Consider the following 69,506-nt stretch of genomic DNA (forward strand, 5'->3'; position numbering starts at 1 on the left):
CCTCCTACAGCTACGGCAGCGAGGACCAGGCCGAGTTCCTGTGTGTGGTGTCCAAGGAGCTCCACAGCTCCCCGAACGGGCTGAGCTCCGAGTCCAGCCGCAAGACCAAGGTGAGCCCACCCGCCTCAGGCCGTGTCTGCAGAAGGCTCCTGTCTCCCTCCACCTCCCTGTCCCTCCTGCCCCTGCGCCCGCACCGTCCCTCCTCCTCTCTCCCCATGGTCACAGCCACCGCCATCCATCCCATGCCACCCGCCGTTACCCAGGCCCAGGCTGGGAGCAGTGAGATGAGAGCATCCCGAGGGTGCGGCCGGCGTGGACTCAGAGGCCACGTTAAGAGGATGCGTAGTGGCCACTGGGCACTGTGGCATGGGATAGGCAGTCAGGGCACAGGGTGGTACTCTGTGTGACCTAGGACAAAGCTTGTCCTCTCTCGCACCTCTGCCGCATTCTCTGTGAAGTGAGAGGGAAGGACCACATACTCTCTGTGGTATCCTTGGAGCCTGGAACTTCTGGGATCCCAAATGCCCTTTATTCCCCAGGGACAGGTGCGTGTCCCCAGCTGGCCTGAGCCAGGATGGGGAAGCCACCGCCGTAAATCCTGCCCCTTTCCCAGGCTCCCTCCTTGGCCGCTCTGCAGGATGGGGGCAGCCTGGTGGTGGCCTGTCCTGTGTGTCTGCCTGGCCTGTTGAGTCAGCCTCCCGAGAGCACCCTGGCAGCATCTGCCCCCTGTGGGGAGGGGGCTGAGCGGGCATCCTGCCACCCTGGACCCCATGCTGTGGGAAGTCCCAAGGGCCTTCAGCAGAGCCACAGAGTAGGCGTGAACCAGGCTGGGAAGAAAGGAGGCTGCTCCTCCTGGGGCCCCCGCCCCTGCGCAGTGGAGGCTTACCTCTGGCTTCCTGTCTCTGTCTGTCTGCCTCCCTGTCCTGCTGTGATCCACCCTGCCTGCCCACCCACCCCCACCACTGCCAGAGCTGGCGCTGCCCTGCAAGGGTACAGGGCGAGCTTGCTTGTTTTGCCTCCCTGGGCCAAAGCCCCTGGACCTGGGTTGTCAGAGACTGGCTGGCATCCCAGATCTGGGTGGCGTCCACCCTGGGGCTTGGCCACATTTCTACTCAGGATCAGTGTTTCCAAACAAGGCCTTCCCAGGCATACCCCAGTCCCACACCCTCCCTGTTCCGTTTCGACCGCAGCTCCAGCCTCGCTCTATGGAACAGCAGCCAGACTGATCCCTGAGCATGCCCACAGCGCCCCATCCTCAGCTGCTTTCCTCAGGCCTCCCAAGCTGCCCCGGGAACTAGAGAAGATGCCCCCAGCTTCTGTGGCTGGAGCCCTCCCCTCTCCTGAGGTCCCTCTGCCTTGCCTGAGACCGGGTCTTTGGGGATTGCCAGCAGGCCCTGGCCCCCCTGTTAGCGTCTCCACTCTTTCTTCCCTGGGTCCGCCGGCTGGTTCACAGAGCACGGAGGAGCCGCTGGAGGAGCAGCAGCAGCAGGAGGAGGAGGTGGAGGAGGTGGAGGTGGAGCAGGTGCAGGTGGAGGCAGATGCACAGGAGAAAGGTGCAGCCACGCCCCAGGAGGATGATTGCTAAGCAAAGCCGGAGCCTCCCGCCCACCCCCTGCTGGAGCCAGCTGCAGAACTGGGGGCCCGGGGGCTGCTGGGGGGCACCAGGGTTAGCTCAGCCACTTGCCTGGCGCCTCACCCGCATAACCATCCCTTCTCTCACTTTCTCTTTGCAGCCCAGTCATCTCAGGATCCCGCTAACCTTTTCTCCCTCCCACCACTGCCTCCTCCTCCGCTTCCCGCTGGAGGTCCTGCCTCATCTTCATCCACCTCTTCTTCCTCCTGGATCTCATCTGCACCCTGCCTCTTCCCTCTCTGCCCCTGTCCGGGTTTTCTCTCTGCCTGCTCACGCCTCCATCCCGGGGCTGCCCTGGTCCCAGCCTCCCGTGCCCTCCACGCAGGCCCCCTGGCCCTGCACCCCAGACCATCCTGCCTGCCGCCTCCTGCGCCCCTTCTGGTACCTCCTGCCTCCCAGCCTGGGGAGGAGGGGCGCAGCTGCACCTCCTCTGTGCCCACCAACCCTGCTGGGCACCTCTGAGGCTCGGCCTCAGCCTCGGGCCCTGCCCCGCCTCTCCTCCTCCCGCCGCCTCCTCACGTCTCCTCCTTGCAGGTTTCCGCCCGCACCCTCTCAGACCTGAGGCTGAGCTTGCCATGAGGGCTTCTCCTCGGCCCCTCGCCCGCCCCCAGAGCTGCCATCCCTGGTTTGTAGCTTGGCGGTGCTGGCGGGAGGGGTGGAGTGAGGAGGGTGCTCACCTCTTGATCCCTGGACTTGAGCCGAGCTTTTGGCTGATTATCTCCACCCACCAAAGTTTCTCATCTGACCTTGGCCTTGGGGGTGAGGCTCCGAGAGGAGAAGAGAGTTAGGGAGTGGGAGCTTTCCCACCAGCCCGTCAGCACCTGAGCCAGACTGGGGAGGAGGGAGGGACTGCTGAAGCCCAGGGCCCTGGCCGAGTCCTGCACATCCAGGAGCTCCTGTGTCACTGCCTTGTGGTATTCCTATTTCTGTGGGGATGGGGAGAACGGGCCACTTTGGGCACTTTGGGATACCCTTGGCCCATGAAGTGTCAGGCAGAGCTGCCGTAAGGATTGTGAGTGGCAGAAAAAGCCCTGGCCGCATGCCCACAGGCCCCCTACCCCAATCTTCTCTGTCTGCTGTGTGACCTTGGGCAAGTCACTGTCCCTCTCTGGGCCACAACTGCCTCTAAAATGGGGACAGAGAGCTGCTCTTTGTGGCTCCTTTCACCTGGAGTATCAGTGCCTCTCCCAGCCCTAGCCACCCACCACCCCAGTGCCTTCAGAGTCTTGGCAGAATCTGGCCTCTGTAGGTGCCATCACCAGCCCAAGATGGGGCATGGGGCTCCTGGATGGGTTAGTTGGGGCACCTTTCCTGCTCCCGCCGGCTCAGTTCTGAATCTACCTTCTATGGGCCTCAGCCCCACCCCCTCCTCCAGAAGGAAGCCTGTGACTGACTCAACTGCCTCTCTCTCTCCCCCTCTCCCTGCCCTTCAATCTCCTCTCTGCCCCCGGCCCCACATCACCCCCTCCTTACCGGCCCCACCTCCGCCCCTCCCCTCCTCCTGCCCTTCCTCTTTTTTTTTTTCTAGCTGTTACAAGCCAGAGGCACCTGGATGTGAGGCCCCAGATCACCTCCAGGGACTTGGGGTTCCCATCTGAAATCCTTTATTTTTGTACCATGGGGTGGGCCCCGGGCCTGAGAAGGAAGAAGTGCCCTCTCCCTGGCCTCCTCTGTCTGCATCCGTGGGGCTGTGACTTACTCCTGCCTCCAGGGGTGGGGCGGGGGCCCCCTGGGACCTCTCAAGGCCTGAGGTGGGCCCCAGGACCCCTGGGCAGAGCCGACTGCCTGTGGCGGACATGTGACACTGCCTGGCTGTGCCTCTCCAGCCCCCACGCCCCCTCTCCCAGGTCCCCCTGCTGCATGGCAGATGTGCTCCCTCCTGGCCCAGTCACAGCGCCTCCTTGAGCCTTAGTCCAGGGGGTAACTCCTCCCACCCCACCTACCTCACAGGGTTGTTGTGAGGGTGCACGGAGGAGCCAGGTCCCCGAAGGCCCTCAGGTAGTATATAGGGGCCATCCCCCCTTCAGCTGCCCCGGGAGGGAAAGGACCCAGCCCAACCCCCTGGCAGAATGCTGTTTGCAAATGGAGATTCAGGTATTGGGGATGCAGGGTGTGGGGAACTGGCCTGTTAGAGCAGGGGTAGCTGGCTCAGTCTTCACTGTGGTGATCCCACCCCCAGCCACTTGCATTGCCCGCCCAGCACCTGGTCTGGAGGGCGGGGAGAGGCAGCGGAAGGGGCTGGGCAGGGGCAGTGGAGGACTCAGGAAGTGCCCAGGGGAGAGTGGGTGTGACGGCTGAGCCGGGGCCCCTCCTGAATTTGACTTCCCGGGATGGGCCCTTGCTTCCCAGCTGTGTTGGACCCCACCATGTAATAAAGCCCGAAGGAACAGCCCAGCCTGGCTGTCGCCCTCTCTTTCTCTGGGCCACTTTTGGGGACGGGGCTAAACTCAAGGTGTGGTAGACTGGCCCAAAGGAACTCAGCTTTCTCCCGAAAGCCCAGGGACGCTGCCCTGTTGCCAGTTTCCTGTGTGTTGCGGGGAGGGCTTGGGGAACTGGCTATATCCTTTGCCCTGGGGCTGGATACTAGAGCACCCACTCTACCTGGCTGGAAGCCAGGCTGCCTCTGCCACCCCCTAACCCTCTCGGGATACCCCTCCACTTCTACTCTGATGCCCGGGCCACCGCCACCTCTCCCCATTGCTGCCACCCCTCTGCCCTAAATCCCAGGAACTGAAAACCCCCCACCCTCTCCCTTCTCTGAGTCTGCTGGCCCCAGCCCGGACCCCAGGCCCTTCACCTACCCTGGCCGGTTCCTTCAGCTCCCCCGTCCTGCCGAGTCTCTCCGTGGCCTGGCTTGAGGAAGTCCTGCCGGGCAGCGGGGCCCTAAGGTGTGGGGGCTCCCTCTTGCCAGCTCCAGCCTGGAGGGCCTCGCCATTTCCCTGGAGGACACGCCACTCCAAAGCTGGCCTCACCTGTGGGGTCCAACTCTCCTTGCAAAAGAGTCACCAGGAGGCTTGTTAGGAGAGCAGATGACCCTCCGCCCCTCCAGGATTCCGATGGAGACTGGGGTAGGCCCAGGGTGATTCCGGATCACCAGAGGGATTGTGTGTGTATTGTGCCCACCCACTCGAGATGCGCCTCGCCCGCCCGCCCGCCTGCCCAGGCTCCGCCTGGCTGGACCCAGGTGGGTGCTCCCCATCCCTGCCTCCCCTTCTGCCTCATTCACCCACAGACGTGGCAGCAGTGCCCATGTTGGAAAACCCTCCTCTTCAGTCTTGGGCCCCTCTGAGGACCCCTTTCTCCTGCTCTGTTAGGCTTCCAGAGTTGTCCACACTTGACCACCCACCCTCACCTCCAGCTGGCCCCTGGCTCCATCTCCACTGCCCCAGGGGTCCCAAACCACCCTCCAGTCCATCCTGTGGCATTGCTCAGTCTGGGCCCATCCTCTCCTTCCTGGAGTCCTGCAGTGGCCTCCTAACCAGCCTCCCTGCCTGCCACTCCCTCCACACTCATGCCAGTGGGTGGTTCCAAAATGTGCATCCACTCATGTCACTCCTCTACTCTAGAGCCCACCATGGCTCCCCAGTGCTTTCAGGGTCAAATCCTTGGCTCAACTCCAGGTTCTGTTAACCCACCTCAGTTTGCCCCTCCGACTCCTTCAGCGCTTCCCCTCTCTCTGTTCTAATACACACTCGCTCAGCTCGCCAGGTCCCAGTGTGCCTCATCCTTCCAGGACTCTGTGCCTTTGCACATGCTCTTCCCCTGCCTGGAATATCCTTCCCGGATGTGCCCACCTTGACCACCTCTGAGCCCCAGCTCAAGTCTCACGGCCTCCAAGCAGTTTGCCTTGACTTACCCGGTCCATGCTCCCCGCTGGCCCCTTCCCACTGGGTCATCCTCACTGCTTCTGGGGTCAGGAGTCAGGTCCTTCACCCCTGTGGTCCCAGCACAGTGCTGGCGCATGGTTGGAGCCCGAGGTTCTACTCGGTGACTCAAAGAATCCAAAGGGAGTGAGTGTTGAGCTGAAGGGGGCCATAGTAGATGGGGACTGGGAGACAGGAGTCCATGCCTCCTCTACTCCTGACCCCAGTGCCATCATGAGGATGTTAACTGCCTCTCTGAGCCTCAGTTTCCCCCTAAGTTCCCAAAAGACCATTGCTTCTCACATCCCTCACCCTGACCCGAGGGTCCCCAAATGGTTGCCTTCCAGGCGTTTCTCCTGGGACCTGGACAGCTGCCCTGGAGGCCCCACCCTCAGTGGCCATGCCTGCTGCTACTGAGCCCACCTTGGCCTTCTGGACACTTGTCAGACAGACAGGCTGAGCAGGAAGCAGGGGCTGCTTCAATCAAAGGCGTGAGGCTGGTGCCCAGGTCCCCATTCAAACTCCAGCAGTAGGGCCGGGATCCGCAGCTTTATTCCCAAGGGCAGCTGAGCTCACCTCCCGGTGAGGGTCTGGGCTGTGAGGGCCCAGGTGGCAGGCAGGGGTGGGCAAGGACCCTGGCATCAGGGCTTCCCCACCCTTTGGCTTACAGTGGCGCTGGCCCACCTGGCAATCTCCAGGGCTCTGAGGTTCCCTCCTATGGAGGCACCTTCCATCCCCAGACCCCAGGTTCGGCTGGGGCTTCCAAAGCTGGAATCTGCTCTCTGGAGCTAAGGCAGCCCAAGTAACCTCTGTACAGGGTGGGGTACATCTCGGACACTCCCAGGGACCTGGAACCAGCATTCTTGCTGCTGAGCTACCTCCCCGCAATAGGCAGCGGTGGAGGAAGGGGACAGAGGAGAGAGAATCAGGAGGCAGACGGCTGGGTGTGGGCCTGGGTCCTCAGGGGACGTCTTGACCTCCAGCTGCTGGCACTCCTCCGCCTGGAGCAGACATCAGGGGCAAGACAAGATGCCACCTCCTGGGACTACAGAGCCCGCCTGCCTGCCCCCAGAATACGTGTCCTGCTGCTTGGCAGTTGTCCTGGGCTCTGTGAGTCCAAGAGGTGGGCCCCACTCTGCAGGGGGCAGTTCCTCAGGTCATCACTTGCTGGATCCAGCCGATCACCCCTGTGATGCGGGTGTAGACGCCGAAGTAGTTAGGCCGGCCACAGCCCAGGCCCCAGCTGACCAGCCCCGCCAGGAACCAGCGCCCACTGGGTGCCTTGCACACCAGCGGACCGCCCGAGTCGCCCTGCAAGGGAGAAAGGAGAGGACGGAAGCAGGGTAAGGGCACCCCCTTTCTAGGTGAGGGGCCATGGGGATTGAGTTCCTACTTATGGGAACTGGCTGGGTGGTGCCAGAGAGGCGCTTTCAGTCTTAAAGCTCTGCTTTCCCCTCACCTGCTAAACAGAGCCCAAGCCAGCCCTGCGCAGTCTCCAGCCAGTCTGGGCCCTCCTGGACCTGCGCTGTGTCCCCACGCCCCCCTCTGCCTTTGCCTCCCCTCTGTGGCTGACACCTCTTTCTTCTTCCTTGTGTCCACCTCACTGTGGGCCTAGTGCCTTGCGATGGGCAAGGAGCGGAACCGCGTCTGAGCCTGACCTGCCTGTCACATCTCTTCCGGTCTGTGGCTCTGCAACCTTGGGCAAGCTCCTCGGACCCTCCCCCAAGCCTCAGTCTCCTCTTCTGTAAAGTGGGGGCAGCCTTCGCCACCTTGCTGAGAGGATGGGAGGCTTCAGCAGGCCGATGTGAGCAAAGGGCCAGGCCCTGGTGAAGTGAGCAGCATCCTCTCCCTCCCACGCCCGGGGGACTCACCTGGCAGGCATCCTTCTTGCCCTTGCGGTAACCAGCACACAGCATGCGTGGCGTCACCTGGTAGCGATAGGCCTCGCTGCACAGGTCCTGTGGGATCAGCTGCACATCTGCTTTCTGCAGAGCGTTGCTGGTGGGGCCTGTCCATGGTCAAGGGCAGAGGTGAGATCTCATCTGCCTGGAGCCCTTGTTCCCTGTTCTCCCTAAGGCTATTCCCTTTGCATCTCAGGAGCCCGCCTCTCCCCTGCTCTGCCCACCCTTTCCCCTGCTAGGGTTGCTCCTGCCCCTCTGCCTCCCTGTCACTTTATTCTAGCTCTTTCTCTGTGGGGATCATGGTGACAGAGCCCCCCACCAAGGCCCACGTGGATGAGCGTCTTCCTCTAGCTTCTTATCCCCCACCTCTGCCTGCTCAGGCACCTCTGGGCTCTGGCTGGCTCCCCAATGCCCTATTACAGAACCTGGGGGTGTTGCTGAAGCCCATACCTGACCCCCCATGGCTTCCTTAGAACTCTGCAGCACCCCAACTCTGCAGTCCACCCCAGCGATTCTCCACGAGGACTGCACACCACAGTCCCCGGGGAGCCTTGATACACAGGGTGTTCCTTGAGACTCCGCACAAGGTTCTAAGGTGCAGGTGGGAGGGAGAGCTCCTGGTCCGAGATCCTGACACTGCCCTTCTGGCTGCCCGGGCACACCTGCCGCCACCTCCACCCCTCTGGCAGGCTGTGGATGTTCTCAGGTCTTCCTGTCCCGACACCTGTGTCTTCACCTGAATGTCTCCCGTTTGGACGCTGCCACCTCATCCTCCACGCCTCAGCTTCAACAACTCTCCCCTGAAGCTTCCCCTGACCCGACCTGGGCAGGAGCCTCCTCTGTGTCTTCACAGTTCCTGCACCTCCCCGTCCACGTTGGCCCTTACCGCTGTCTCTCTCCCCCCCGAGAATGTCCTCTTCATCCTTACGTGCCCTTCCCCTAGCACCATGCCTGGCACATAGTTGGTGCTCAGAAACATGTCACTGAGTGACTGAATGAGTAGGCGAATAGTGAATGAACCAACCTTTGCTTTGCCATGATTCTGCCATCCCCCTGGGCAAGTCACTGTTTCTCTGAGCCTCAGTTTCCCCCTTAAAATATCTCTGCGGCCCTGCCTGCCTCCAGATTGTAAGTCATTGTACAGAAGCCACCAGCACTGAGGCTGCAGGGCATGGCTGTAGGTTTGCCAGCTGGGCCTGTGTCCACAGAACTGTGCGGTGGCCTCCAGGGATGGCCAGCTCTGGTCAGTGAAGGTAGAAAGGGGAGAGACCCCATTTCTGAGAGCAGAAGCAGGAAGAGCGGGAGCTCTGGAGGCCCCCAAGTCCTGGGTTCCCATCTCTGCTCCAGACCTCTCTGGCTGTGTGACTTACAGCAACATGTCTCTGAGCCTTGGTTTCTCCATCCATAAAATGGGCCCACAGCATCTGCCCCAGGGCTGTTGGGTGGATCCTATGAAGTCACGTTCTCTTAAAATCCAGCCTTGTGTGGAAAGTGCTAATAATTCAGAGCCTCCGCCCTTGCAGCCCCAGGAGGAGCGGGTGGAGCTTGCACGTGGCCAGTGGTCCCAGACCTGCCCCTTTGCCCCACAGGAAACGCCCTTCCAGAAGGAAGGGAAGAGCTGGGAGGGTAGGGGCAGGGGGCCTATGGGCCACATTAAATGGTGGTTTTCTACTGTAAAAATTCAGCCCAATTTGGATCCCAGGACTAGAGGGCCCGTGGGTGGAGCCCCAGGGCATCCAGCCCCGCCCTTCCCCTGGCCCCGTTTTGCGCGGCGCATCCGCACGGTCTCCTGTCACCAGTCCCCGCTTCTGCTCACCACCCTCGCACAGGGCGCCCCAGCCGGTGATCCAGCAGTGCAGGCCCGGCTCGAAGAAGTGGGAGCGCGCGGGCAGGCAGACGGGGCGCACGGCGGCCGAGCGCACCACCGGGTGGTCGAGCTGCAGCAGCGCCACGTCGTAGTCGTGGCTGTCTTCTTCGTGGTACGGGTGCAGGAGAAGGCGGCTCACCTTGAAGGACACCTCGCCAGGCCAGCGCGAGTTCTGCCACACTTTGCCCAGGAACACGGTCCACAGCGCTGGGGAGGCCATGCTGGGGCAAGGTGGGGTGGGGTGGGAGGAGGTGAGGTGGGAGGGGGTGGGGTCCTTGCTCCGGGGCTGCCTCTTCCCAGCCAGAGACCCTCAGAATAGCCAGCTCCCCACCTGGGACAGTGACCTCCATACCCGCCCTCCCTTCCCTCCCTGGAGGCCGCCTAGCTGATGGAACAGCCTTCAGCCTTGGTCCTAGTCGGCTCAGCCCCATCCCTCCCTAGACACGTGCATGCCTCTCAAAGCCTCTGCCGCCTCATCTGAGAAATGGGAATGGCATTTTCTACTCGAATGTTCTTGAGAGAATCTAATAAGACCGTGTATGTAAAAAATGTAGCACAGTGCCTGGCCCGGGACACATATTCCTGTGCGCTTTACAGACCCAGGCTGCTCTGAATTCCCTGAGGCTGGTGGGTCCTGGCGGGGAGGGGGTGTGAATCGAGCATGGAGGAATTGGCCTGAGCCAGCCAGCTGCCTGGGTGGCAGGTGGGCAGCCTTCGGGTCTCTCCACCAGAGGCCGGCGGGGTGGGGGGGGAGCCTGGGATGGGGCTAAAGAGAGCTGGGTGGTCAGTGGTCAGAGCACCCTGCACCCCAGAGAGGATACAAAAGGGGGCCGGCTCCCTGTGCAGGGCCTGGGGGCGGGGTCTGTCTGGGGGTGGATTGGGGGAGGCTTCAGCCCTCCAAGCACATGGGAAAGATGGCCATGGGGCCTGATGAGACATCCCTTGGGGGCTCCGCAGCCCCACCCGCCACCCCGTGTCACACCTGGGAGAGTGTCATAGCTTATGACCAGATCGGGCAGTTTGTCCTTTACTGCATCCCCAGAGTCTAGCACAGCCCCTGGCACATAGTAGGAGCACAACCAGTATTGCTGAGTGAGTGAATGAGGTGAATGGATGAATGAATCACTGACCCAACTTAAAGCAAGATACCAAAAGTAGATGGCAGAGAGGTGGAACGTGTCCAGGGCCCCAGTGGGTCCTGGTGGCGCCAGGACTAGAACCCATGTCGCAGTAGCCTGTCTGGGGGCTCCACCACCCTTCCCTCTCTCTGCAAACAGCTCAGACACGGTGCGCCTCCCGCCCCGCCTTCCCTGCCCTTGTATCTTACAGCCTGGGTCCCCTCCCCCTCACCTGTCCTCCTGGAAGCAGTGGGCAGCTGTTATCACCCAGCGGTCAGCGATGAGGGCCCCCCCCACAGATGTGTCGACCCCGAACCTGGAGGCTGGCCTGCCACGGCCACTCACCCTCGGAGGACACAGCCCCACCAACAATGCGGCTGGAGGGGCCCTGGAGGCCACAGTCTGGGGATGCGGGCAGGTGGTGGGGTGGACAGAGGAGGAGGGGAAGGGGAGAGGCCAGTGAGAAGCAGACAGAGAAGGGCAAAGGAAAGAGATGGAGAGACCGAGAACAGGAGAACCGGGGAGGGGGAGAGACCATCAGGACCCAGGTGAGGGGGCAGAGGATGGGATAGAGAGACCAGGGGACAACAGTGAGATTTCCCTCCGGCTACCTGCTCTGGGCAGCCCCCTCCCTCCCGAGCTCCAGGGCCCCGGGCAGCCGGGTAGGGCTCACCACAGTGCTGCTCGTCTGAGCCGTCCCTGCAGTCGGGCTGTCCGTCACACTGTGGGTTGGGCTTCTTCACGCAGCTCCGGTCTTCACACTGGAAGGTGAATGTCCCACAGGGCACCCCTGGGACAGAGGGGATGAGGACAGGGCACAGAAGGTGGGTCTCTGAGCCCCAAGGGAGCCTTCCAAAGTGGGGTGCAGGAGCGATGGAGCCAGGAGAGGACTGGAGAGCCTTTTTCTGAGTCTCCTTTAGGGGGTCCTAAAAGCAGGCCATGTCCATCCCCCCCAGTCTCACTCAGACTTGTCTGCTGAGTGCAAGGCAGTGTCTCCCTCTCAGACTGGAGCTCCTGACCGCAAGGTCATGCCCCCGCCTCCGGTGTGGAACTTCAAGGCAGAACTGTGCCTCCACTTTCAGACCACGTCCCCACCTAGCCTGGCAGTCCCCCAGGCTCTGCCCGGTTGCCCACCTTTTCCTCCCTGCTCTTCACTGTAAAGAACTTTACGCTCCACCACCTGGTCTTTGCCTTTCTCCCCTCTGCCTGCTTATTTAAGTTTTAGCTCTCATCAAGGACCAAACACCTACTTTCTCTAGGAAGCTCTTCATGTCGGACCTCCTCCCTGCCCCCCAGTCTTCCCACATTGCAGGAAAGTCACCCAGCATATCCCTCCTACTAACAGATAAACCTTGGAAGGCAGGGGCTGCATCTGTGGTGTTTTATTCCTGCTTCCTCACTGCACCTGGCCTATTGCTGGGTATTCTGGAAGTGTTGGTTGGTTGGCCAGTTGGATGGGTAGATGGATGGATGGATAAATAGACCCAGAGAGAAGATTGGGCAGACAAGCCAATGGGTGGAGTGGTGGTCCATTAGGGAAACTGACAAACAGGTAGAAGGTTGGACAAATGAGTGGACATAAGGACTAGTAGACAAACAGGGGGCTAGGGATATCAGTGGGTGGATGGATGGGTGGGTGGATGGGTGGATGGATGGATGGATGGACGGGTGGATCGATGGATGATGGACGGGTGGATGGGAGGATGGATGGATGGGTGGGTGGGCAGATGGATGGGCGGATGGATGGAACAGTAGCCACACAGGCAGATAGGCAAATCAATAAGTGGATGGATTGACAGTTTGATGATAGGGAGATTGATGCTTGCACAGGCCAGTAGATGCATGGATAAATGGGTAGCTGTATGAATCAATGGACAGACAGGTGATTTGAGACCAGAAGATGGATGGATGGATGGATGGATGGACATACATGTGTAGGTACAGAGGGGTTGGTAGGTGTTGGGATGATGGGAAGCCAGAGCTCTTTGCTGAAGCACACAGCAGGCCTAGACTGTCTTTGGTGTCCCTCCACACACCCAGCCAGGCCTGCCGTACCTTCCTGGCACTGCTCCTCATCGCTGCTGTTGAGACAGTCAGGCTGCCCGTCACAGACCTTGGGCAGTGAGATGCATGTGCTGTCCTCTTGGCACTGGAATGTGGCTCTGCAAACTGTGGAGACATAGAGGGAGGACAGGTGGGAGGAAGCCAGAGGGGCCAGCGGGGCTCAGCGATGCCTGTGGAAGGTGCGCTGTATCGCACATTACCAATCACAAATCTCTTTCTCTGCTACTTTGTTTTTATCTTTGTTTGCTTATTTATTTTTTTCTTTTTGAAACAGCCTTGCTCTTGTCGCCCAGGCTGGCGTGCAGTGGCGCAGTCTTGGCTCACTGCAACCTCCAGTTCCCAGGCTCAAACCTTTCTCCTGCCTCAGCCTCCTGAGTAGCCGGGACTACAGGTGTGTGCTACCACGTCCGGCTAATTTTTTTATTTTTAGTAGACAGGTTTCACCATGTTGGCCAGGCTAGTCTTGAACTCCTGACCTCAGATGAGACACATGACTCGGCCTCCCAAAGTGCTGGGATTACAGGCGTGAGCCACCGCGCCCGGCCTCTCTCTGCTGCTTTACACCCAAAGTTTCACAGCAACCCTGGGAGATACCCCATTTCATTGGTGGAAACAGACAAAGTGACTCATCCGAGGTCACTAGGCTGAGCCAGAACTTGAAGCCAGATGTTTGGCTTCCAAACATGAGGTGCCTTCCCCAGCACTGTGGCAGGATTATCCCCAACCCTTGCATTAACTTCGTACTTCCTTCTTCCCACATGCTTAGAACTTTGACAGGGCAGAGGAGGAGGGATAGCTCCCTCACCCATTCTGTTCTTGGAAGCCTGGCTGGGACAGGGGCTGGGAGTGATGGCCCTGAGCTGGAAGTCAGGAGACCTGGCTCCCCACTTGTCCCTGCCACTGCCCCATGGGGTGGTCTCGGGGAGGCCGCATTCCTGCTCTGCCTCATCTCACCACCCCCACACAGTGAGAGCACCCCGTTTCCTGGGTGCTGATAATGGAAGTTGCATTCAGGGGTGGGGTCTCCACTCAGCTCAGAGCAGAGGTGAGGAGAGAGGAGGGATGGGCGCGTGGGCTGCTCACCACAGTTTCTCTCATCCAGGCCGTTGGGGCAGTCCTTGACCCCATCGCAGGCAGGGACACAGAGTCCATTCACAGAGCAGAGGAACTCTCCAGGGCAGGCTGCAAAACCACAGGGACCATGGGGGCAGGGAGGGGCCGTTAGGCCATGCATAGCCTTGAAGTCACACAGACATGCACGCTCCTGTGCGATCACACACGCATGGACAGGCACCCACAGATACGTGTTCGGGCACCTCTGTACACAGTCCAAGCAGACATACACATCCAGACACATGCACACAACACATACGTGGATATGTGTGAGTGTGTTTCTGCAAACCCATTTGGCTGCCTTGCACATGTGGGCACACAAAGCTGCATAAATTTGTGCAAGTGCACGCGCACACACACACACACACACTCCTTTTGTTCAGCCTCATAAACAGCTGCCCACAACCCCCTTGGTGGTTCCAGGGATTCCCCGGGCTGCCCGTACTCACGGTCTGACTGGTTGTATAAGCCGTAGTGCACCTGCACACCGGGCCCGGTGAGGGAGACCTGGGAGGTGAAGTTGATGGTGATGCCGGCCGTGGCCACCACAGGGATCCTCTCGGCATAGGGCTGCAGGATGCGCAGGCCACACAGCCTGCGGGGACCAGAGATGACTCAGGGCCACACTGGCGGGTCTCCTGGGTCCGGTGCACAGCCAGAGCAAGGACAGGGCAGCCAGGGAGGCAGGGGGAGCTGCGCCCCCACTGCGCCACCTCTGCCCTGCTTTCTGTTCCCCTTGGGTAACTGCTCACCCCCAGAGTCATGTTCTAGAAAGCAGTCTGGCTATGTCGCTCCCCTGCTCAAACACCTTCAATGGCTCCCCACTGCCCGCCAGATAAAACTCAATTCCAGTCGTCATCACCTGTGAACTGTGAGGTTCTAGCAAGTCAAGGTCTTTTTTTGAGCCTTACTTTCCTCCCTTATAAAACAAGGAAAGGTATTATTTCTGTTGACCTTGAATCTGACAAAAGGCTTCAATGGGTCAGTAGAGGCAAAAGCCCTTGACTGGCCCACTGTCTGCAGATGGAGAAGGCCATCTGCCTTGTGCTTGGTGTTGGGTGAGGGGCAGCGGTGTTCCCCTTGCAACACCGACCCTCCTGCCTCCTGGTGACACTGTGGGCTTGAGGGAAGGATCAGTCCTTTTCCCATGACTGGTAGCTTAGTCCTGATAAGCAGCATGTTCTCCGAGCATGGCCACACGTGGTGGGGCCACCCCCAGCTGCGGGAGCACCCTTACATCCCTGCCGGCCAGCACCACCCCTGCATCTCTGCCACAATGCCACCAAGAACATTCCCCTATTCAAACAGAGCAGGTGGGGGAAGTTCCAGAGAGTCTGAGTCTTTCTCTCCTCCCAGAGAACAGGTAGGAGCCCCTCCCATCTCCCCATCTCCAGGTCATGGGCCCAGGGGCTCCTCCTGCAGAGAATCCAGCACACTCTGCCTCACAGAGCAAGTGGGCAGGGCTTCACAGAGTGGGTGCAACCACACCCCCAGAACAGTGGGTCCCTCCCTCCATCCCAAGGGGGACACCCTTGCAGAACAGATGGGGACAGCTCCATCCGCTCCTAGAAATGCCCCCCACAGGGAAGGAAGTGCTCCCACAGAGCAAATCAGAGAACCTTTGCAGATGGGGGAATCACACGCAGGGCGGGCACGGGTTGAAAGTCTCCAGAAGCTGAAAATGCCCCGGCAGAGAAAGCGAAAGGAGATCCAGTGAGCAGCGGGATGCCCCCGAAGGCCGACATCCCACAGCAGATCCAACACCCCATGGAGCTGGCCATGATTCCCAGGGGCCAGGCACTTCCCCAGAACTTCTAGAATGTGGTAAGCACTTCATCGTTCAATAAGTTAATTCATTAGCCACTGAACAGCTGAAGAAGAGCTTTGAGGCTTTTAAAACATCTCAATGTGTAAGGCAGGGGTGTGGGGGAAGGGACCCCAATTACCATTGCAAAATGAGCTCTGAGGTCTGAGCGTCCTGCCTCCTCCATGTCCTCCACAGACCTGCCCTGGACTCTGGCACCCCCAAAGGTCTATCCAGCTACAGTGACCTTGATCTTACGCTTACACCAACCAGCAGTTCTCAAAGCACAGTCAGGGGACCCCCGAGGCTCCAAAAGTCAAATTTTTTTTTTTTTTAGATGAAGTTTCACTCTTTGTTAACCAGACTGGAGTGCAATGACGCTATCTCGGCTCACTGCAACCTCCGCCTCCCAGGTTCTAGAGATTCTCCTGCCTCAGCCTGCTGAGTAGCTGGGACTTCAGGCATATGCCACCATGCCCAGCTAATTTTTAGTAGAGACAGGGTTTCTCCATGTTGGTCAGGTTGGTCTCCAACTCTTGACCTCAGATAATCTGCCCACCTCAGCCTCCCAAAGTGCTGGGATGATAGGTGTCAGCCACTGTGCCCAGCTCAAAATTCATTTTAATAGTAACACTCAGATGTCATTGCCTTGTTTGCCCTCATTCTCTCATAAGGTGACAGAACAGCTGTCCAGAGACTACGTGATGTGTGACGTCGGGACTGATTAAACTTGGAGGGAGACGGGAAGGTCCAGCATGTGGTCTGTGAAGCCGGTTGTTAAAGGAACAGAAATGTAACACGACAGTACTCTTGTCACTAAATGTTTTTAGTGCTGGAGGATGTAACCAGTTTTCATAGAATGATATTTATATTCAAATGTGTCACTGGCTTCTAATTACATTAAAGGAATAAACATTTTAAAATTCTGTTTAATTTCTAATGTTGTAAGTATAGATCTATAGAAACAAAAACTCCCTAGGGTGCTCAATCATTCTGCTGAGAGTAACTCCTGAGACAGAACAGGTTGGGACCCCACCATGGTTCCCCCAGCTCAGCGGGGCCGGTGGGGGACGAGGCACCGCCAGGGGGCGCCCCTGAGCAAGTCCAGCCCTGGACCTGGTAAAACGAAGGCAACACAGGTTTTGATGCCTGTTTGTTTATAAAGTTATCACGGATTGTTTTCTCACAAAAGGGCCTCAGGATGTACACAGGGGAGCCAGGCGTTGGGAAGTACTGATCCCGCGAATGAGGAGTCAAGTGCATCCCACGGACCTTGGGGTGTCCCTCCCACAGTCACAGGGAGATTGTGGAGAGACAGAGCAGGGAGCCCAAGCTGGGGCTGGCGGGGAGTGGGACACTTCACCCTAAAGCAACTGTGTGGAGAGCTGCAGTGTCACCAAGCCTTGGGCAGGGGCTGCAAGGCAAAGGCACCTGTCCCTGCCACAGAAAGTTCTCTCTCTTAACCTCCAGGGAGAGTCCTAGAAGCAGCCTGCAGCTGGCAGCCGCCTTTCCCCGAGGCTTCACCGCACAGCCCGGGCACCTGTCTGCCTGGGCGGCATTTGGTTCTCACTCTGGAGGCCTGGAGCAGCGGTGGAGGGGGTGGAACTCCGGGGGCAAGCCAGAGAGGACCTCAAGGCGGGAGCTGAAATCTAGTGGCCCGAGCTGAGTCACGCAGTGCAAAGGTAATCCGTTTACGCGGTGTGTAGAAATTGCTTCATTGAATTGCCAGCAAATTTCACGTAATAATCCAGATTCTTGCTCCTCAAGAAGAAGAAGAGGAGAAAAAGAGGAAAAGGAGAAGAAGGAAGAGAAAGAGGAGGAGGAGGAGGAGGGGGGAGGGGAAGGGGACAGGGCGGCCCTACCCCTGTCATAGACTTCTGCCCTGGCCTGGCCCCTTGGCCCATCTGAGTTCTCGGTTTCTTCTATGGAGCTTCCTGGGGGAGGGTTCCATTCTCTGGCTCTCCGGTGTCCCCCGTCCACCAAGTGCTCCCCTGCAGCCCTCTGCAAGAAGCACCAAAAGGTTGACAGCTGCGCTGCCCGCCAGTCCACCTCGGCTACAAAGTACCGAGCGTCTGAAGGCACATTGTCGCACCGTGTGGCCTGCCTTGCTTCCTCACCTCTCTGGAGATGGGAACTATTTCCTTTGGCCTCATCCAGGAGGCTGGCAGGGACCCTGCCAGGAAGTACTTCCTGGAGGGATAAATGCATGGACGGGTGGATGGAGGGGAGGGTGGGGGATGGAGGAGAACACAAGAAGGAAGAAGGAAGGAAGGGAGGAAGGCAGGGCGCATGGGTGGATGAAGCAGCCACCGTGCCCTTACCACAGACAGGTGAAAGGGGAAGGAGGGTCAGAGAAGGCAAGCGCTGGAGAGAAAGACAGCAGCAGCCCTCTGGACCTGGGCTGCAGAGCTGAACCCGCAGCCTGGCTTTGCCCCAGGAACAAGCTGTGTGACCTTGGGTCACCCTCAGCAAGCTTTACTTTTCACATTTGTAACACGGGGTGATCATATCTCCCTTGCGGCATAGGTTAAGGCATGCATAGGAAATGACTTCTTCGAATCCCTTGCTGACGTCAGGCTGTGAGCTCATGGAGGGCAGCAGCCGCCACCTCCTTCTGCATGGCCAGCCCAGCCAAGGTCAGGTGCTCTGAAGTTCCCACTGAGTGTCTGTGGCTGCCAACAGTGCTGGCCACCAGGGCTCCAGAGAACACCAGGGCCACCCCCTAGCCAGGCCAGGCCAGGCCAGGTTGGGGGGTTGGCTCCAGCTGGCCTAGGGAACCCACGGTTCTGCCTGTCCCCACTGGCTGGGAGTGAGTGGACATGGTGGGGGATCATAAGAGAAGCGGTGACACAGGAGAGGAAGCTGGCAGGAGGCAGGTTCCCAGAAAGGGGGAAGCCTGTGCTGCGGAGGCGCCCAATGAGAGCGGCTTCTGCGAAACTGAGCAGCTGTGGCCAGAACTCCCGGGCCAGTCCCTCCACCACCCTCAGGCCACTCAAGGGCATGAGGCCTCAGCTGTGCTCACGTGGGCACTGGGAGAAGCTAGGTAGAAAGCAGGCAGTTCTGGCCAGGCACAGTGGCTCACGCCTGTAATCCTAGCACTTTGGGAGGCTGAGGTGGGCGGATCACCTGAGGTCAGGAGTTCGAGACCAGCCTGACCAATATGGTGAAACCCCATCTTTAAAAAAAATTAAAATTAAAATTAAAAAAAAAAAGAAAGCAGGCAAGTCACGGGGGTGGAGGAGGCACCACGGGCTCAGAGGAGTCAGGTGGGGAGCCCCAGGGCACTCAGCCCGTGGAGGGTCCAGGCCAGCCTTTCCTTATCACTACGGTGGCACCCTCTCCCCTGACCCACCCTCTTCATCAGTGGCCATCCTGGGCCAAAGGGCTGTGCCTCCCGCTTCCTGTAAGTCCTTGTCTGAAAATCTGCTCTTCCCTAGACCTCTCAAGTCTCTGCCACCCACACAAGCAGATTTCCAAAAAACGCTCATTCTAAGAATGTCCCATGATCTACGTGGGACTCATCACTATCACCCGTGATCATAACTCGAGAGCATGATGGCCCAGTGTGGATGGCTCACAGGCACCACCCCTGCTTCCCCTCCACATTCACACACAGCGGGAGTCAGCAGCGAGGGGACGAGGGTCTGCCCTGGGGACCCTGGACCCTGAATGAACGTCTGAGAAGAAAGGGCTGGGACTTCCCAGGCTGTTCTGGAACTAGTGGGACAGACACAGAAACGGTCGACTCCCCCACCCAGATGCCAGGGGGTTGCCTGGGGATGCCTGGGCTGAAGGAGTCACCAGCTGGCATGGGCCGCTAAAGTCTCAGAGGGAAGAATCGCACACGTGCACAGACATGCATGGACGCACAAACACGACACGTGTCCGCCCCCACGTGCACTCTGGATCGGCCTGCCTGGCCTTAACTCTGCCTCAGCGAGCTGGGTGACTGTGTGCTGATTACTTCGTCTCTCTGTGTCTTGGGTGTCTCACGGCTCTATGAAGGCGGTACAGGCACCTTCCTCCTTGCTGGGTTATTGAGGCTGGAGGAGTCAAGCACCATAAACCCCTCGGCTTGTGCCTGCCCAGAGCGGCGTGAGAGCTGGTGATGAACGCGGAGTCGCTGGCCCGATCCATGCCTGCACACGCAACATTCTCCACGCACTGTCTCACTGAATCTTCCGGGGGCAGGGGCTCTTTCATGCCCTTTTTTCAGATGAGTTACCTGAGGCTGGGGGATCTAAGTCCTCTCCCAAGTAGGGAGCAGAGGAGGCAGGTGCTGAACTCTTTCCACCTCCCTAGCCTGACTTGGAATGGCATTTGGCCAGGAATGAATCAACTCAACTTGTACAGGAGACAGCATCTTCCTGATGGGTAAATAATTGAAGGCTGGTGCCCTGGGCTGGCCTGAGGCCCTCATTTCACAGATGAGGAAGGGGTGCATCTGGAGTTTCATACAGACCCTGATGCCAGACCCCTCTGAGCACTCCCATCCTCACGTGGTGAGGGGGGCTTGGACAGAGGGAGGGGAGCTGTGGGGACACGGGGAGCTGCCAGGCCTCACCCTTACCACCTACCCACCGCTTGTCTGCACCCTAAAGTCCATCCCCACCACTGAAAGGCAGAAAAGACAGGGACGAGAGGCCAAGTCCTTAGCCCTCGCTGGTCAGTTTCCCCACTTGTACCCCAGGCTGGGCACTGGGACTGGCTCAGCCCACACATATGTAGTTCAGTGGTGCTCAGAGGCTGTAGGGAGATCCCTCCACCCTGTTGGAAGCTGTCCTGGTGCCTCAAATTCACCACCGAGGCAGCATTCCTTTTGATAAGGGAAAAGATTCTCCCCATCCGTGTTCTACACTCACTCTGTCATTACCCAATGGTAGCTCGTGAAGTCCCTGGCTCCCCAGTATCCAGATCCCTGCCCGACTGTATCAGGGAGGGAGGGGGAGGGGGAGGGCCCTCTCACAGGAAGCATGGGGTGGGGCAGGAGGCCGTGCAGGGGCAGGGGGAAAGGGAGGGGGAGGGGGAAGGGAAGGGGAAGGGGAAGGGGAGGGGGAAGGGAAGGGGAGGGGGAGGGGGAGGGGGAGGGTCCTCCCACAGGAAGCATGGGGTGGGGCTTCCTTTGTCCTGCTGTTTGTGGCTGGAGGGGTTATGGGAGAGACCCCAACTGTGGACCCATCTGCATGCCACCTAATCCTGCTGAGCCTTCATTTCCTCCTCTGGGGAATGGGGACAGCGCTGATGATCACACAGGACGTCGGGCCAACACACTGAACGCCCGTCTTAGCACCTAACTCCACACCACCGAACCCCCGAATGCTGGGGCCCTGTCTCTGGCAAATGGAATCCCCACGGGGGTGGGGGATGAGACAGCGGGTGTCAGACCCAAGACTGTTCCTTCTCCTTTCTGGGCCTCCCTGAGACGTAAAGTTCAGCTCTGGGGTAGGGAGGGAGGCAGGAAAACATGTTCTCATCATTCACAGAACTGGGAATCATGGGCCATCTCAGGGTCACTCTGTGGCCTCCGGCGGCGCTGGGGGTGTGGGGGTGAGTCCAGCCATGCTCGGCCTAGGCGAGTAGCAAGGAGGCCCCAAGGGAGCACCATGAGCAGTCAGGCAGCCAGGTCCAGAGATGCCCCCAACATGCCACTGATGCCTTCTGCTCTCCAGGCAGCACAGGCCTGACGCCACTGAACCAGCATGTCACCCCAACAGCACAAGCCTGATATCACACTCCATCAGCATTTCACTACCAAAAGCAAAGCCCTGAAGTCACTGCATCACCATGTCACCCCCAACAGCACAGAACTGAAGTCACACCCTGTGTCACCCCAACAGCACAGGCCTGAAGTCATACCCTGTGTCACCCCAACAGCACAGGCTTGAAGTCGCACCCCATGTCTCCCCAACAGCACAGGCCTGAAGTCGCACGCCGTGTGACCCCAACAACACAGGCCTGAAGTCACACCCCATCACCCCCACCAGCACAGGCCTGAAGTCACACACCATGTCACCCCCAACAGCACAGGCCTGAAGTCACACCCTGTGTGAACCCGAAAGCACAGGCATGAAGTCACACCCCGTGTCACCGCAACATCACAGGTCTGAAGTCACACCCTGTGTCACCGCAACATCACAGGCCTGAAGTCACACCCTGTGTCACCCCAAGAGCACAGGCCTGAAGTCACACCCCCATACCCGCAACAGCACAGGCCTGAAGTCACACCCTGTGTCACCCCCAACAGCACAGTCCTGAAGTCACACCCCCATACCCCCAACAGCACAGGCCTGAAGTCACACCCTTTGTCATCCCAACAGCACAGGCCTGAAGTCACACCCTTTGTCATCCCAACAGCACAGGCCTGAAGTCACACGCCTTGTCACCCCCAACAGCATAAGCCTGAAGTCGCACCCCGTGTCTCCCCAACAGCACAGGCCTGAAGTCGCACCCCATGTCACCCCAAAAGCACAGGCCTGAAGTCACACCCCCATCACCCCCAACAGCACAGGCCTGAAGTCACACTGTGTCACCCCAATAGCACAGACCTGAAGTCACACCCCACGTCACCCCAACAGCATAGGCCTGACACCAGCCGCAGCCTCTGCTTGCTACCCCTGCTGCCCCTCTGACGATGGGGACTTGGCTCCCATTGTCGGGGGCCACCTCTAGGGGAGGGAAGAAAGGGAGGGGGAGGGAAGAAAGGAAGCTGGAGGGAGGAGAGGAAGTGTTACCTCCTGTTCTGGATTGTCCACTGGCCCTGGGTACATGGCAAATCGGACTTCTGCCTTCGCAGTGCATAGGCGTCAAACCAGAGGGCCAAGCCGTAGTCCAGCGAGGGCACCTGGGAGGGAGGAGAGGGCCATTAGGTGGCCGTGGGGTGTGACCAGGCTGATGGGCCATCAGGTCGCCCACGGGGTGTGCCCAGGTTGGTGAACCCACTCCTTAACAACAAAGAGGAGGAGACACAGAATCCCAGGTGGGGATACAGTCTATCAGTCACTCAACAAACAGGCATTGCTGTAACCCACAGAGGGAGACCTTGCCCACGCCCCTCTACACCCTGGCAGGATTTGTACCCAGGGCTCAGCCTGTGGGGGCTTCAGCAGAGGTGGGACACTATCCCCTCTCATCCTGGGTCCCCAGGGACCTGGGGGGTGCTTGGGGCAGAGGGCAGGTGGTCAGGCAGGGTGGGGGCTCACCGTGAGGCGCCAGGAGCAGTGGGTGCGGGGCGAGTAGTAGCTGGGGAAATATGGGGTGCTGAGGACGCCCTGGGAGTCCAGCCTGTCATCCAGCGTCAGGTTCACCTCGCAGGCTGGGCCAGGAGAGCCGCCGTTACACAGGGTGCCCTGGCTGCACCTCCCAGCAGGCAGCTTGTAACCCCACCACCCCTGCCACTGCCGCCAGCAAAGCCCTGCGGTTGGGTGTGACTGTGTGAGCCTGGGCCTCAGTTTCCTCATCTGGAAAACGGGGACAGTAATAGCAACACCTCATAGGGTAGTGGAGTGGATTGAATAGACACAAAACATTCAGACAGCCTGGCGGGTAGTAAGCGCTCGATCTGTGTTTGTTATTGACATTCGAGGGACAGCACTCGCCAGTTTACAAAATGCCTTCACGCCTGCACAGGCCTCACGGTGTGGCAGCTGTGGGAGAGAGAGCTGTGCCCCCTTCTGAAGATGAGGTTCACGGAAAAGGGGTGTCTTGGTTGGGGCTACTTAGGGAGAGGCTGAGGGGTCCAGGGGCAGGACAGGAGCATCCTCAGCTGCCTTGGCCACCTCTCCATGGAGCCAGGGTCCCCAAAGCGCCTTGTCCCCTCCGCGCTCCAGCCTGTGTCAAACTCCCAAGAGAACAACTCTGCTACCCACTTAGCGCCCTGGGGTGGCCAGCTGGGGACCCAGGTCCCTGCCAGAGAGTGCGCATGCTCTAGAACCGAGGAGAGGGCGGGACCTGGAGTGGGAGGGAGCAAAGTGGGGAGAGGGGTGGGGGAGAAGCAGCTGCCGGCACTCGGTGGCCTCCTCTCTGCCACCCTCCCCTCCTGAGCTCCAGAAATGGCAAAGTTTGAGCCTCCTGCCCAGAGGCACGCTGGCCCAGGCCCAGAACAGCTGTCCAGCGTGGGGTGGGACCTGCCCTTCCTGGGAAGGGGGCGAGGAGGGAGGTCCCCAAGCAGGAGGAGGGTGGGGGCTGGGAGGCAATAGGGACCTGCCACACCAGGGGCCGAGGCCTGGCTGTGCTGCCATCGCCCCTCAGGTGCCCGCTTGCCTTGGCTGTGCGCGGACTGTCTAGGGCGGAATCAAAGGCGTTCTCCGTCCTGCTGCAAACAGACCCGCATTCCAGGCCCAGCCGCTGGTGGGTGCAGGGGTGGGGGAGAGGGTCGGGAGGGGGTGCGGAGCCGAGGGGAGGGGACGAAGGTTCACGGGAGTGAGGAGGGAGGAGAGGCAGTCAGCACAGAAAAGAGAAAAGCAGAAAGGGGGGAGAGAGAGGAGGGGGGCGAAGGAGACAGACTGCGGACAGATGGGTGGAGGGTGAGGGAGAAGAGGGGAGTGGAATCGCAACGGGCAAAGAAGGTGAGGAGTGAGCCCAGCGGAGGGCCCTGGGATTCTACCACACCCCTCCCTGCCCCAGGGAGCCCTGGCCCCTCACCCTGGAAGACCACCGGCTGCACGGAGAGCACGAAGGGGTCGTAGTAGCTGTGCAGACCCTTTTTCCAGACCACCGCCATGACGGCCCCCGACGCCAGGACCTCCACCACGGGCTCCTGGCGGCTGCAGCCGTACACCCTGGCGGAGCAGAGCGAGGCAGAAAGGATGGGCCGGGGGCAGGGAGGGGAGGGGCAGGGAGGGTGGCAGGTGGCGGCTCGGGGAGGCGGGCGGGAGTCTGGACATCTGGGTTCTGGGCCCAGGTCTGCTACCAGACCGCTGTCTGTCCGTGGGGAGGTGTCTGTGTCTCCCTGGCCCCAGAGGACAGAGGGAGGGTCCTCCAAGGGCCAGTCCAGCTCCTCAGGTGAGAGAGGCCAGGAGGTTCCCCAGACTTCTGGAACTTAACAGTTTGATGATGATGGCTTGAGTCCCATGCTCCCTCCCCAGCCCCTGTTACAGAATCACTGTGACCCCAACATCTCTGGCAGGGAGACTAGACTGGCACCTGCAGCGACCACCCCTTCTGGCTGGCCACACCACAACTCCTGGCCTTGTTCAAGGGTGGGACGGGACAAGCAGGTGTGGTCTGGTGACCCCCAGAGTGCCCCAGAAATCTGCCCAGAGCTTGGTGCCTGGGAGGCTCAAGAACAAATATCCGTATCTTAGACTTCTGGGCTTTTAGAAGTCTGTAATGTCAGCGCTGAAAAGACTCTGGTGACACTGTTGAGGTCAGCTGCATGACTCCCAGATGGGGAAACTGAGGCCCCACCGGCAGTCCGTGGCAGAGACAGGCCTGCGCTAGGCACTGCCCTTGATGGCTGGTACCCTCCCACATACGCAGATGCCCTGACCTGCCCATCTCAGACAGGGGTGCTCCAGCTCCCCTTCACCCTCTCACCAACCTCCACCAAGCTTCCCAGCACCAATGACAGCGCTCTCTGGAGTCCCAGTGCATCTGATGGACCAATTTATAAGAAACTAACAGCCCCGCCTCCCCCTGAGTGGGCGACCCAATAGGCTCCCTGGCTGTGTGTCGGCCCCTGGGCCTGACCCATCATTTTAGAGCTTCTCTAAAGGTCTGGGACCAGGGAGCCACCGGGAGCCACAGTTGAGTAGGAACAGAACTGGGCCTGGCAGTCAGGTCCCCTCCCAACCTTGGGCTAAGGGGCACCCAGAGAAGTCCCAGGGGAAACCCCTAAGTATCCCCACCCTTTTTGGACCTGGAAGTCAGATGGTGTCTGGCTTCTCTGAACTTCCCAGAGCCCTCCAGGAACTCAGCCCACACACGCCCCCAGATCGAGGTGACACCCAGCAGGGCAGCAGGAAGGGTGACAAGGAGACAGCAGCTCGGAGAGGTTCTGGGGGAGGGGTGTGGCAAGAATCTCTGCCAGCTGACGTTCAAAGACTGCCCTTGATCTGAGCACACTGGTTTCCTCCCATCTGCCTGGAGGCTGTCCATGGCTCAAGTGAGACGGAAGAGGCATCAGCCTGGCACCCAGCACAAAGTAAGTGCTCAACAAACAATCGCTGAGAACTGCCCAGCCCAGCATCTTCCCCATCTCCTGCAGAGCTTCGCAGGCCAACACCTGTTTCCCCATCCTGTGGGAGGGTGACCAGGCTCCTGAAGGTCAAGTCCATTTCCAGTCCCTGCTCCCCACCCCCTGCCACTTGCCTTCTGATCCTAATCTCTTCTGCACTCCACACCATATCTCATGCCCTAACGCCCTACTCCTCTGCTCAAGAACTATCAGTAGCTCCCCACTTACCAAATATCAAAGTCCAAACTGCTCCTGCCACTCAATGCCTTTTGTGGCCAGCCCCAGTTAGAGTATATACAGTGATAGCAATAATGGCTAACGTTTACTGGGCACTCACTAGATGTGAGGATCATGGCACAGATAGTCCGATTTAAATCCTCCAGTGACCCTCGAAGGTAAGCATGATTGTGAACCCATTTTACAGGTTAAAAAAATCGACGTGCTGAGAGGCAAAGTAACTTGCCTTAGGGTGCACAGCTAGGAGGCAGGGAGTTCCCCATCACACCCCCACACCCACACCCACACACCAGTGAGCCTCTCTGCTCTTACATTTAATCCATGAGCTTTGATGCATTGCTAGAACTTGCAAAGCAGCACCGCCTACATCATTCATTCATTCACTCAAAACAGATCCTGCACACCTACTGTGCATTGGGTCTAAGCACCAGGGTCTGGCAGTGAAGATATCCCCTCCCATGGAGCGTCTAGTATCTCATTTAAACCCCACCAGAAGCTGGGAAGCAGGGAGGGTGGGTGTTCGGCCAGGAGGTAGTCAGGATTTAGGAATGAGCCCAGGGATTGAAAGTCCAGGTTGTGCCCAGACCCTGAAGCATGCCAACAAGCCAGGTGCCTCCCAGAGCTGACCTTATGGGTCATCTAGAACAACAGCTTTGTTACAGATGGGAAGACTGAGGCTCAGTGAGGGAAAATGCCCGAAGTACACAACCATCTCCAGCCTCCTCTCCCCTATCCCCGCTGGGATCCCAGGTACCCAGGCCTAAGGTCCTAGCCCCCTTGTCTAAGAATGCTGCCTGACTTTTGACCCCCCTCCATCAGCCAGTCCGCTCTCCAGCCCTCCCTCCCGCCCTCCTTCCCAGGGACTCACGAGGTGATGAGTCTCTTCTCCAGGGGCCCAGCCACGTCATACATGGCCAGTCGGTCCCGGCACTCAGCCAGCGTCCACTCCAGCCGGAGTTTGAGCATGAGGTCCTCAGGGCCCTGCAGATGCCACAGGCAGCTGGGGGCCAGTTGGTCGGGTCCCTTCAGCCGGAGGACCTGGCCCTGGGCAATGTAGCTGTAGCGGTAACAGCCTGGAAGGGGAAAGGGGCACAGCCCCTGACTCCTGTGAGCCAGAAGGAGGGGACCCCGGGAGCCAGATCCCTCGAGGTCCTCCCCCAGGCAGGATGGGGTGGGCAGCAGAGCCTGGTGGGGACGGACAGACACGCTCTAGCCCACATCCTTCCCTTTCCTGGCTGCGTTCCCTTGTCAGTATCCTCATTCATGCGTTCATTCATTGGTTCAGTCATTCATGCATGGGATGGACACCCACTGAGCTTCGTGCCTTCTGAGTGCCCAGGTAAAGATCCAGGCGCTGCCTGGGGCCATGGACAACAGCAGGGACAGACAGACGAAGAACAGTCGAGAATAGCTCAGGAGGTGACGGCTCCAAACCTGGCCTGTGGGCTGGGGGCGTCCTGGGGGTCCCAGCATGAGCAAAGAGGCTGGGGCGAGCTGGGCGGCTTTGAGGAAAGTGTGCACAGGGCATGTGTAGCCAGAGGACAAGCTAAAGGCAGGGAGGCCTGGCCCAGGCCACTCCCAGGACGGGTGCCACTTTCTACTGCAGCCGTGGGGAGCCACGAAGGTTGGGCAAGGCTGGAACATGGGCTGGCTTGGACCACACACTCCTCCGGCTGCTGTGAGCTGCACTGTGGAGACCAGTGAGGCCACGTGCAGTGAAGAGGAGACAGGATGAGGGCTTCGCTTCCCACAGAGAGAAGGGAGTGCCCAAAGGAGGGGTCTGGGAGGCTGCCCTGGTGGGAGGACATGAGCTTTGAGCTACTGACAGTGAAGCTATCAGAATAAAACGAGGACTTCTCAAGCATTTGCTGCAGGCCAGAAACGGAGCAGATGCCTTCCGCTCACTGTCTCACTGAATGCCCACAACAGCTCTATGAGATACTTACAATGATTGTGCCCATTGCACAGACCTGGGTTTGCCCAGCCACCACCTGATCTTTACTGAGCCTCAGTTTCCTCATCTGTAGAATGGGATGATAACACAGCCCTGGCAGGACCACCGGCAGGCTGTGGAATGATGCACCTTTGAGTGCCCAGCACAGCGCCTCGCACAGTAGGGGCTCAGGAAAGGCAATGCCTGTTCCTCAGGTGGGTGTGAGGGAGAGGGAGCGGGCATGGCTGGGGAGAAAGGCCTGTGACTTGCCAGCCTGCAGCTGACCCCGCCTGAGGCTCAGACCTAGCCCATCTCACGGCTGCCTCACTTCACACCTCCTTCGCCATCACACCCTGTGCCCCTGCCCCACACACCAGTGAGCCTCTGCTCTTCCATCTAATCCGTAAGCTCTGATGAGCTGCCAGAACTTCCAAAGCAGTACCACCTGCATCATTCATTCATTCATTCGTTCATTCAAAACAGTGATTGTGCACCTACTGTGTGTTTGATCTAGGCACCAGGGTCTGGCGGTGAACATACCCTCTCTTGTGGATCACCCAGTGTCTCATTTAAACTTCCCCAGAAGCCTGCTGTTCTTCCAGGAGTCAGTGGGGTTTAGGAATGAACCTGGGATGTGGGAGGCAGCCTGGTGACATGCAATTATAAACCCTGAGTTGTGGCCGGGCACAGTGGCTCATGGCTGTAATCCCAGTACTTTGGGAGGCCAAGGCGGGTAGATCAGGGGGTCAGGAGATTGAGACCACCCTGGCCAACACAGTGAAACCCCACCTCTACTAAAAATATAAAAATGAGCTGGGCGTGGTGGCATGCACCTTTAGTACCAGCTATTCAGGAGGCTGAGGCAGGAGAATCTCTTGAACCTGGGGGCGGTGGGGGCGGAGGTTGCAGTGAGCTGAGATCATGCCGCTGCACTCCAGCCTGAGCAACAGAGTGAGACTCCGTCTCAAAAAAAATAATAATAATCTGAGTTTTCAGTCTATTTTCTCTGCTTTAAAATGTCTTCTTTGGAAGGCCACAGACAAGCAAAGGTCCCCCTGTCAGCTTGGTCAGCCTGAGGGCAGCCCCCCAGACTAGCCATCTGCTGGGCCCCCAGGGGAGAGTGGGTAGGGGGAGGGAACTGGAGAGAAGGAGGGAGGGGCACTACCCTCCCCACCTAGCACCAACACTCAGCAGTTGTATGAGTCTGGGCCAGTGGCTTAGCCACTCCGCCTTCTGTCAAATGGATGTCAGGATTATTCCTGTCTTAGGACCTCCTCTGGGCAGTGCCGGGGACCAGGAAGGGGATGGAGGTGAATACATTTTGTTGTGAGGCTGCCACCTGTGGCTCAGCCCCTTCTCCCTGACCCCTTCCATCCTGACTCCAGTGGGGAGCTGACCTTCCCAGGGAGACACCAACAGTATCTGCCTAGGGAAGGGACAGGGCTGCCACCAGCAGCTGGGAAAAGAAGCCTGGTTCTTCCAAGCGTTTTATATTCTTTAAATCTTGTGCCAAGCAGATTCTTTGCCCTTGCCACTTAATAATTACTCTTTTTTTTTTTTTTTTTTGAGGTGAATTCAGTGGAGAGGTGTGTGCTAACCTCTTGTTAATCAGAAAAACCTTCAGGAAGCCTGACCCCTCTGGGGGCTGGGAGGAAGTAACTGATCAAGCCTGGGGTGTTCCCCTCTCCCAGGCTTTGCCCCTACCATTCCGTCTGCCCAGGGAGCCCCTACCCCCTGTCAGGTCCTAATCTATTTCTTTTTCTTTTTAAAATTATTTGTTGAGACAGCCTGTCACCCAGGCGGGAGTGCAGTGATGCCACACAACTTACTGTAGCCTTGACCTCCTGAGCTTGAGTGATCCTCCCACCTTAGCCTCCCCTCCTCTGCCCCCAAGTAGCTAGGACTGCAAGTGCATGCCACCATGCCCCGCTAATTTATTTTTTTCCCCCAAGACGGAGTCTCACTTTATCACCAGGTTGGAGTGCAATGGCACAATCTTGGCTCACTGCAACCTCCACCCCCTGGGTTCAAGTGATTCTCCTGCCTCAGCCTCCGGAGTAGCTGGGATTATGGGAGAGGACCACCATGCCAGGCTAATTTTGTATTTTTAGTAGAGACAGGGTTTTGCCATCTTGGCCAGGCTGGTCTTGAACTCCTGACCTCAGGTGATCAGCTCAACTCAGCCTCCCAGAGTGCTGGGATTACAGGCGTGAGCCACCGTGCCCGGCCCGTACTCAAATCTGATGGCTTCTCCATGAAGTCTTCCAGGATCCCCCAGTCAGGAGCAATCCCTTCTGCCTGTAGATCTGGGGCTGTGTGTGAGGCCCGTGACACACCCCCTCTGCTTTGGAAGGAACAATTCCCTCTCTCCACCGCCTCTGGGGCCTCCATTCTCACACTGGCACTTGTTGTTATGAGAATCTGTTTATAAGTCTGTCTCCCTCATGGGGCTTGAAGCTCCTCCAAGGGCAGGGGTGAGGACATGGTCATCCTGGTGTCCTCAGTGCAGGAATGGGGCCTGGCGTGGAGGAAGTGCTCCGAAAGTCGACTTAAAGGATTTGAGTGGTTCTCCCTGCCCCGAGACTCTGTGCTCTGGACGTGCACTGAAGCAGTCTCCTCATTCATGCATTCATTCATTTGTTCAATTGTTCACTCATAAAACGAACACCCACTGAGCACAGATAATTGCAGAATAACTGCCAGGAACATGGGGACACACAGGCACGAGGCAACACGAGGCTATTACACAGGCTCTTCTACAACAGGAGGAAACAACTTTCCATAGGACCCACCCTCCCTTCCTCCATTCCTCCCTTCCTTCTTATACCGAGTCTCACTCTGTCACCCAGACTGGAGTGCAGTGATACAATCTCGGCTCACTGCAAACCCCGCCTCCTGGATTCAAGTGATTCTCCTGCCTCAGTCTTCTGAGGAGCTGGGACTAGAGGCACTGGCCACAACGCCCAGCTAAATTTTGTATTTTTAGTAGAGATGGGGCTTTGCCATGTTGGCCAGGCTCGTCTCAAACTCCTGACCTCAGGTGATCTGCCCGCCTTGGCCTCCCAAAGTGCTGGGATTACAGGCATGAGCCACCGTGCCTGGCCCCATAGGACCTTTTTCAATCATTAAAAGATATAAAAGTCAGCTAGGTACGGTGGCTCATGCCTGTAACCCCAGCACTTTGGGAGGTCGAGGCGGGCGATCACCTGAGGTCAGATGTTCGAGACCAGCCTGGCCAACATAGCGAAACCGGTTCTCTGCTAAAGATACAAAAATTAGCTGGGTGTGGTGACAGGCATCTGTAATCCCAGCTACTTGGAAGGCTGAGGCTGGAGAATCACTTGAACCTGGGAGACTGAGGTTGCAGTAAGCCGAGATCACCCAACTGTACTCCAGCCTAGGTCACAGAGTGAGACTCCATCTCCAAAAAAAATATATATATATATACACACACACATATATACACACACACACGTATATATATATATATATGTGTGTGTGTGTGTGTATATGTCATTCTTATTTATGTTATTCTTGGCTCATGGGCCCTCCAAAATCAGGCAGCAGGGGACCAGATTTGGTGTGCAGGCTGCAGTGAGCCAGTCTCTGTCCCCAAGCATTGTCTGATTAAGTCCCCTTGAGGCTCTCAGGAGTGATAATTCTGACTTACTATTGGATGTTGACCATCAAGCCTTGGACTCTGTGGAGGTAGATGTTAACTTTCAGAACACTATAATAAGCTGTCAATGATTTTAATTCATTAGAAAAGACAACCCCAAAGGTTTCAGTTTTCTTGCCTGGTAGGACATTGACCAGGTTCGTATCTAACTTCGTAATGTTGTTCCAGCGGCTCTCTTTTTCCACGGATGATTCATGACAGATAGATGAACAGACAGCTAGCTAGTTAGCTAGGTAGACAGACAAGGAGATAGGTAAGTAGTTAGACAGACAAATAGATGATTGATTGATAGATAGACAACTAGGTAGACAGCTTAGATAGACAGCTAGATAGAGATAGATCGACTGATATATGTATAATAGATAGACAAACAGATTGACAGATCAACAGCTAGCTAGCTAGGTAACTAGATAGACAGGGAGGCAGCCAAGTAGGCAGACAGAGAGATAGGTAGGTAGGTAGGTAGATAATCGGTTTCTCACATTCTTTACCAGTCCACTGGCTCTCCCATTAATCAGCTAAATAGGCCTTTGACACATGGTCACACTATCTTTGTATGAGAATCATGATTTTACCTCTTTGAAAATTGTACTTTGACCTCATCACCTCCACCCAATAAGGAGGCAAGCATTTGGCCAGCAGGATGGGAAGGGGGAAGGCAAGGAAAAGTATAATGAGGATTTAAACTCTGCCTCCCTCCCCGAGAAGGGGTTGAGACGCTCACCCCCACCTTGGCTCCAGGTGACAATGCTAGACAGTGTAGGAGGAATCTGAGAATTTAGGGGCCACAGAGTCCAGCAGCCCAGTGGGTGCACTGTACAACTCACACACACGACGACTTAGCACAGCACCTCCTGCCTGTGCAGCGTGGTGACTCTGCTGGTCAGCTGAGAGACTGTGGGTCCGCTTGGAGAAAAGCAAGGTGACTCTAGCAATATGACACCAGGTGGGGAGGTAGGGCTGATGAGCCTGACTGGGAAGGAAAGGAAGAAGTGGAAGGAGCGTTCTTGAATGCCACGGCCCCGCTACCTCCAAAGGACCAAGTATTAAAACCAACATGACTATAAACCGTGAATCGCCAACACGGTTTTCTACCATCAGTGCAAACGGTGGCTTGGAGGCAGGGTGAAGTCAGTGATAGAGACGGAGAGTCACATTTGTGGACCACTAAACCTGGTTCATCTTCACGCCCACACAGGAACGCATACACACCCGTCTACAAGACACACACAAATAGACGCGTGCACAACACCACCTCCTCTCCTCGCACCTGCTCAAGACTTGCTTGGGACCCATCACTGAGTCCACCACGGCACCCACCGGGTGAGCCTTGGCCCGGGCTTCCTGCACCCACTGTAGCAGCCCTGTGGCCTCCTGACACACAACAAAGCCAAGGAAAACACCAACTCAAAAGGAAAGTGCGGAATGAAAAACAAGGAGCGTACCCAGCGTGGAATTCAGCGCAACTATATCTTTCACACTGGCTTCTGTTAAAAGGAAACAGATAAACAAGGAGGAAATAAATAGAAGAAAATACAATGAAAATAAAATTAAAAGAGACTCTTGGAGCCAGCCTTTTCTGAGATTCACCCCAAGCGCCCCTCACCCCGCCTTCTGTCCTGGCCGCTTGAATGCAATGGCACTGCTCCCTTACCTGAGGGGGCTCTCCAGGGGGCCTGCCCTGAGAGCACCCCAGCCCTGGCAGGCAGCCTCCCCGGGCCTCACCACAGCTGTTTCCCCAACCTTATGAGGCTGACCCCATGTTCCCGCTCCCAGTACTGACCCAGGATCACTAGGCTCTCGGGGTCCACCTCATACTCGTTCCGGTAGGGGACGGTAGCCGAGCGGTTGACCGTGGACAGCAGCTCCTCCATCAGCAGTGCCTGCACCACCTCGGGGCTCAGCGTCGGCCGGCGGTGCTCGGGGATTTGAAGAATAAACCAGAAGAAGCAGGTGAGGGGTCCTTCCCTGAAGCAGGCAGGAGTGAGAGGGGCCAGGGAAGGATTCTGAGGTCTGGCAGCCCGCCCCTGCTCGTGCACGCTGAGCACTTGCTGCACTGCAGTCTTCACGCAGAAGGCTCCTAGGAACCTCTGAAGGAGGCACTCTCATCATCCCCATTTTACGAATGAGAAAACTGAGGCGCCAGAGGTTAACTTGCGTGCAATAGACTACGCTGCAAGTGGCAGAACCAGATGTGAACACGACAGCCGGGCCCTGGAGCCAATGCTCTTACCCCTATCCCCGCCAGCATGGGTCACCTGATGGTGTCAGGACCTTGATGAGCCATCAGAGTCACCGCCTGGTGTGAACCTATCACATCTATGTTCCCATTCCACAGATGAGTTCAGTGAAGGGAGGGTCACATGCAGGAAGTCAAGTTCCCTCTCTGTGCCTTAGTTTCCCCCATTTTTTATTTTTTGAGATGGAGTCTTGCTCTGTCGGCAGCCTGGAGTGCAGTGGCGCAATCTTGGCTCACTGCAACCTCCGCCTCCGAGGTTAAAACCATTCTGATTCTCCTGCCTCAGCCTCCTGAGTAGCTGGGATTACAGGCACGCACCACCATGCCCAGCTCATTTTTGTATTTTTAGTAGAGACGGGGTTTCACCATGTTGGCCAGGATGGTCTCAATCTCTTGACCTCGTGATCCACCCACCTCGGCCTCCCAAAGTGCTGGGATTACAGGTGCGAGCCACCGCGCCTGGCCTAGTTTCCCCATTTTAAACATGAAGGCATTGCATCAGAAGCCTACAGAGCCCCCTCCCATTCTTCGAATCTCAGATCCTAGCAGGGGCTGTTTGGGGGCAAGGACAACTCACCCAAAGGAATAGACGGAGCTGGAGTTGTAGTAAGCTCCCAGGCGGGTGCTGGCAATGAGCTCCTTGAGCTGTGAGGAGGGAAGACAAGAGTCCCTGGGACCCTCTGCAGGGCAGACCAAGTTGCTTCTTGCCTTGGGGTGCTCTTTGCTCCTCCCGGCAGCCCTGCTCCATGCAGGAGCCTCCAAGGCGGACAGGCTTGCTCACAGTCACACAGCATTCCGAGGCCGGGCTGGGGCATGCATGAAACTCACACCCCGTCCCCTTCCTTCCCCTCCCACTGCAGTTGGCTCTCACCTCCACCCCAACTGCCAATGACCTCTCTGCCCCCTGCCAAAAGTCACTCGTCCACTCTGAAAAACCCCACTGCGCTTCTGGGTCCCCTCCCTGCCTCCTCCCGTAGCCTGGGACAAGCCAGTGGCTCTGATGAGTAGCACAGTTGGCTGGAGTTTTTACACATCTGCAACTACGGTGCGGCCGGCAGGACTGCAGGCTCTGAAGCCTTTGCACAGCGTGGCAATAATGTTCTGTTATCTCAGCCTCGCTGCAACCCCCAAAGAACCTGCAGCCGGTGCTGTTATCACCCCTACTTTATGGAGGAGGAAACAGCCTCAGGCTGGGTCCCTCGGAAGCAGACCCGCCATTGAGAAGGTGGGACAAGTGGCTGATTTGGAGGTGATTCTGGGAAACAGTAGTTGGGAGGGGGAGAGAGGCTGGAAAGTGGGCATCCAACCTGGGCTGTGAATGTACAGGGGAGAGCTGACAGCGTCTGAGCTCAGCCCAGCAGGGCACCTCTGGGAGACAGCCTGGGACTTTCTCTGAACTGCCCCCGCCTGCCAGGGCCAAGGAAGCTGCGGTACTGATCCACCCATGCCAGCGCCCATGGCTCAAGGGTGCTCCTGAGAATATTGCTCTAGCACTTCTGGGTTACCCTGCTGGCCAGTGGTCCTGTAGCCTGAAAGCGGCAGGCAGTAGACCAGCCTGCATGCAGTGAGCCACCGTCCTGTAAGGGAGGGGCAGCAGGGGACCACCGCTCTGTAACAGAGGGGCAGAAGGGGACCACTGTCCTGTAAGGGAGGGGCGGGAGGGGGCCACCGTCCTGTAGGGGAGGGGCGGGAGGGAGCCACTGTCCTGTAAGGGAGAGGCGAGAGGGGCACATGCTGTAACAGAGGGACGGGAGGGGCTACCACCCTGTAACGGAGGGGCAGGAGTGGGTCATCGACAGTGTCAGCTGCACTTTTGGACCCTTCCCAAGGTCATGTTCCACCCCTGGTAAGAGGTGTGATCAGGATCTAATCTGAGTGCGATTGACCCAAGCACCCACTGACTTTCCCATCACCCTCAACCTGGGGCAGGGCTGTGGTCCCCGTGAGTGCTCCAGATGGGTTACCAATTGCCTCCTTGTGATCAGACCCCACCCCTCTCTTTTCGCTCCCACACTCCCCCTCCCATCCCCCAGATCCTTTCCTACCATCCTCTGGGCTTTGGCGGTTTCACTGCGGAAGGCACTGGATTCCCGGCGGGCCAGATCCTGGGAGAAGTGGCGATTGAGCACACGCAGGCTGCCTGAGTACACCTGGCTGACCGTCACCTCCGCCTTGTGCCCTGTCCAGGAAGGAACCAGCAGGGTTACCGGAGGAAGCGGATGGAAAAGGCTCCTGTCTGTTCCATGCCTTCTCCTGCCACCCACACCTCAGCTCAGCCTCATTGTCTTGGGTCTCCACGATACCACCATCATCATCGTCATCATCTTTGTCATTGCCGTTGTCATCATGGTCATCTAAAGCTTACTTGATGACAAACTGGCTGCCAGGTGCCAGGGAGGAGAGAGGCCCCGGATGGATGGCATCCTAGACGCTCCCAGTGAGAGGCTGACACAACAACCAGTCCAGGACACGGATGACATGAAGGCCAGGAAATCCCCTAAGTCCAGAAGGCTAAGGTCATGGGTCAGCCCCACGAGGCATCCTTCCACTGGTCAGGCCGTCCAGGGATCCCCGCAGGCGTGAGCTAAGCACCTGCTACATGGGGTATGCTAGTTAACCAAGACAGATGTGCCTCCCCTCGGGAAGCTGACAGTGGTGGGTAAGAAAGGTTGGTGGCTCACGCCTGTAATCCCAGCACTTTGGGAAGCCCAGGTGGGTGGATTACCTGAGGTTGGGAGATTAAGACCAGCCTGGCCAACATGATGAAACCCTGTCTCTACTAGAAATACAAAAATTAGCCTGGCGTGGTGGTGGGCACCTGTAGTCCCAGGTACTTGGGAGGCTAAGGCAGGAGAATTGCTTGAATCTGGTGGAGGTTGCGCTGAGGGGAAATCCCACCACTGCGCTCCAGCCTGGGCATCAAGAGCGAAAATCTGTCTCAAACAACAACAAAAAGAAAGGCGTGGCTCTGGGAACCACGTGGTATGCGGCACCCACGTGTGAGCAGTGCCATGTAGGAACTGAGCCAAAGCACTTGGGGCTATAAGAGCATAACAGTGAACAGAACAATACAGAAGAAAACCGCCTTAGCAGCTTGAAGACTAGCAAGGAATCGGATGGTAAACAGCACATGGTGTATAACAGGTTAGAGGTGGTTCGTGCAGTGGCAATCAGGGTGTGGGGTGGGCTGCGGTGCGGAGCCCAGGGAAGAAGGTGATGTGTATCTGTGCAAAGAATGTCCCAGGCAGGGGCAGGTGCAAAGGCCCTGGGGCGGGAGTTTGCCTGGTGTGTTTCAGGAGCAGCAAAGAGTGAGCAAGGGGACAGCAGGAGGGGATGAGGCCGGGTAGGGTTTGCCAGACTTAGGAGGACTCGGTCTTTCACTCTGGGTAAGATGGGAGCCATGGGAGGTTTTAAGCAGCAAAGTTAGAAAACTTGGTTTAATTTATCAAATGTTCCCTCTGCTGTTATGTGGAGAAAGGCCCTAAGGTGGCAGGTCAGAGGCAGAGAGAGCGTCAAGGACACGCCGGCAGGGCTCTGGGGCACAGATGTCCAGGGGACAGAGCCTGGCCCTGGCTGCGGCAGAGGAGAGGGTGAGAAGTGACTGGCATCAGCCACTTTTGATGTATTTTGGAATTAGAGATGACTAGGTTTGCTGGCAAATTAAGGCGGGGGTAGAAAAGAAAGAGAGGAGCGAGGGGAAGGTGCCAGAAAGAAGATAGTGTCTTCGCCGGGGGTGTGAGGCGCAGGTGTGGGGAAATTACGCAGACACCTCGCGGTCTGAACGCATGAGGTGTGAGATTCTTAGACACGTGAGAGGAAGAGCAGGGACAGCTCCAGAGTCAAGCTCAAGGGAGACGCCCAGGCTAGAAATGCCAGTCTGGGTGTCATCAGGGTACAAAGGGCACCTGAAGCTAAGGGCAGCCGATGAGATCACGAAAGGAGTGGGTGGAGAGAGAAAGGAGAGGCCCCCCATCAGCAGGGACAACCCGCTGAGCAGAAAGGACCTCATGTCAGCCCTAAGTCAAAGGAGGAAAGGGCTTCAGGGAGGCGGGGGTGCACCCCCGGGGAAAGTGCAATGAAAAGTGAGGCTGGGCGTTGGATTTAGCAGTCTGGCACGCTGGCCACCTTGGCAATGGCTGTTGGAGTTGGGGGGCAGGGGGGACAGGGCACAGAGAGACTGGGGATATGGACTGACAGCTCCTTCGAGCATTTTGCTGTCAAGGGAGCAGAGAAATGGGGGTTACCCCAGGAGACACTGGCAGACGCTACTGCTGGGGGAGAGAGGGCATCTCTGCTGGTCTCCGGCCACTGTGTGGGCAGAGGGGGTGGGATCTGGGGCCCAGGAGAAGAGTACGTGTTGCAGCCAGGGGCGGGGGGGGGCAGGTACGCCAACATGTACGGGGCTTCTCTCTAAGCCGTTCTGTTTTCTCACTGAAGCAGAAGACAGCGACAGGCGGGTGTTGGGGACTTGAGAACACTCCTGCCTGGGAGAGCAGGAAAGGGAAAGGACCGGGAAATACGTATGGCTGGTGGTATTAAGGGCCCTGCTACCATCCTCCTTGGGAAGCCGGCCCCACCCTCTCCTCGGGCCAGGCTGCCCTCCCTGCTTGCGGCCTGTCCTGCCCCAGTGTCACCGGCCACTTGCCCACCTCCTCTTCCAGACCAGGCAAGGCGAATCTCTCATCCACCTCCTTGCCCAGCACCCAGTCCCAGGAGCACAGCCTGGTCCACGTGAGAGGAGTCCTTCAAACAGCTCCTGAAGTGCCTCCTCTGCCCTTAGTCCCTCTGTGGGGGTGTTGGCTTCCCCCAGACGAGGCTTGGGAGCACTCACCCCTTGGAGCACCTCTCCTGGGGTGGGGGGTGATTTACCCCAGGAGTGTAATCAGGGGGAATTAAACTCCTCTGCAAAGAGAAACAATTTGCAGGTGAGTTCCTGGCCCTCCAGCCTAGTGCCCTGTGATTTACCCTGAAGACTAATTAGCCCGCTACCTGAGGAGGGCCCCCGCAGCCCTGTGCTATTTGGGGCACTGGCTTCCTGCCGGTGATGAAATGCACACAGCATCTATTGCCCGCCTTGCTCGACTCTGGGTAGAATCACCGTGAGTCATTGCAAGCAGGCCCATGTCAGGCCTGGGGTCCCCAACAGGGTCATTCCCAGAGGCTGCTTACAGACACCCCAACCCTGACCCCCTTGGATCTAGGTCTACGTGGATTTCTCTCCACTGCTCCAAAGTTGGTCCCCAGGTTGCTTTCAACAGGCCTGGAATTCCACCAGTAGGTTCAGCCAGGAAGAGCACTAGCTAACCTTCACAGGGTGTTTAATGGGATACCCCTGATCACACAGGCAAGCTGGGTTGTCCCTGCTGTGGCTTCCCAGCCCTCGCCTTCCTCTGTCCCAGTATATGCTGCACTTCAGAGTAAGTGTCAGATCTGAGGCCTTGGCTAAACCACAAGGACAGGGGACAGAACCTAGCACACAGGACGTGCTTAGCACCGACTAAATGAACAAATGAATGAGTCTTCTACAGTGTATGGGAAGCATTTTATAGGCATAGTCCAATTTGATTTCTCCATTACTTCCCACTGTCAAAGGCAGAAGGAAGAGGATAGACTTCATCCATTTTAGAAAAAGGTAACAGATGCTCAAGAGTGTTTATTCAATAAATGAATGAATGGAATCCTGGATGAATGGGCCCAGAGCACAGGTCAATTGCTCTAGGGGCACCAGGGGACTGACCGAGGGCTGTGAGATCAGGGATCAGGGGGTATAATTAAGGACATGGGAGAGGCCCCCAAGGCTGGCTGCTCTCCAGCTGCCCACATCATCCCCTATTCATGCTGGGCCCTGAAGACCCAGAGGGGATAGAACTATGGTCCCTACCCTAGAGGAGAACCCAGGCTGCACTCAAGTGAGCAGAGGCACTAATTGGTACCAGGTACCATCAGTGCCTCTGGCCTCCTTCTTCAGGTCTGGGTTGGCTCCAAGCCTCTGGGGCAACCCAGGAGGACAGAAGGCAATGTTTATGCTCCCTGGGCTGGTTGGTTCACAAGAACTCGGTGCTAAGAGACCCCTCTTTCCCCACCTGGTGGGGAGCTTGGCAGCACTCTGCCCAAGCAGGGAGCAGACCTGAGCCACAGGACCTGGAACCAGGATCTGACGGAATCTCCAGCTGGCAGGACATGGAGGGAGACCCAGAGAGGAGAAAGGACTTGCCCAAGGTGACACATCAACATGCTAAGCATGGCTGAACCTGGAACCCAGTTCTGTCCTGCTGTGCCTGCTATGGCCACCCCAAGTCCTCCCCAAGTGTCTCTCCTGGGCAGTCCCATGACATTACCTAGGAAATACCAAAGTAGCACTCCCACCAAAGCCAGCGCAACCAGGGCCAACCACAGGGGTACCAGGCGGAGGTAGTCCCGGGCTTTTCTCTTGGAGTCCTCGTGGGCCTTGAACATCCCCTCTGGCTCCGCTTCCTCGCCATCACCTCCATCACCCTGCCCGCCAGCCACCTGGGGGGCCTCAGCCATGGGCATCCTGCCAGGGAAACACAGACTGAAGTTGAAAACAGCCTCACATTTGCAAGGGAGCCTCTGCTGGGCACTGGTGGTACATGGAAGCAAGACTTCCCTGCCTTTCAGAGTGGAAGGGTAACAGCATCAGGTGGCAGTGACTGGAAGTGGGCGCTGAGGCAGCTCACAGAGGAGGGAAATGCATCTCAGAGCAGCTTGCCCCAGAGGGCAGGCACCTGAGCTAGACCAGGTCTGGCTCAAGAACCCTACCTTTGCTTACCACTGGTTTCCCTATGATCAGAGGACAGACAGAGGGCTCAGTGCCTGCACACCCACTCCCTAGAGGCTGCACCTACAGGCAGAACTGAAGTACCTCGGGTGCAGGCTTCTGCAGGTGTCCGACCTCTTGCCCTCATTTCCCTTCCACGCAAAGAATGCTGTTCCTTTCTCCTGGTTCTGGTTCACAGAGCTTCTCACCACACCCACACAGTCAATGCACTCAGCCCCTGCCCCAGAATCCCCTGCGCCGGCACTGTGCTGGGCCAGGGATCTGCCTTCCTTCACCGAGTACCATCTCTGTTAGAGACAGAATGCTCATTCCTAGATACTGCAAGGAAAAATTAGCATTCCGACAAAATTCTCTCAGCAAGGCAATTTTACTTTCTGCAGAAAGGGTGCTCTTGTCAGCCATCTTGCCACGAGAGTACAACGTACAAAGGAAAGGCAGGCATACTTATTCCTGACGCATTGGGTCTTTACTGCTGTGTCTGATCTCCATTGGTTGGAACCCTCATGATCTAAACTAAAACTTGATTGGCTAACAACTGAAAACTTTTCTAAGTAGGTAAAGGCAATGGAGAACAAAGGAAAAGAGTCAGTCCAAATAAGGAAGGGGCATAGGCTGTGAGCTGGGACATGCCTGTGAGCACCTCCAGCACAGGTATCCGGGTTAAAGTACAAGGACACGGAATGCACTGCATGCCTGTGAGCATGCCCAACAGCTACATAGGACAGGGCTTCACAAAGAATTACCAGCAAAAAATAAGATAAGACGGCTTTGAAGAAAGTCTTTACAACAAACTATTGTTTCTAACCTTTCTTCTTCTTCTTCAAAAAGAAAGGAAACTTTGAAGAACTTTTTGCTTTCTACAGGCTCTCTCACCTCCCTACTCTCAAAGTCTCTCGGGGCAGAGGAAGGGATCAAAAACTAGTCTTCATTTCATGCCCTCATGAGACATTTCACATGCAGTTTTCAGGCCACACAGGGATATGGCACCATTGTCCCATGTTTTCTTTCTAATGCCCACACTGCGTTATCTCACCTAAAGCTCCAGTTCTGCACCCATCAGATAGAGGAGGAAACTGAGACCCAGAGTGTTCTAGCCATAACTCAGTCTAGGGCTTTTCCTAGCCTCATTTTCCCTATCTGATTTGAAAACCTGGCATTCACTCCCAACCACATCTTACAGATTAAAAAAACCTGAAGCCCAGAGAGGCGAAGCCACTTGCCCAAGGTCACACAGCAGGAAAGTGGAGGTTGAGTCTGGATGTCTGACTCCTTGCTTTTTCCCCTAATCTAAGATACCTCCCATAAATGAGCTGTTAATTAACAAATCATGATTAAATAGCAACTGAATGTCACCTCTCTCCACGATCCAGGGTTGCAGCTCTATTTTGAAACCCTTTCAAGCAAACATCCCAATGTGTTTAGCCTTTCAGGCAGGTTTCCCCACAGTACAGAGAAGGCCCTTGACCCACCCACCAGGAGAGCAAGCGTTCTAGACTTTTACTATATCCATAAATACTGTGTAGCTTTAAAATGCACCCCAGGGCTGGGCACGGTGGCTCACGCCTATAATCCCAGCACTTTGGGAGGCTGAGGTGGATGGATCACCTGAGGTCAGGAGTTCCAGATCAGCCTGGCCAATATGGAGAAACCCTGTCTCTATGAAAAATACAAAAATTAGCCGGGCATGGTGGCAGGCATCTGTAATCCCAGGACTTGGGAGGCTGAGGCAGGAGAATCACTTGAACCCGGGAGGCAGAGGTTGCGGTGAGCTGAGATTGTGCCATTGTACTTCCAGCCTAAATGACAGAGCAAGACTGTCTCAAAAAAAATACCCTGAAAAAATAAAATGTACCCTAGATGTAGGTGGGGGCTTCCTTTGGGCTGTGTCTTGGGGTTTTTACACAGCAGGTTTCCAAAAGTAGGGGTCCTTAGTAATTGGACAGATGAGGAAACTGAAACCCAGAGTGATCTAGCCATAACTCAGTCTAGGGCTCAAAGTCCTGCCAGATGGATTTGAAGGACCCTAGCCCTTCTCCCGGCTTCCCCGCTCCCTGCAGCTCCCCTTGGCTTTGTTCCCAGCTAAGGGTCTTTGGTGTCCAGCCACAGCGACTCTGGTGAGCAGCCCCCATCAGATACAAGGAAAGGAGGGACTCCAGGGGACCTTCACTGGGCATGGCACTCCCCTCCACACCCAAAGCTGGGGTATTCTTGCATATGGGGTGGGCCTTACTGGCTTTAATGGGGCCGAGGCCAGGGAATGGTAAATGTCCTGCAATGGGTGGGACAGCCCCACCCACTTCCCTAAATGTTCACAGCATCCCTGGTGAGAAACAGGCAAGAAACAGACCAGTAACTAACAGGGCACTGAGACGCCTGCTTGAGGCCACACAGCAGGTTCGAGTCCCCATTGCAAAGCTGCCACTTGTCCAGGGCATGCGGACTTTGCCTCCCTCTAAATGCCCCTCACATCCATCTCCTCCAATCCCCACCCTCTTTTCCCCGTGGCACCGGACTTCTCTTGGTAAGGAATTTTAGCAGTGAGCTGGTAGTGAACATTTACGGATCGAGAGCAGGTTGCCGGTCAGCACCAAGAGCCCTCCTGGACCTTGAGCCCCGTCAGTGCTTATTCACAGCCAGGCACCCCACAGTCCTCCTTCTGCCTGGGACCCCAGCTCCCGACCTGGCCCCCGTCACCTCAGCTCAGACCTCTTCACAGCTCTCCCTGAGGGCCCTAGAAGGGGCGACTGACCCTTTGCAATGTGTAGTTCACCGTGTGGGCACCCTTTCTGCCCCTCACATTGAGCTCCTGGAGGTGGGGAGAGTACCCCAATTGCCACAGGGCCCTGAAGCTGTCCCCAGCTCTGAGCACCTGGACCCCCCCCCCCGCCCGGCACCTGCTTCTTACTTCGTCCTGCCCTTCTGGCCATTGGAGGGTCTCAGGTCTCCCTGCTGCAGGTGAGTCTCCCTCCATGGGGTGGGGCTATGACTTCCCCAGCAGTGCAGATCCGGATTCAATCACTGTGTGTGAACTCCACACATGCCAGCCCTGTGCTAGGCAGTGCTGTAAACTCTGCTGCAGCCTCCAGCAGCCTGGGATTCGGGCTTTTCTGACTATTTAATAGCTGGGGAAACTGAGGTAGAGAGCGGTAACATGACTTACCCGAGGTCCCTCAGCCAGGGCGGAGCAGAGCGGAGCAGGGACTCTGGGTTAGGCCCACAGAGGCATCTTTCAGTGAAGCCATTAGGGCCTAGAGTCCTGAGTGTGGGAGACTGGGCGGGGTCCCTTCCACACATAGAAACACACCCACAGACCCACAGATGTACATGGATGGAGACACGCAGAGGGACAGACGCACAGCTATTCATAACACAAAAACTCGTAGATGCGGCCATGCACAGTGGCTCACGCCTGTAATTCCACAACTTTGGGAGGCTGAGGTGGGCAGATCATGAGGTCAGGAGTTCAAGACCAGCCTGACCAACATGGTGAAACCCTGTCTCTACTAAAAATACAAAACTTAGCCAGGCGTGGTGGTGTGCACTTGTAATCCCAGCTACTCAGGAGGCTGAGGCAGGAGAATCGCTTGAACCCAGGAGGCGGAGGTTGCAGTGAGCTGAGATCGCACCACTGCACTCCAGCCTGGGCAAAAGAGTGAAACTCCACCTCAAACAAACAACAGCAAAAAAAACTCATAGATGCATACCCTTCCTACACCACACACACACACGCCAGCTCTGAGCCTGTGAGCCCAGGGTCCCATGCTTAAGTCAGTACACAGGTGCAGTGTGGGGCTCCGGGTCTGCCAGCTACACCAGAAGGCCCAGGTGGGGGTACTGGGTATGGAGGGGGCAGCACATCCAGTCCTGCGAGGCAGGGGTAGGGTGGCCTCTCCCTTCCTCCTGTCTCTGCCGCCTGAACCCCAGGCCACCATCCGCCCAGCACTGACGCTGTGCCTGTCCCCACACCCGGTGTCACTCTGCATGGTCCCTCACCTGCTCACCGATCACTCTCTGGCTGATGAGGCCCTGCAGGCCTGGCCTCAGAGCAGGGTAGGTGGTTCAGGCCCCAGGGAACCAGGCCCAGATCTTAGGGTGGACACTGTCACCAGGTCATTCATAGATCCCGGTCCCCTCTCCTGGAGGCCCCTACTTACCCTTGGGAGTGGTTGATAGGTGCCGCGCCTGCACGCAGGCCGCAGGAGCCTCTGTTTGTCCAGACCAAGGCCTCCCCGCCCCCACTGGGGCCTGCCTGGGCTGGATCAATGGCCCAGAGCCATGGCCAGGGTGTCTGGCCCTTGTCCCCTGTGGCCTGTGGCCCCAGGCTCCATGGGGCTCCTCCTGCTGGGTCCGGGACGGCACTGTGGCTGAGTACAGGTAAACAGGCAGGAGGCAGGAGAAGGCAGTTCCTACCCTGCCCCCTCCCCCCCACGGGCACCCCGGAGGCTGGCAGGCAGGTGCTGGAGATCCGAGCTCTCCCCTGACGCCCGTTGCCTGGTGACATGCCTGCCTGGTTACAGCCCCTGGACCCCAAGAGCATGAGGTAGGGGTGGCCAAGGACTGTGCAGAGGCCGGTGCAGGTGAGCGCAGGGGCTCGCACGGGTCTGCTTACCTGGATGGGAGAGACTAGAGGAGCTACTGGCCGGAGAGAGAGAAAAGGAGGCTGGGCCCATGCACTCTGGGGACTGAGGAGAAAGGGAAGGCAGGGGTGGGGCTGGAGGCTATTTTCTGTTTAGCTGGGAATTATTTGAATTCCTACCTGGGTCTTTTGTGTTTTTCTTTTTTCTTTTTGAGATGGAGACTCACTCTGTCGCCCAGGCTGGAGTGCAGTGGCACGATCTCAGCTCACTGCAACCTCTGCTTCCCAGATTCAAGCAATTCTCCTGCCTCAGCTTCTCGAGTAGCTGGGATTACAGGCACGCACCCCCACACCCGGCTCATTTTTATATTTTTAGAAGAGACGGGGTTTCACCATGTTGGCTGGTCTTGAACTCCTGACCTCAGGTGATCCGCCCATCTCGGTCTCCCAATGTGCTGGGATTACAGGTGTAAGGCTACCGTGCCCAGTGTGAATTCCTACCTGGTTCCGTAGCGCTGTGCTGTCTGTCCATAATGGCAGCTGCTGGTCACCCGTGGCTCTTGAGCCAGTCTGAACTCAGGAAAGCTGCATGGGGGAGAGGCGCACACCAGGTGCAAGGCCAGGTGCAAACAGGATGTCAACCAACTCAATAACAATTTTTATATTGATTGCAGGTTGAAATAACACTTTGGCAATCATGGGATAGATAAAATTTATTATTGGCCAGGCATGGTGGCTCACGCCTGTAATCCCAGCACTCTGGGAGGCCAAGGCGGGCAGATCACCTGAGGTCGGGAGTTCGAGACCAGCCTGACCAACATGGAAAAACCCCATCTCTAATAAAAATACAAAAAATTAGCCAGGCCTGGTGGTGCACGTAGTCCCAGCTATGTGGGAGGCTGAGGCAGGAGAATCACTTGAAGCTGGGAGGCAGCGGTTGCAGTGAGTCGAGATCACGCCACCGTACTCCAGCCTGGGCGACAGAGCAAGACTCCGCCTCAAAAAAAAACATAAAAGATTTGTGTGAGGGGCATATGGTGTGGGGTGGGGGTGTGTGTCAAGTGGGGTTTGTGGGTGTGTGGACTGTGTATGCATATGCAGTGTGGGTGCTGGGAGTGTGCACAGCGTAAGGTGTGTGTGTCTATGAGGTACGTATGGTGAGAGTTCTGTGTGGAGCATGAGAGTTGTATACAAGTGTGTGTATGTGCGTCTGCATGCTCACAGTGTGAAAGGTGTGTGTGTGGAGTATTAGGCATGCGTTTAGTGTGAGGCATGTGTGTAATGTGAGGTGTGTGTGGAGTATGAGGCATATGTGTTTAGTGTGAGGTGTCCATGTAGTGTGAGGTGTGTGCATGGAGTGTGAAGTGTGCATGGAGTGTGAAGTGTGCATGGAGTGTGAAGTGTGCGTGGAGTGTGAAATGTGTGTGGAGTGTAAAGCATGTATGTAGTTTAAAGCATGTATAGAATATGAAGCACATGTGGAATGTGGAATGTCGGGTGTATGTGTGGAGTGTGAGGTGTGTGTGTGTGGAGTGTGAGGTGTGTGTGTGTGTGTGGAGTGTGAGGCATGTTGTAGAGTGTGGGAGTATGAAGTCTGTATGGAGTGGGAAGCATGTGTGGAATGTGAGGTGTGCATAGTGTGAGGCATGTGTGTGGAGTGTGAGGTGTGTGGAGTGTGAGGCGTGTGTTTAGTATGAGGCGTGTGTGCAGTGTGAGGCATGTGTGTGGAGTGTGAGGCATGTATGCAGGGTGAGGTGTGTGTGTGGAGTGTGAGGCGTGTGTGTGGAGTATGTGTTTAGTGTGAGGCATATGTGTGTTTAGTTTGAGGCGTGTGTGTGGAGTGTGAGACGTGTGTGCAGTGTGAGGCATGTGTGTGGAGTGTGAGGCATGTGTGCAGGGTGAGGCCTGTGTGTGGAGTGTGAGGCGTGTGTGTGGAGTGTGAGGCGTGTGTTTAGTGTGAGGCGTGTGTATGTTTAGTTTGAGGCGTGTGTGCAGGGTGAGGCGTGTGTGGAGTGTGAGGCGTGTGTTTAGTGTGAGGCATGTGTTTAGTTTGAGGCGTGTGTGCAGCGTGAGCTGTGTGTGCGGTGTGAAGTGTGAGATGTGTGAGATGTGTAGTGTCTGGCTGGGATGGGACAGGGCCCTGCGCCCAGGCTTTTCCCTGACCAAACCTGGCCCCCGTTTAGCTGCAGGAACCTGGGCAGAATCCCTGACTTCTGAGATGCACTTCTTTAAAAAAAGTTCACCCCTTCTTGATGAACAGGAAATAAGTGTGAAGGCCCAGCACTGCGGGGGTGGCCTGGAGGGGGTCTCTCCTCCTCTCCCGGTGGCACACCGGTGTGTCAGGGCCAGGTCTGCGTGTGCACTGAAGTCCAGGTGATGAAGGTTGCACACGTGGGGTGCCTACCCATGTGGCCCCTCACCCGTGTCTCAAGCACGTACGTACGTGCTCCATGCTCTCTGGTGTGTGCTCCCTAAGGAGGCCTGCGGCAGTAGGTGGGGACCTCCCTGACATGTGCCTAGGGGGCGCCCATGTGTCCTGAGGTGTGAAGGCCTGTGCCCATGGGGGCTGGGCATGAGCTCAGTACAGCACCACCTCGAGGCAGGGCCAGGGCAGGAGGGGCTGGTTAGGATTCCAGGTTGAGGGCCCCTTCCCTCACCTTCTCCTGTTCCGTAGCACTCCCCAGAGCCCTGGCCCCTGCCCATGAGCCTACCCCTGACCCTAAGACTGAAAACTGTAGCCTTGCCCCACTGTCCCTCGTCCCAGCCCCAGCAACTTTACTCCTCCCCACAAAATCCCCTCTTCCCAGGCCCCGGCCCCCACCTTGCAAACATTCCGAGGGACAGGGGCTTGAGACAGAGCAGGGATAGTGTGGGGGGTGGGTGAAGACACCCCAAGCCCAGCCTCTGTACCCATCCTGTTCTTGGGAAGATCAGGAGGCCCATGCCGGCTGCTAGCCTCACAGTCTGAAAGGCAGATCTTGCACAATCAACGTCCTCTAGACCTGGCGGCTGCCTGGCCATTGATCCACCATGGCCCTGGGGGAAGGGCTGGCACTGAGCAGGCAGCAGCAAAATGCTGAGAGAGGTGTTCGAAAGCTCAGATGTGGCTGGGTGCAGCGGCTCACACCCACACCTGTAATCCAGGTACTTTGCGAGGCCAAGGCGGGAGGATCCCTTCAGCCCAGGAATTTGCGACCAGCCTAGTCAACATAGTGAGAGCCTATCTGTACAAAACAAAACAAAACAATTTTCTTTTAATTAGCTGGATGTGGTGGTGCACATCTAGCTACTAGGGAGTCTGAGGAGGGAGGATCACTTGAGCCCTGGAGTTGGGGCTACAGTGAGCTATGCCGCTGCATTCCAGCCTGGGGGACAAAGCAAGACCCTGTCTTCAAAAGAAAAAGAAGAGGTGAGGAAAGAAGAGAAGAGAAAAGCAGGGACCAGGGTCCCAGAGAGCCATGACGGTGGGGGACAGCCTGCCAATGCGTCAGGGACTCCCTCTGTCAATAAGGACACCCTTGTCCTCAGAGCAGAGAGACGCGTTCACGCAGATGGCACTGAAGGCCTGCTGCCCTGGGAATCTGCATTCCTAACACTGGCCTTCAGCCTCCTTGCTCTCCAAGGACAGAGAAGCCTCCTGGAGGCCTGGTGAGGGGAGCTGGGCATGGTGGGGGCCAGGCAGTGGGGAGCATAGGTCTGACCCAGCAGCGCAGGGCAGACCAGGCCTTGGTGTGCCCACCACACTCAGATCACCAAGATCCAGCTGAGGGCTGGAGAGTGGGCAGATCCCGCCAAAATCCCATTCCCTCCACCTGCTGGTGACCCACAAGACGTCCCCAAGCTACTACCTGATGGCCTATGAACTGTGGGTGATAAAGCTGGGTTGCTATAGGCAAAGAAAAAAAAATGTAGGGTGAACCCCTAGTCCATATGAGTGGTGTCCTTATCCAAGGGGGAATTCTGGAGACACAGCCTCACGCGTACAGAGAAAATGCCGTGAAGGTAAAGGCGGAGAGCGTTAGCGATGCTTCTGCAAGCCAAAGAACTCCAACGATTGCCTGCAGGACACCAGACGCCAAGAGAGAGGCCCAGAGTGGTCTTCCTCACCCCGTCAGAAGGAACCGAACCTGCCAACACCCGGATCTTGGATTCCAGCCCCCAGAACTGAGACACGTTTCTGTTGTGAGACACAGCCTCCCGGGCGCGGTGTCCTGTGAAGGCAGCCGTAGCCGATGAATGCCATGCCCACTGCACTGATACTGGGTGAATGCTGCGCAAAGCCTGCTCCTGCCCCCAGCTTCCTCCCGGGCTCCTGCGCCCAGCAGGCACTCACTCCTTGTCCATTGAAGAGACCGAAGAGGCAGGCTATCTGTCTGTTTATCGGGAGCCTTCAGGCAGTGTGATGCCTGAAGCCGTGGAGTGGACGCTCAGGCAGAGAAGGGTTAGGGGTAACCTTGTCTGAGCTCAGAGAAGGCCCTAGAAGCAAGAACGCAACAGCCCAGCTCTTATATACAAAACCCCAAGTCACAGCACCTGTTCTCCAAAATTATCCAGTTTGGGGGTAGGTTTCCTTCCCTATTCACCCCACCCCCGTTAGACTGTGAGTCCATGAAGACTTGCTCACTCTTACAAGTTGTCACTGAGAGAGGCCGGAGCAGTCTTCCTCACCCCGTCAGAAGGAACCAAACCTGCCGACACCCAGATCTTGGACGCCAGCCCCCTCGTCACTCTTAGCCTAGAACAGTGCCTGGCACACAGGAGGAATACATATTTGTGGAATGAACAAATGACACTGTTAGCTCCTTGGATGATAGACAGGAAGGGTTTTGAGAGCTGGCCCCAACATAATCTCAATCATGCTGCAAATCCAGGCTTCAGAGTGGGGACATGTGCCTCCTTAGTCGAAGAGGAGACTGAGGTTCTGAGAGGAGACGTTGACCTGCCCCAGCTCCCACAGCCCACTGTGGGTGGAACATGGACTCCAGCCTGGTCTCTTTGATGGGGGTGTGTCGCTGTTTTCAGGGGCTGTCCTAACAAATGACCCCAAATGGGGGTGGCTCGAAACAGCAGGAGTTTGTTCCTTCACAGCTCTGGGGCCAGATGTCTGAAATCAAAGTGTTGGTAGGCACATTCTCTCTCCAGAGGCTCTAGAAAAAACCCCTCCTTGCCTCTTCCTAGCTTTGGGTCCTCTGGCAAACCTTGGTGCTTCCTGGCTCAGAGGTGCAATGCTCCCATCTCTGCCTCCCTTGTCACACGAGCTTCTTCCTTGTGTGTCTCAGTGTCCACTGGCATGCACTTTATAAAGACATGGGTCACCATGGATGATGGCCCCACCCTATTTCCAAAGAAGGTCATCTTCACAGGTTGTGGGTGGGCATGAATTTTGAGGGGACACTGTTCAGTCCTAATGTAAGAACGGATGGTACTATTCTGGGTAGGAAGAAGGGATCAGATGGCAGGAGGGCCACCCCCTCCTCATCCCCCTGTCCTGTGGGCTAGCCACAACTCAGAGCTCAAGGACGCTACTGTGATAAATACCTTACCACCTTCTCCACTCTCTGCTGAGCCGAGCCTGTCTCTGAAACCTGCGGGGGAGGCCCAGGGGCTGCGGTGAGGAGGTGAGGGGCAGGCTCTGTGTGCCCCAGCCAGACACAGTCTAGACGGTGGCTGGAAGTGTGGGGTTCCTCTGGGCTCCAGGGCTGGGTATGAGCTTCCCAGGGCTGCCAAAGCAAACTTCCACCAATAGGGTGACTCAAAACAACAGACACTTACTCTCTCCCAGTTCTGGAAGCGGCCAGTCCAAACTCAAGGTGGCGCAGGACCGCCTGCCCTCCCTGGTGTCTCCTGGGGAGGATCTTTCCTGCCTCTTCCCGGCTTTGGTGGTTGCCGGCAGTCCCTGGTGTGCTTTAGCTGGTGGCAGTGTCCCTCCAGTCCCCGCCTCTGCCATCTCACGGCTCTCCCTGTGTGTCTCGCGCCTCCTCTCCTCTGCTTCTAAGGACACCAGCCATACTGGATTAGGGTCCAACTCTAAGGACCTTATCTTCTTTTTTTCCCTCTCTCTCTTTTTTTTGATTGAGACGGAGTCTCGCTCTATTGCCCAGGCTGGAGTGCAGTGGCACGATCTCGGCTCCCTGCAACCTCTGCCTCTGGTTCAAGCCATTCTCCTGCCTCAGCCTCCTGAGTAGCTGGGATTACAGGCGCCTGACTGTGCCCGGCTAGTTTTTGTATTTTTAGTAAAGATGGGGTTTCACCGTCTTGGCCAGGCTGGTCTTGAACTTCTGACCTGGTGATCCACCCGCCTTGGCCTCCCAAAGTGCTGGGATTACAGGCTTGAGCCACCGCACCCCACAGGACCTTATCTTCTTTATATCCACAATGACCCTGTTTCCAAGTAAGGTCATACTCATGGGTCCAGAGGTTAGGCCTTCAGTGTATCTTTTGGGGTGACACAATCCAGGCCATAATAAGCATGGTGAGGTGGGCAGGAGCAGGCTGGCCGTTGATAATGCTGTGGGTAAGTGTCCCACAGGTTCCAAGTGACCCTGAGTTCTCAAGCCACTTCTGAAGTGTGTCCTCTGTCTACACCCAAGCTGCCACCGTCCTCATCACCTCCCTGCAAATGACAGTTATGACCTGCTTCCTTTCACCTCCCACGGGCCTCTAAAGCCTGAACTGCTCAATAGATGCACCTTTCCTGAGGTTACCCAGGCAGGGTCCCCAGAGGCCACCTCTTTCCAATGCACGATGTCTCTGCTGCAATTCACTGGCTCATTCATGGAACTGGTGTTGAGCCTCAACACAGCCACGAAAGAGAACAAGAAAAATAACATGAAAAGGATAAGGAGTCTGGGCGAGGTGGCTCATGCCTGTGATCCCAGCACTTGGGAGGCCAAGGTGGGAGGAATATTTGAGCCAGGAGTCCAACACCAGCCTGGGCAATGTAGCAAGACCCATTGCACTGGTACTGGGTAAATGCTGTGCAAAGTCTATTCCTGTGTCCAGCTTCCTCCTGCACACTGTAAAAATACAAACATTAGCCAAGCGTGGTAGCATGTGCCTGTAGTCCCAGCTACTTGGGAGGCTGAGGGGAGAGGATCGCTTGAACCCAGGAAGTTGAGGCTGCAGTGAGCCATGCTCGTGCCGCTGCACTCCAGGCTGGGCAAGCCCCTGTCTCTAAAGAAATTAAAATTTAAGGAATGTAGGAAGTGGCAAGGAAATTTTTTTTTTTTTGAGACAGAGTCTCGCTCTGTTGCCCAGGCTGGAGTGCAATGGTGTGATCTCGGCTCACTGCAACCTCCGTCTCCCAGGTTCAAGAGATTCTCCGGCCCCAGCATCCCAAGTAGCTGGGACTACAGGCGCCTGCCATCATGGCCAGTGGTTTTTGTATTTTTAGTAGAAACAGGATTTTACCATGTTGGCCAGGCTGGGGAAGGTTTTCTTCTAGAGCCTTCAGGGAAGGAAGGAGCCTGCCAACACTTTGATTTCAGACAAGAATAAAAAGAGAAGGAACAAGAGTGAAAAAGAAATAGAACAAGGCTCAGTTGCTGCCCTTGAAGAAAGCAGCCAAGCCTGGGAAGACAGACAGTGGGACAGACGCTTGGCCATGATGCTTCCTGCCCTCCCACCCCCCATGTCACAGCACCCAGCAGAGGACAGGACCCACGGCAGTACATGGAGATGCTTCTTATGTGTGTGGAGGAAGAAGAATCCATCAGAATGGCCTGTCATTGACTCAGTGTGAGACCTCTCAGGAGTCCCCGTCCCAGTGGCTTTTCTTCCTCTGTCTGTATAGAGATGCAAGGGTCCTACGGCTTAGAGTGCTCTATGGCTCACAGCACAGCTAGCCAGGCCCAGGATAGGCCTGACCTCCAATAAGAAAAATGGTCACTTCACCCCCATTTTACGGGTGAGAAAATAGAGGTTCAGAGCAGTGATTTGCTGGAGGTTACGCAGTCAGGAAGTGCCAGGAGCTGGATTCAAACCCAGGACCCTCTGGCTTCAGAGCCAGCTGACCTTCCCAGTGCCACCTTCTCCTGTCTCTCTGTTCCTCTCCCCTGCCCACAACACCTTTCCTGAGCCCTTACCCTCTGTCTCAGCCCTGTGTCCTGGCCTCTGGCCTCTGTCTGAAGATGTGGCTGGGTCAAACTTACCACCAGGCCATGGCCTGCCCAGGTGCTTCTTTCCCAGAGGGGCTGTCAGGGTACAGATGCTAATCAGGGGTGTGGGGTTTGCGAGGGGCTGCGTCAAGCCACCTTGGGGACACAAAAATGGAAACCCTGCATGCATCACTCAGCCTGACCTTCCCCTCCGCTGTGGGATTATAGCAGGTGGGGCTCCCAGAACAGACAGAGGGACTATATTAGTCCATTTTCATGCTGTTGTGAAGAAATACCCAAGACTGGGTAATTTATAACGAAAAAGAGGTTTAATGGCCTCACAGTTCCACATGGCTTCGGAGGCCTCACACTCATGGCAGAAGGTGAAGGAGGAGCAAGGGCACATCTTACATGCAGCAGGTAAGAGGGCGTGTGCAGGGAACTGCCCTTTATAAAACCATCAGGTCTCATGAGACTCATTCACTATCACGATAAACAGCATGGGAAAAACCTGCCCCCATGATTCAATTACCTCCCACCGGGTCCTTCCCGCAACACATGGGGATAATGGGAGCCACAATTCAAAATGAGATTTGGTTGGGGACACAGCCAGACCGTATCAGGGAGCCAGACCCATTCACTCAGGTTCTCAGAGCCTCTGCGTAACTGTCCCCACCCCCCGACCTTTCCTTCCTTCCTTTCTCCTTGTCTTTTTTCCTTCCTCCCCTTTGCCCATTTACCAACCTACACATGCATTCAACGATCATCCTGTGGTAGGTGCCGGGGTTCGGTAAAGGATGGGTCACCAAGGATGGTGACCTGGAGAGTGTTGCAGCTGAGCTCAGAGAGCAGGGGATGGGGGGAGACAGAGCAGCCAGCACAGCCGAGGTCAGGAAGAAGCGATCTTTACAACTGTTCGTCCACCCTCTCTCTCTACTGTGCAGACACATTTTGCTGGACTTGTTTCCCGTTTTTAAAAGAACATTGGCTAATATTTAAAAATAAGGACACCTTGCAGGAAAAACTGAATTTTCAGCCTCTCTTAAAAATGTGGAAGATATAGCCTGACCCCCAGCATGGCAGCAATCAGCGGTGGCTGCCCTGGAGCAATTTCAGTTTGACACAGACCCCACCACTCCCTATTGTATCACACTGCATGGATTAAAAACAGTTACTGGAGTCAGGAGCCTGGGTTTGAGTCCTGGCTCCACCACTTATTAGCCTTTACAAGCCCTTGCACTACAGGGTGTTTGATTTTAATGGGCCTCCATTTCCTCATACAGAAAATGAGAAAATCAGCCCTAGTGTTGTGAAAATTAGAAGAGAGAACCTACATAAGGAACTTGGAACAGGGCATCTGCTGAGTGTTCACTGTCAGCATTTCATCACTGTGGCTAATTTGCACCCAAATCCCAGCCCCTGTCAGCATCTGAGTTTGGGAGCCCAGCAACGAAGATTTCATTGTTAGTTTCACATTTGCATAAATCACACGCAGCAGAATTCTCTCACCAACACGTACTGTCCCTGGCTGATTGCTCAGACCGACACTGTAACGGGTGCTCTCCTACACCCACTGTTACGAGAATCACTACACCATTGACCAAGGACGGCCGACCACCTAAACACCGGGATTGGCCATCAAGCCCATTCTAAGCAATCCCAGCTCCCCCGAACCGAAATGTTCAATTTGAACATAGTCCAGTGCACATAGAAGCTCAATAAATAGATTAGAATGAATGAGTAGTAGTTGGGCACAGGGTGGGCTACCAGACCTTAAAATTTCTTTCTCTCTCTCTTTTGAGATTGGAGTCTTGCTCTGTCGCCCAGGCTGGAGTGCAGTGTGGCACAATCAGCTCACTGCAGCCTCTGCCTCCCAGGTTCAAGCAATTCTCCTGTCTCAGCTTCCCGAGTAGATGGGACTACAGGCACAGGCCACCACACCCAGCTAATTTTTGCATTTTTAGTAGAGAGGGGTTTCGCCATATTGGCCAGGCTGGTCTTGAACTCTTGACCTCAGGCAATCCACCCACCTCGGCCTCCCGAAGCGCTAGAATTGCAGGCATGAGCCACCGCACCCGGCCTTTGAAATTTCATTACTTCACCCTATTTTAGATGAAGAGACTGAGGCTCAAAGGGGCCAAGTGGTACAGAATTGGGAGGGGCACAACGTCCTTAGCCCTGAACTAGGTTGGTGACCACCAGCGCGGCTGGATTTGAGAGGTCGGAAGAAGACCCCATCGGGTTCCTTCAGCGTTTGTCACACCTCCTAGAATCCTGTCTTCATAGATTTGGGCCTCATCTCAAACCATCATCCCCCAAGACCTACCCAGGTGCTTGAGGGAGATGAGCTGTCAGGGATAGGAGGTTGGAAAGGGCAGGGAAGTGGCAGGAGACAGCCAGTCTGCAGGTGTCCAGCTCAGCACCTGCCCCAAGCAGCCATCACCAAGACAGCAACAGGGTATCCAAAAGGCCAGCCGGCAAGTCAGCAGCCTCCACCGCTGTGGCCCCTGGGCTGCCCGGTCACAGCCCTGTCCCTATCTGTCTCTCCTACGGTAGCTCTTCTCTCCTAAGTCCTTTACATGCACCTTATTCTTTTTTTTTTTTTTTTTTTTTTTGTAATAGGGTCCCACTCTGTTACCCAGGCTGCAGTGGCACAATCACTGCTCACTGCAGCCCCAATCTCCCATGCTCAAGGGGTCTTCCCACCTCAGCCTCCTTAGTAGCTAGAACTGCAGCTGTGTACCACCATGCCCAGCTAATTTTTTGTATGTTTTTTTGTAGACACTGGGTCTCACCATGTTGGCCAGGCTGATCTCGAACTCCTGGGCTCGAGTGATCCTCCCACCTGGACCTCCCTAAGTGCTGGATTATAGGTGTGAGCCACCGTGCCCAGCCACATCCACTTATTTCTTTCATCCTCATGACAGTCCTGGTATTCTCCCTTATTACAGATGAGAAAACTGAGGCACAGAGAAGCTTAGGTATTTGTCCAAAGTCACAGCTGGTAGGCAACAGGGCCAGTACCTAACCCAGGCTGCGGGGCTCCGGAGTTAGGGCCATAACCACTGCACCATACTGCCCCAAGGCAGCCACAAAGGCTGAAAGGGCAGAATGAAGGGGATTTGGTTCACTGTTGTGTTGGAAATAGATGCTCAGTGACACAAAGAAAAATTAGCACTGAGACAAAGGACTGGCTAATAAAACTTTTCTAAACGGGTAAAAGCAATGGAGAGCTGAGACACGCCTGTGAGCACGTCTAGCACACGTATCTTGGTTAAAGCACAAAGACATAGAATGTACTACGTGCCTGTAAGCAAGGCAGGTCTAACAGCTACATAGGATAGGGCTCAACAAAGTGTTATTAGCACGCTTATTCTTTAACGAGAAAACTTTAAAGAGGAACTCTTATTTCCCACAGCTGGATCCCCAGGACCGTGACTTGCACGTAACAGCCCCTCCTAAGTGTCTGTTGAACGAATAAGTGAATGAATGAACAATTCCTCCCTCTTCTAAGAACCATCCTCCACCAACTATCCAAAACTAGCTGAACTCCAGCTGAGCCCTTCTTGCTCAAGCCCTGCGTGGCATTCCATCATCCCTGGCCAGGTTAGAAGGCTCCACACCAGTGTGTTCACGGCACCATTTCCTGATCACCGTTTGTGCTCACAGGACCAGGTTGATTTTCTTCCCACCGAGGGAGGGCTGTGACTGCTGGTCCACTGGTCTGTGTCCTCCAGGGTCACTCTCCCTCCCAGACAACGTTGGAGGCTCTTTGTGGACAGAGCCGTAGCCAGCCTCCTCTCTATGGCCATTGCCCTGTGTGAGGCCAGGTAAATAGAGGCATGGAAGATGAGACACCTCCTGCCAGCTCCGCTCCTCCCTCCCTCTGCATCCTGGCTTCCTGGAATCGCAGACTGGGCACACACCCCCCCACACACACACCAACCACCACCCGACCTGCGTCTCTCACCACTCAGCGCTTCCTGCCTCACTTTCTGCCAGGCTCTATGATGGGAGCCTCGAGTGTGTCATAGCACGGGTGGTGGAAAATCTCTCTGAGCAAGTCAGCCTAGGGGATGTCCCAGGCCCGTCACAGGTGTTGGTGGTGAGCTCAGATGTAACCAACACTCCCTCCCCCACTACCAAACGCACTGTGTGGCCTGGGACACGGCACCATCTCCCACTCAGGGCCTCTGGGTCTCAACATCCGAACAGGACTCAGAAGCTCTGTCATTCCTGTCTTGCTAGGTCACTGTGTGATTGTAGAGGACACCTGGGGTGCTCACACTTTAAAAGCGGTGAGGAGCTGTGCCATGTGGGCACTAAATATTGCCAGGGTTTAACCCCTTGCTTCACTGCATTCTGGCTGTGTGATCGTGGGCAAGTCACTTGACCACGCTGGGCCACAGGCCTAGCTATAAAATGGGCTAAGAATCGTACCTTCCTCCTGGCATTCTTTTAAGGATCCAGTGAGTTAATAACACAATGTGCTTAGAACACAGTCTGACGCCTCTAAGTGCTCCATACATGCAGTTCTTGAAGAGATCTTGAAGGACCGAGAACATTCCACAGTGGCTCTCACAGATCCTTGACGCCAAAGCTGTCCCTCCCCCACCCCCAACCCCCCTCACCTGTTGATAAAACCCAAATTGTCAAGTAGTGGCTGCTAATCTGCAAGAATAATTCCTCTCTCTTGGAAACACCATCCTCAACCAGCTACACCTGAAAACAGCGGTTTCAGCTGAGCTCCCTTGCCAAAGCGCAACCCAATATTCCCCGCTCCTTCCCCAATTAGAAGGTCCCTTCAGAGTCTTCTCGTGCCGGGCGTTTCTGACTCACGGCTTGTGCTAACAGGGCTCTGCCCGATGTTCTTCCAGGGCTGTTACTATCACCCTTAGATCCCCAGAATCTAGCCCAGGGTCTGACACCCAGCACAACAGCTGGTTATCATGGAGGTAGCTCAGGAGGCGGACAGTAGGAGGAAGTGACCTACTCTGCTTGGGGTAAATCAGAGGGCCTCCGGAAGCAGAGATGCTTGAGTGGGATTCTGAGGGATGCATGGGAACCTGAGGGTAAACTGTTTGGGCTACTGAAAACTCAGGGATTAGCAGGTGCCAAGGCTAACGAGGCAGCTGCAGTCGCTACTCTCCTCCCCACTCCCCAACCCCAGCGCCAACTCTTGACATAAAATACACGGAGTGCAGGTCTCAAGCCATATTCCATGTGGCACCTGGAACCACAGAAATATCAGGGCTAGGAGAGCGCTTGGAAGCCATCCAGGCCAGGTGCGGTGGCTACACCTGTAATCCCAGCACTTGCGGAGGCCGAAGTGGACGGATCACCTGAGGTCGGGAGTTTAAGACCATCCCGGCCAAAATGGAGAAATCCCATCTCTACTAAAGATACAAAAAAATTGTTGGGCATGGTGGCATGTGCCTGTAGTCCCAGCTACTCAGGAGGCTGAGGCTTGAACCCAGGGGGCAGAGGCTGTGGTGAGCCTAGATCATGCCATTGCACTCCAGTCTGGGCAACAAGAGCAAAACTCCATCTCAAAAAAAAGAAAAAGAAAGAAAAAGAAATCATCCAATCAGCCTGCCCAATCCACAGATGGGGCAACTGAGGCATAAGAGCAGATGGGACCTCCCCCAAAGTCCCCCAAGTCATAGATGATCACATTAAGGACCTCAGCCATTCTCCTGAAAATCAGTGGGTCACTGGAGATTTAGCACGGATGTGGTGTGGCCAGATATGACCCTTAGCCAGGTCAGCCTGGCAGGGCTCACAGGTGGAAGGATCAGACGGGCAGGGGGCCGTGAGGACAGGCAGAGCAAGGAGGAGACTGAGCAGGGATATACGAGCAAGGGGTGAGGGCGTCAGGTCTGTGCCATGAGGGTCACCAGGGTCGGATGGGAGTAGCCAGTGAAATGCTAGCCCAGAGGGACACTGGGCAGCTTGGGGGGTGGGGGCAGCAGGAGGAGGTTACAGAGGAGGAGGAGGGAGAAAGACCACCTCAGCCTGACCAACCTGCTTTGCCCTCAGCTTCCTCTCCTGGCTGCTGTTCAGCCCCATCTACCTGCCAAGCTATCAAAGGGCTTTGCTTTTTCTCCCACAATCACAGTTATGGATGGTGGTATCTTTTTTTTTCCCCTAGGCTGACTGTCAGGAAGCTGAGAATGAAATTTTCTAGGTATTTTCCCATTCATATGATCATCTCCTGTGTAGCCTTCTATACGCTAAGGACCAGAATCTCTGGAGTCAAATGTACCTGAGTTTGAATCCTGGCGCTACGCACCATCGGCTGCCTTTCTCCGCCTCCCTGGGCCTCTGTTTCCTCATTGGCAAAATGGGGAACGAAGCTCCTGCTTCTCAGGTTGTTTCCAGGCGATGAAAGACGACGCTCAGACCACACTGGCACAACGTGTAGAACATAACTATGGGGCTCTTGCCACTTCTAAATGTGCTTTTTGGTCTGTTTTTTCAGTGGTCAGTGATGAGGACAGTGGTGGGTGATTCATCCTAGACTGGGCCTGCAGTTTCGTTTCCCCCATAATTTACTTGGGAAATTCAGGCACCAGAAGTTGCTTGAATGAGAGACGGGAGGTAGGGGAACGGGGGAAGCAAGGAACAAACCTAATTCAACAAAGAGGAAACATGAGAGCCTGGAAGCCGCCCCCCACACCTCTCCTCCTTTTTCTCTTACCCCCAGATCTGCGCTGCTGCCTCCTGCTTCCCGCTCTGCACCTGATGGTTCTCGAAGCCTCCAGCGGACGCTGCCTGGCCACCAGCTGGTGCTATTTCTCTCCTGAATCTGACCCAGGCCCACCTGGGTTCTAATCACCACCCCCGCTGCCAGCTGCTTCCTCTGTCTCCTCACCTAAGATCCACACTCGGCCCCACACTGGACATGACACACAGTGACTGTTGGCCCGTCCCTCCATCTGCACCTGGTGTAAGGTGGCCCTGACTCCGCTCCCTGCCAGCTCAACTCTCTCACCAGGCATGGTGGGGACAGCTGGGTTCCCTGGGCTTGCCTCTCGCAGGTCCCTCTCAGCTTTCCAGTCTCCATCCGCTCAGCCTCAGTGTTCCCTGTCTGGGAAGTCGGAGTTGGGAAACATGAGAGCTCCTTTTGTGTTAGGAAACTGAGGAATTATGTGGTCCAGAGATGTCATCAGATATCAGCTGATGAGGCTGCCTATAGCACAGCATTGCACACTCTGAAGTTGTACCCAGGCACTGCACGAGGGCTGTGGTTGATTACAAATGTCTGCCACGCATGGGTGTAATTGATTAGCAATGTCTGCTATGAGTATGGCTTTATGAATGCCAGGAATTGCCATCCATGATCTGGTCCAACTTTTATCAGGGCTCTATCCATCTATCTATCTATCTATTTACCTGGAGAGAGAGAGAGAGAGAGATCTGTCATCTAGTGCAATACTTCCCCAGGCATAGACTTGTGGGATATGGCCACGAGATGGGGCCTAAACACAGAACAAGACACACCTGACTCCTATTAGTGAAAAAGCTATTCCCTTTACAATCCTCTTCCTCTCAAGGAGGAAGCTGGCATTTGGCCCTGGGATTCCTTCAACAGCTTCCTAGCTGCTTCTCTTTTCCCCTTTAAGCGACAACAGATTTTCAGCAGGCCATGAATATCAACACGATTTTGTTGCATTGTACTTACTTTGTACAGCTACCTTTTATTTATAGTGAAAATCGTTTTCATTTACAGAGTAATATATTTTTCTTTAAATAAATGTATTTTAACAAAAAGTGAATTGACTTCAAGAAAAAATATTAATAATCACAAAGATAGTACACACAGATCATTAAAAGATACAGATGTATAGATACTAAGATCACAAATGACTAACACTTAAAAAATGTAACCCTCCCAAGACGTGGGAGCCTCCTGGAGCAGGCAAATACAATTTCCCTTTGGGGGATAAGGAAGCTGACTTGCAGAGAGGTTTAGTAGGTTGCCCAGGACACGCAGCAAAGGTGTGGAGCTCCTTGTGGTCTGGAACATGCAGGACCCTATGGCACGAGGTGAGACTGTCCTGTGAATAAGTTCTTTTCAAGGCACAGACCCAAGACTCAGAAAACCTCAAGAAAGGGGAACTTATTTTGGATACAAAGGCAACAGGAATCCCGACCAAATGGTCAGCAGCCCTCTCGGCAGTAGGTATTTTTGTATTGGGAGCCCAAGGTCCTCTGCTCAGTGGCTCAATTCTTGTCTACCTTCTCCAGGTAGCTTAGTCCACAAGCACCTGGTCCCAGGGGACTCCCTCCCTGAGTTCAAATGCCCAAGACAGAGATGATCTGATTGGCTAGTTCAGGCCCAGCCTACCTGATTGGACAGAGCTTTGTGCCAGGCCCCCTCATAGGCTACTGCTCAGCCTATGGGGACATGTGGTCAAGTGCCCAATCAGCTGTGAGCAGGGCCTATAAGTGCAGGTGCAATGCGATCTGCCTGGGGCAGAGGAAAGATAGGTGGAGTGGAGGGGAGTGGAGGGGAGGGGAGTGGAGGGGAGGGGAGGGGAGGGGAGGGGAGGGGAGGGGCACGAGAAGGAAGGGGCCAGTTGTGTGAGACGGGGAAGACTGAGGTGTGCAGATGAGCCCCTTGCAGAAGGGGACTTGCCAGACCTCATAGGCATGGGACTTTGCCTGTCTGTGTGAATGTCAGGCGCAGGGAGCCCAGACCAGGTGCTGCCAGGTAATTCATGTGTCCATCCAAGGTATACAATGGGGTGCTGGGCACTGTGTCCAGGGCAGTGAAAAGATAATGAGACCCTGCCCCGTGGAGCTGCCCTTTTGAGACCAGTGTGCCAACCCCTGCAGAGCTGCACAGGAGACCCCTCCAGTGGAGGGGGGAGTGGGAGGTCCCAGGCCTGGCAGCATCAGGGCCCAGCACTAGGAGTGGCTGCTGCCTGGGCCTCGGACCCCAGGGTTTACTCTCCAGCAGCTTCTCTTGTGGGTCTGTGAAGCCACTGTGGGAAGATGCAGCAGGCGTCTACTTTGTGGGGGGACCTGTGCCCATACTTGGGGCCCAGCATGAAGGATGCAGCAGCCAAGCACTCTGAGGTCTCAGAGATCCCAAGTAACAGGGCCTCTTTCTCCAGTCGCCCTGGGTCCCTGATAGCTTCAACCTCCAGCACTGAGGCTAGAAGTTTCTGGCAGATTAAGGGAGGAAGTGCTTCCCTCCAGGGGAGTTTGTCACCTAAATGAGGGGGAGGGCACAGCAGGCTCAGGGAATAAGCAGGTGTGACAGAGGGGGTGTGCGGGAGCTCTGAGCAGCTCAGAACTGTAGGGACGGTTGCCAAAGGGACTGTCCTCACATGATGCAGGAGGTACAGGTGCCAGATGAGCGGGGCTGATGGCAGCGGGAGCCATGCAAGATTTTTTAACTGGGGAGGAGCATGGCCATGTTTGGGTTATGGAAAGCATGCTCAGGCTGCTCTCTGGAGAGGGAGGGGAGGGGAGGAGGCTGGGGTAGAAAACCCAGGGAAGAGGTGGGGCGAGGAGCCCTGGAGAGCTTCGGGGACTGATGGGGAATAGCTGCAGGGCTGGAGAGGAGCGATGCTTCAGAGACTAAACTCATGGGACTGGGTGACTGAAGAGGGAATTGAGGAGTTACCTCCCCCAGCAACACACACAGTTCCCGGCTCGGGCAGCAGGACCAGGGAGCAGCAATGGAGGTTTGGAAATGGATGGGCCAAGTGTGCAGGGGGTGGGGGCCATCTGGGTGGAGGCATCCAGAGGACTGGACACTGAGTGTCCTCAGCAGTGGACTAGGCTCGGGCACAGAGTCCTCAACAGGCCCCCGCTCAGGCCCGGCACAGAGCAGGCAGCTGCCTGCCCCCCACCCTGGCCATCTGTCTATACCAAGTGACCTGGGTCCTGATCTTGGAGTTCTTGGAGGGACAAGTAGGCATCGGTGTTCAGGGGCAAGCGACAGTTAAGGACCCTGACCTGGCCCTGCCCAGGAGGACTGGCCCAGGGGAAACCAGCCCCCTCCCTGTGGCCAGGGTCAGGGACCTCCTCCCCCGCCTCTCGCAGCACCAGCTTGGGGGGTGGCTGGAAATCCACCAGGTCTGGGACTCCTGGGGTGGGAGGCCTTGGGGGCTGGAGGTCCCAGTCTCTGGGGACTCTCTCCTGCAAGGAAGGGGGCAGCCTCTCTTCACTGGCCCCGCTGCTCCCAAGGGCAGTGTTTGGGGGGCTGGGGCCGCTGAGGAGACTGGGGGAGAAGAGCAGCAGGTCATCCCCAGAGGGGAAGGTGCAGTAGGCATCGTCCTCCCCTGACAGAGGCCACAGGGGATGGGGGGATGACCCTGTGGGCGCCCCGGCCCCACCCTCATCAGGCTCTTCCTCTGCACAGGGGTCGTAAGTAAAGTACACCTGGCAGGCCTCGATCTCCAGGGCATCCGGGAGGCGGAAGAAGAAGTAGCCCTGGTTGGTGAAGCAGCTGGTCAGCGAGCGCTTGCTGCTTAAGGACGTGGGCTCAGGCACCTTGGCCTGCTGCAGGAGCAGCTGCGTCGCCTTGTCACTCTCCAGCACTTCCAGCGGCGAGATCTCAGGTGTCAGGCTGCCAGGGCTGAAGGACGATGAGGGGAAGGGCGAGGAAAGCCACTTCTGGTGGGAGAAAGGCCAGGGGTGGGTAAGTTGGGGCGTCCTTCACCCTCCACCCCTTCCTCTGGACTCTCAACAGCTCCTGACTCCTCATCCTCCTGAAGCAGTTGGTCCAGGGCTTCTCCCTCTAGGAAGTCCTCCCTGACTGTAGCTCTGCACTCCCCCAACCCACCCACTGGCTTGGGGAGCCCTCTGGGCCACCCACCCAGGAAGACTGCCTGACCCACAGCCCAGCACAAGCCTGCCTGGCTCCCAGTCATGCCCAGGAATATTTACTTCCTCAAGAGTGACTGTTTATTGAGTACCTGCAGTGAACCTGACACTGTTCTAGATGCTGGACACAGCAAAGGAGAGAATCCTCAGACTGGCCAGCGGGCACTAGCACAAGTGTATGAATCGATCCACCCGTACCAAAGCAGAAGGGCACTGAAAGCACAGCCTGTTCACCTTACAGATGCCCAGAGAGGGACTTGCCCTGGCCCCGTCATGGACCCAGGGTCCCCGCTTACACTGTGGTGGGAATGTCTCTGGGGGGAGCTGATGGTTTCTTGATTCGCCTCTCCTCTTCAGTTCTCTGCAGCCCCCACCCCCTCTGCCTTCCATCCCCTCCCCACACAGAGAGAGGAAAGTGCCCATCAGAGTACTTCTCAGTTGCTCAGGAATCCAGAGAGCCCTGGCAAGGAGTGGGGAGACCAGGGTTCTAGCCCTGGCCCTGGCACTCACTGACTGTGTGACCCTGGGCAGGCTCCTGCACCTTTCTGGGCCTCAGTTTCCACAACAGTTAGCCAAGTCTCTCCTGACTTCCTCGCGGTCACCCATCAGGTCACCAGGGAGACGTCAGGTAAGCAAATGGAGATGTGAACACCCGAAACAGGGTGAGATACAGACTGCACAGCAGCGTGGGGGACAGCGGGACTTCCCGGTGATGCGGCAGGGCCTCGGGTGGGTGAGTTGGGGGCACTGCCAACCCTCCGTCCCAGGAGCCCTCAGCAGCTGGACTATGGCCCCCTAAGCACAGGGGCCAGGCCCGATGGGCTCCCCAGCACTCTGCCCAGCACAGGGCTGGCGGGTCTCATGGATCTATTTCAGATGAATTAATGAACCAGCAGCGAATGCCCAGTTCTCCTCTCCAGGGGGAGTCCCTAAGGCTGAACCAGCTGCTTCACACACACACACACACACACACTCTCGCATGCATGCACACACATGCACACATCACTCAATTAAATCTGCCCCCTTCCCACAATCAGGAGTTATGTCACAAAAGAAAAGGCCGAGAGGGACAGAAGGGGTAAACTGAGGATGGCAAAGAGGAGCCGCTGGCTGGGCAGAGAGGAAAAAGCATGGGTCGGGGGAGGCTCATGATACCTGGGACTACGGCGGGCTGGGCAGCAGCCGTGAGTGAGCAGCCAGAGAGGCACTGGCCAGGCCTGTGCCCAGCGCCGGAGAGCCAGGCCCACTGCCTCCAGCCAGCCACTTCCCGGGCCTGTCCTCTGCCCACCATGCCTTGAAGGCCACTTCAGGAGAAGCTCGTGCCCCTCACACACACTCCCACACTTGCACGCACATTCCAGGGTCCCCTGGGAAGCGGGGGGTGGGCTTTGTGGCCCCTGTGAGTCCTGGGGTAGAGAGGATAGGGGTAGGTCTCCCACCCAGATGCAGAAGTGGTGCCCGCTTGGCCAGCCCCAACCCCCAGCCACATGGTGCCTTCCTCCTAGTGTGCTCCACACACTAGGCCCAGGCAGGATTCTAGACCCACGGATGCCCTCAGCTGGAAGGGTTTGGACCCTCCCACCTCACAATGTCCTAGGCGCATAAAATCAGGACTTGAAGCTGGAAAGGATCTGAGCACACAGCTAAGCTAGCCCAGCCTCTGACCGGTTCAATGGGGAATCTCTTCCACCATGCTTCTGACACATAGGCAGCCATGGCTTGCTTAAGTACCTTATAGATAGGAATCTTGCTACCTTCAAGGCTGGGGGAAGAATTTTAATGATTTATATTCCTGCACACCAAGAGTACTGCAAGTAATGGCCAGGCGTGGTGGCTCACGCCTGTAATCCCAGCACTTGGGGAGGCCAAGGTGGGTGGATCGCCTGAGGTCAGGAGTTCGAGACCAGCCTGGCCAATGGTGAAACACCATCTCTACTAAAAGCACAAAAATCAGCTGAGCATGGTGGTGTGTGCCTGTAATCCCAGCTACTAGGGAGGCTGAGGCAGGAGAATCGCTTGAACCTGGTAGGCAGAGGTTGCAGTGAGCCGAGATCACATCATTGCACTCCAGCCTGGGCAACAGAGTAAGACTCCATGTCAAAAAAAAAAAAAAAAAATACTGCAACTAAGATATTCTTGTCTTGGGAGTTTTACAAGGAATTCCAGAAGGGGCCCTTGGTCGGCCCTGATAGAGAACTCCAGAGCCAGGGCATGACAGCTCTGGTCCGTCGTGGCTTTCCTCCCCAATACTCCTCTTGACCTCCCTCTGCCCCTACCTCATTGCCACCCCCCAATCTTAGGAGCCTAGAGTGGAACTAGGGTGGTATAAGGTCCCCCACACATCCCCCCTTCACTCTTGAAGCTTCCTGTCTGAAGGGGCATGGGCTGGGGAAGAGGTGACAACTGAATTTGAAACAGAGTTCAGAGCGTTACTGCTCTGTGAGCCGGTACTTGAAAAATGAACAGTGTGGCCAAGGTGGCTCACGCCTGTAATCCCAGCACTTTGGGAGGCTGAGGCAGGTGGATCACCAGGTCAAGAGATCAAGATCATCCTGGCCAAGATGGTGAAACCCTGTCTCTACTAAAAATACAAAAATTAGCTGCGCAGGGTGGCGCATGCCTGTAGTCCCAGCTACTCGGGAGGCTGAGGCAGGAGAATCACTTGAACCTGGGAGGCGGAGGTTGCAGTGAGCCAAGATCGTGCCACTGCACCCCAGCCTGGTGACAAAGTGAGAATCCGTCTCAAAAAAAAGTGAGGTCGGTGTTTTGGGACTCAAAGTGACCAGAAGACTTGTTAGCATCTGAGCTAAGTTACAGAGCCTGCTCAGGAATTTGGGGCGGGGACAGGAGAAGCACGGGGCACATCTGCACAGACCGTAGGGTGGAGAGAGCTTGCACTGACAGGCTCTGTTCGTTCAGCAGACTGGCCACGGTAATACCAGATAGGGTCCTGTTGAACACTTAACTGTGCGCTGGGCCATGTTCTCAGGGCAGGACACATAGTAACACTGTTTGTTTTTCTCCCCATCTAACAGGTGAGGAAACTGGGGCCAGAAAGGCTCCACAGATGGCCCAAAGTCGTGCAACCAGAAAGTGGTGGAGCTGGGATTAGAACCCAGGCAGTCCGGCTCAGACAGAAAGTGCCAGAGCTGGAGAAAAGACCCACGCCCAGCCAGGAGCCTGCTCATTTCAGCGTTTTGTCCCGTCTCAAAAACCACAAAACTAGCTACTCCCCTCCCACCCCCGCATCCCACTCACAGCCCTGCCCTCCTCTGCCTCCGCCCCCCGGCCTCCTACCTGGATATCTCCTCCATGCTCTGAGCTCAGCTGGGAAAAGAACTTCGAGGGGTCTGGGGTGTGACATTTCAGGACCTTCTTCAGCCTGGACAGAGGAGAGGAGAGAAGGAGGGTGAGAATGGGAAGGGCTGTGGCGTCCTCCTGTCAGTGCCACAGCTCCGGATGCAGGGCACAGAGCCACGCCACATTTACTTCTGTATAGATTCTGCCGATACCGACGGAGTGCTCACTGTGGGAGGACATTGTGTTGGGCACTGAGGAGACAAGAATGGCTGGCAAAGGAGGTCCCTGCTCTCAAGAAGCTGACATTCTGATGGGGAGACAGATACAAAGCATGTGTGCAACATCACAGTTCGTTCTGTGGAGACAGAGAGCAGGGTGTTCTCCATCTCATGAGATGGAGACGTGGGGGTCCGTGGGGGCAAATACACACGCCAGAGAGAGGGTCAGGGAGGGAGATGGCCAGAAAAAGTGGAGTGAACCAGGAAGAGGGAGAGGAGAGAGAAGCTTCCTTGTCAGGGCTGCCATGGGTGGTGGTTCAGGTTGTGCAATGCCCAAGGGCATTAGGCTTGGGCAGGGAGCAGGAGAGGTGGTGAGTGAGGCTGAATTCTAGCCCATCTTCTGCTTGCCAAGCTGAGTGCCTGGAAGAAAGAGGCACCATTTTTTAGTTGCACAAAGGTTCCACGTGGCTGGTGGAGGCCCCGTGCAATGGGCAGCCTCTGAAGGGCATTAAACAGGAGAATGACATGGTCAAGAAAGGACAAAGTGCGCAAGAACGACAAGGAGGAGGGCAGTCTGGAGGCCACTGAACCCACGCCTGGGAGAGGACCTCTCACCCTGCAGGGACATGTTTCCCTTGAAAGCCTGCAGGGAGCTGGGGGAGGGGACAGGTGGGTGGAGGAATGCCTGTTTTCTTGGGAGGAAAGGGGAAACGGGCTCCGAACACCGCTAATAACCACTGATCCAGGACGGGGGTCAGGAGAGCAGCACTCCATGAAAAAGAAAAAAACTTTGGGGACTTGAGTGAGTATCCACCAGCTTTGGTATCTGCGGTGGGGTGGGGGGCCTGGAACCACTTCCCCATGGATCCCGAGGGATGGCAACACATCGGCACCCTCCTCTGCCATCCTGACCCTGGTGTGTCGTTACACGCCTGCATGATTATCTGCCTTCCCCTCTGGGCTGTGAGCTGCACGGAGCTGGGGCACAGGCCTATGGCCTGCCACCATTCCCAGCACTCTGAGCTGCACCTGGCATGCAGCTGGTACTCAGTGGGTATGGGAATAAGCCAATGACAGTCAGACCGAGATGGACCGGTGGGGACCCAGACACAGACACGGCCAACATGCACGCGGGCACCCCCAGTCCTGAGAGCAGTGCTCTGAACAGGACCCCAGGGGCGCTCCCTGGAGGGCTGCACTTCCCACCTTCCCCTTGGGCTGGTTCCATAGGTTTCCCCTGTGGGGACCGGACACAGGGAAAAAGCCAGGTTTTGGACAGGGAGGACTCTCTGGAAGGAAGAGGAAGCAGAAGTGTATCAGAGCAGGGGCTGTCCAGAATCTGACCCGGCAAGGTGGCATGTGTGCATGTATGTGTGCGTGTGCATGTGTGTTTGTGTATGTGCATGTGCATGTGTGTACATGTGTGCATGTATGTGTTGAGGGTGGGAGTGTGTGCATGTGTGTTTGTGTGTGTGCATGTGCACGTGTGTACATGTGTGCATGTATGTGTTGGGGTGGGAGTGTGTATGTGTGTGCATGTGATTGTGTGCATGTGCATGCATGTGTGTGTGCACGTGTGTGCGTGTTGGGGTGGGAGTATGTGTAAGTGTGTGTGCATGTGATTGTGTGCATGTGTGTATATGCATGTGTGTGTATGTGCATGCGTGTGCTCATGGGTGTGTGCGTGCATTGTGCTTGTGTGTGCATGTATGCGTGTGTGTGCGCCTGTGTGTATGTGTGTGCTTGTGTGTACATGTGCATGTGTGTGTGCATGTGTGTGTGTGTTGGGGGGTGGAAGCACAAAGGAAGGAGAGGAGCACCTTCTTACCATGGTCCGGTGTTCCTGCAGTTGACCAGCAAGTAGACCAAGATGATGAAGCCACAGGCCCCGCTGAAGCCCACAAGGAGGTGGCTGGGCCAAGGCGGGGTGTCCTTCCCAGGGGCTGCCCAGGGGCGGGAGAAACAGCAAGGAGAGGGGTTAGAAAAGCGCCCCCACTCACCCTGGGTCACTCCAACATCCCAGTCCAGGGCCCTGCCAGGCAGGCCTGCG

General features: G+C 56.4%; 3 protein-coding genes and 1 long non-coding RNA gene across 8 annotated transcripts in view; 2 read left to right on the forward strand and 2 right to left on the reverse strand.

Annotated features, from left to right (window-relative positions):
- KCTD17 (potassium channel tetramerization domain containing 17) overlaps nt 1-4,027 on the forward strand; it is a 14,569-nt gene extending 10,542 nt beyond the window's left edge. For 2 of the 5 annotated variants that reach the window (XM_032266595.1, XM_032266596.1), the window contains exons 5-7: nt 1-110; nt 1,454-1,553; nt 1,734-2,161. The exon at nt 1-110 is cut by the window's left edge and continues 16 nt beyond it. In XM_032266595.1, coding sequence (XP_032122486.1) covers nt 1-110; nt 1,454-1,553; nt 1,734-2,095 — 572 coding nt within the window. In that variant the 3' untranslated portion in view covers nt 2,096-2,161. The other 3 variants (XM_032266597.1, XM_032266593.1, XM_032266598.1) reach the window with 3 other exon arrangements.
- Nucleotides 4,028-6,000: 1,973 nt separating this feature from the next.
- Nucleotides 6,001-44,828, reverse strand: TMPRSS6 (transmembrane serine protease 6). The gene is given in 19 exon segments (XM_032266592.1): nt 6,001-6,807; nt 7,368-7,504; nt 9,214-9,485; nt 10,615-10,676; nt 10,678-10,784; nt 11,056-11,172; nt 12,438-12,551; nt 13,530-13,628; nt 14,009-14,154; nt 22,095-22,204; nt 22,563-22,675; nt 24,004-24,140; nt 26,643-26,847; nt 32,832-32,873; nt 33,170-33,354; nt 34,203-34,270; nt 35,671-35,804; nt 39,964-40,160; nt 44,579-44,828. Coding segments are annotated over 18 exon segments (2,403 nt in total). The 5' UTR covers nt 40,160; nt 44,579-44,828; the 3' UTR covers nt 6,001-6,648.
- On the forward strand, nt 14,829-16,296 carry LOC116542009. Its single transcript, XR_004265039.1, has 2 exons — nt 14,829-15,383; nt 16,038-16,296. It is a non-coding gene; the product is annotated as an uncharacterized LOC116542009 (long non-coding RNA).
- Nucleotides 44,829-62,342: 17,514 nt separating the features above from the next.
- Nucleotides 62,343-69,506, reverse strand: part of IL2RB (interleukin 2 receptor subunit beta) — a 22,776-nt gene continuing 15,612 nt past the window's right edge. The window contains exons 8-10 of the mRNA XM_032266788.1: nt 69,285-69,399; nt 67,236-67,320; nt 62,343-63,728 (exon numbers count right to left, since the gene is read on the reverse strand). Of these exons, the coding sequence (XP_032122679.1) occupies nt 62,976-63,728; nt 67,236-67,320; nt 69,285-69,399 (953 nt within the window). The 3' untranslated portion in view covers nt 62,343-62,975. The remainder of the gene's footprint in view (nt 63,729-67,235; nt 67,321-69,284; nt 69,400-69,506) is intronic.

This window comes from Sapajus apella, unplaced genomic scaffold, assembly GCF_009761245.1.
Source record: "Sapajus apella isolate SASKATOON/1434 unplaced genomic scaffold, GSC_monkey_1.0 scaffold160, whole genome shotgun sequence".
Taxonomy (NCBI): domain Eukaryota; kingdom Metazoa; phylum Chordata; class Mammalia; order Primates; family Cebidae; genus Sapajus; species Sapajus apella.